The 72,089-nt window shown below is 39.8% G+C and overlaps 2 protein-coding genes and 1 pseudogene across 2 annotated transcripts; 2 read left to right on the top strand and 1 right to left on the bottom strand.

Moving 5' to 3' along the window:
- The first annotated feature begins 18,773 nt into the window (after positions 1 to 18,773).
- LOC125315305 lies at positions 18,774 to 38,621 on the top strand. Its single transcript, XM_048279758.1, has 6 exons — positions 18,774 to 21,757; positions 27,879 to 28,373; positions 29,468 to 29,968; positions 30,076 to 30,792; positions 32,039 to 32,461; positions 37,749 to 38,621. The coding sequence occupies exons 1-6, from the start codon at positions 18,869 to 18,871 to the stop codon at positions 38,619 to 38,621; spliced, it is 5,898 nt and encodes a 1,965-aa protein (XP_048135715.1). The 5' UTR covers positions 18,774 to 18,868.
- A 17,595-nt stretch (positions 38,622 to 56,216) lies between these two features.
- On the top strand, positions 56,217 to 57,672 carry LOC125315306 (B3 domain-containing transcription factor VRN1-like). The gene is made up of 4 exons (XM_048279759.1): positions 56,217 to 56,294; positions 56,406 to 56,949; positions 57,028 to 57,200; positions 57,418 to 57,672. The coding sequence occupies exons 1-4, from the start codon at positions 56,217 to 56,219 to the stop codon at positions 57,670 to 57,672; spliced, it is 1,050 nt and encodes a 349-aa protein (XP_048135716.1).
- A 582-nt stretch (positions 57,673 to 58,254) lies between these two features.
- On the bottom strand, positions 58,255 to 60,355 carry LOC125315307 (annotated as a pseudogene).
- Between the last annotated feature and the right edge of the window lie 11,734 nt (positions 60,356 to 72,089).

The raw sequence follows: 72,089 nt of genomic DNA on the forward strand, positions 1-72,089 counted from the left end.
AAATTGTGTGCATGCTATTTGAGTTAGAGTCACCTACGCAGGGGCCTAAGCTTAACTGATTTTGCAGGATATTTCATTGGCTTAACCTCCACACCTATGGCCCTAGATTGTAGCGAAAACAATTGCGTACTTTAGGAGAATGCTAACTTCATATGGTAATTTTTTTTCCTAGTATGTGCACTTATTCTCCATATATTAGGTAGTTACCATGCAAAAGGTCCTTATCACCTTAATTACAAAGTGAACGTCCCTGATGACTTTAATTAGTCAAAACAATATTTTAAAAAAATTAGGCATAACCTTTTCGAATAGTCATAATGGATATACAGATTAAGGAGTAATTTCACACATTCTAATCTAACACTTATAGTTGGCAAAATAATTTAGCAACTTTAATATTTCCTTCTGAGCTGATTTTTTTTTTTTCACTTGAAGGATTGATTTGAGGTGCTTTCTGTTAATAAACCTCTAAAAGTTTGGAATATGATACATGAGAGGTCAAGACATGTTGTCACCTGACGGTCAACATCTAATTACATGACCACTTAACAGTGGAGGAAAGGAAGGAGACTTAGACATCGGCGGAGATAAGATATTATAATTTTCGTACGGCGATCACTTAGGTATTATAACTTTTTTTGGATCACTAAGTGCCATGATTTATGTATGGGACTCACTTGAGAATTATAATTTTTTTCTGATCACTCGAATGGTATATAATTTTTTCAAAAATTATTTGAGTGCCATAAATTTTTGAAATAATAAGTGCCATGCCATGTCGACTTTCTGAGAAGCTTGAATGAATGTTCCTAAAATAGTTTGGCCCTCAAATTGTGATTTGAAAATCATCGCACTCACGTCAACGTTTAACATATGGCTTGCAAGTCCACGTTGGCGGCTTGAAAGATGGGACCCACTGCGGTCTTTCTTTTATTTTAAATCGTTGGATCTCCAGAACTGAAGCTCACCCATTGATTCGTCATCCTTTTCTGCACTCAAAATCTTTTCCCTTCTTCGTCTCTCAATCATTCTTGCTCTGTTTCGCTTTTTCTTCTCCTCAGCCAAGCCATCCTTCTTCTTCTTCTTCACTACCTGCTTCTCTTTCTCTTCATTCTATCTCTCTCTCGGTCTCCCCGTTTTATCGCTCTTTCTTTCTCTAAAAAAAAAGAAAATCAAGCAAAATTGTCGATGGATTCTGCTGTTTCTATTGGGTGGGATGTCTTGAAGTGGGTAGTTGTTCCCTTCAAGCGCCAATTCGGATACGTTATACTAATTGAGCATCTCTCTCATACAATTATTGAACATCTGTAGTACAATAATTTTTACGTTGGCATTATCATTTTCTTAAGAAATGTTACGAAATACAGACTAAACTTGCTCGTTACTAAAAAATGTTAGATTGCTTAACTCTAGGATTGGTGCAGTTGGTTGGGGCATCGCGAAATTTTTAGCTCAAAACTAGGGAATCCTCCGTTTAAATCCCACAAGTTGCGTCTGTTTTGGGTTAAAGCCACCAACACAGGCTAAGGCCTGAGCTTAACCGGCTTGGCAAGATATTTCACTGGCTTAGCCTCCACACCTGTGGCCCTAGATTGTAGTGAAAACAATTGCCTACTCTAGAAGAATGCTTAACTTTGAGGGTGTTTGTTTCACGAAAAATAAAAAAATATGAATTTTTTTTTCAAAAAATAAATGCTTATATCTTTTAAAAAAATTAGTCAACGGAAAATATTTTTATTATCGATAACATTTTATGCCTAATTATTTTTAAGGTAATGAAAATATTTTATATTCATTTATTTTTATGAGTGATATCAATGTTTATTTTTTGAAAAACAGGCCCTTCATATGGTCATTTTTTTTTTCTAGTATGTGCACTTATTCTCCATATATTAGGTAGTTGCTATGCAAAAGGTCCTCATCAACTTAATTACAAAACGCCCCTGATGACTTTGTTTATTTTGCTTATAAAAACCTGCGAAAGTTCGGATTATGAGACATGAAAAGTCAAGACATGTTGTCGCTAGCGGTCAACGCTAATTGGATATTAGTGCACGACCACTTCACAGTGGAGGAAAGGAAGGAGACCTAGACATTGGTCCACGCTGGTGGCTTGATAGATGCGACCGAGAATAAGAGATGGATCGCAATAATGAAGTCGATTTCTTCGATGATGATAGAGATACCACTGCTACGGGTACCGAAATAGGTATTGACGATTGAGATAAGTTAGGGTTATCAAAGGTAAAAGAACTACATGGATTTTGATTCTTCTATCCCCAAGAATATATGTAGAAGCTTAATGATAATTCATTGAGTTCAAGCCCCCTCCCTCTCTCCTTTTTTTCTCCCCAAATTTGATTACAATGTACAGCTGAATTACAATTTATATTTGATAATTTATTATTTGATAATTGTTGACGCCTAAATTTTGACTAATCTATTTTTTGCATAAAAATTAGAACTAATTTTAGTTCTAAATAAAAAATCATCTCACATATTTATTTTTAGCGTACATTGCATTGGCATATAATTGGGCAAGCAGAACACTTAATTTTGCAGGATGGAAAAATACACCGAGAAGATTTGAAACTTCGGGGACTGTATTACAAATACTTAAAACTTCGGGGACTGTATTACAAATACTTGAAACTTCGGGGACTGCATTACAAATACCAAAAGAAGATGGAGAAAGGAAGAGGGTGAAGAGAAGATAATGAAAGGAAGATGGTGAAGAGAAGATAAAGAAGAGAAGATAATGAAAGGAAGATGGTGAAGGGAAGATGAAGAAGAGAAGATGAATATGAAGAAGGGAAGATGAAAATGGAAGGTGAAGAAATGAAGATGAAGAAGAGAAGATGAAAATGGAAGGTGAAGAAGTGAAGATGAAGAATGAAGGATGGAGAACTTTGCCTATAAAAGAGGAGGAGAATTTTTGTGATAGAACATTTAGAGAGCTCTTGAGAGGAGTTTTAGAGAGAGAATTTGAGGGGAGAGTGGAAGAAAATTGAGAGAGTTTTGAGAGAGCTTTTGAGAGGAATTTTTAGAGAGGAAAAGGAGAGTTCTTGAGAAAAATCAGAAGAGAAAATTCGAGAGTGAAAAAAAGAGTTTTAGTCGAGCATCATCTTCGACGAGTCCCGACACATATTTCGCCCCTCGCAACCCAACAACGCCATTGCTTGCCATTTTCGACGACAGCCGCGTTCTTCCACTCCGAGATCTTGAAGGGAACTATAACGTGTATGTGAGTAAGATTTTGTGTAATAGAAGGTAATCCTTTCCATCTCGATCTACAAAAATGTAATCGTTTGGTTTGAACATTTGTTTGTTTATTTTAGACATGTCACGTGTTCCAAATTTTAGCATTATTACATGTTAATTTATTTTTATAAATACTCGTGATTGGCTGCGTTTTCTTTCTTTCTAAATCACCCATGATGTATATCGTACAAAGTTCAATGTTTTACATCCCCATAAAAAAGAAGAAAAAACCAAAAAATTGCATCTTTGAATTTCAAGTAAAATCCATCAAAATTGCCAAATCAAATATTTTTCATGAAAATGGTACCGAAAGGGCGTTAGAGAAATCTGACGTAACCAAATCCCCGAATTCAAAATCTCTGGTTCGCGGAAATAAGATAGTTTTCTCCCGCTATTTTATTTAGGTTTCTAATCAACCTACCGAAAATGATTAGTGGCGACTCCAAATTCAAAACACGTTGCATGTTAATTATTTGAACCTTAAGTTGCGATTTGGTATGGACTTGGGAGAGTCCGAGTTAGGTTAGTTAATTAATTAATCCGGTAATCCATTAGCCCGAAAATTAACTTGTTTATTTTTCTAGGTCGCGACAGCTTGGCGACTCATTTGGGGATCCAAAGAGGACTTAGGCCGGATAATTTCATGAAAAAGAAATCACTTGATTTGGTAAACTTTGGTTGAATTCTCATTCTTAGGTGTTAAATGTTTTTGCAGATTGGGAGTTATAAGGGGAGGAGTGATCGGCTAACCCTTTGTTTTGCAGGCTTGGTGAATTGGAATTGTGATTTAACTTTTGAATCATTGAAGCGGTGTTTGCCTTTAATTGTTGTGCATGATTTATCGTATTTGCACTACTTCGCACACAACCCGTGACCGGACACGGGTCACACTAATAGTTTTAAGATGGTATTTAGATGGTCCTTTAACCTTGGCGGTAAGGCTTCGCTAAAGGTTATCCCATCCGGATCCCGAAATTTTTTCAAAAAAATGGCTCAAGGGTCGTTCTTATGCACGTGAGGCTACGATGCATGAGAATTGCCCTTGTCGACCGAACCAAGCCGAAGTGATTGAACTCGACTAGTCATGACTATTGTACGTGAGGCTGCGACTAGTCATGATGATTGCGCGCGAGGCTGCGACATGTCGTTTCGTTCATTATTTCACTTTGCAAAAGCCTTTTGGATAGATAGAATAAGATTTAAACCCACAATTCATGCGCTTGTCTTTGTGATTGGCATTTTCTTCGTATGAGAGGTAATTTCTTGTCTCTTGTACCCTGTTATCTCATTTTTATTTTGGGCCGGTCCATGGTTTAGGTTGATTGTTTAGAAGTTTCATTGTCATATTTCCAATTTCGCACTTTGCTTCCGTAGCTTTTACAATTTCATCAGTTGTCCTCAATTCTGATTTGGCTTATCCCTGTTGTGCGATTTTTACTAAATTCTACGATCGAGCTTTGAGTAAGTGCCAAACATGAAAGTTGTAGACCTATGTTTCAACTAATATCTTGCAAAATTTCAGAATTAAATTCATAATTTAAGATGGCCCTTCGTTTTTTCAACAACATGCGGTTATAACAGTTTTCTGAACGTGATTTTTTTGGAAAGACACATTAAACTGATTTAATCCATGCATTTCTAGTCTGATTGGCCAACATAAAAGTTGTTCATCATCTTCTCAACTACAAGCTCGTAAAATTTGGACGTGTTTTGATCAACGTACGAATTAATACGGATTTTTTCGTAAAAGCGGACAAACTGAAAATTGCATGTTCTAATCCTTTGGTCATAATTACTTTGTTCGTTTGAGTCTAGAGGGATGCCATGGGCCGGCTCGCTATTCTTGCTCCCTGTACTAATTTTGGGTTTGTTACTGTGTACAGGTAATTTATCACGGATCCTCCACATATTACTCGATCGGTCGCAAAGAGGATGGCCGACATCAACGCTACCGTCGGTGCTGCCCTAGACGAGAAACTTGGCTCCTTGATCGAGCGCTTTGAAGGGATGATGTCCCGAAAGATGGAAGAAATGATGGCCGCCTTCACCGCCAAACTTCAATCATCCGCCGCCAGCCCGCCGCTAATCATTCCTGCTCGAATTCCTCCTGCGGATAACTCCGATAAAGCCCTGGAAGTTGCTCCCTATCGGATAATGCCGCTGGAAGATGTGATCATCACAGGCATGAACTCGAGCACGCCACCCGTAGTCCCAATCCCTCAAGTCAGCCCTATGACCTCCGGATTGAATGGTGATGCGGCCAAGCTGTTAGCCCAAATGGAACAGAGGGTCCGAGAGGTTGAGGGGACTCACAACATACCCCGGATTGACCTATCTATCTTTTCAAAGATCACGGTGCCGGAGAAGTTCAAGATGCCCGACTTCGAGAAGTATGATGGGACTTCCAACCCGGTTCAGCATGTCCGAAGCTGTCACAAATGTCAGATTCATGGTGACAAGATTAATGTCCCTCCAAACGAGTTGCATCAGTTATCCGAACCATGGCCGTTTTCTATGTGGGGCATTGATGTTATCGGCCCTATCAACCCTAAAGCATCCAATGGCCATCGATTCATCTTGGTGGCGATTGACTATTTCTCCAAATGGATCGAAGCCGCATCCTATTTAGCGGTCACGGCACGAAATATCGTGAATTTTATCCGCCGGGATATCATTGCTCGATACGGTTCACCTGAAGCTATAATCACTGACAATGGCTCGAACTTAAACAACAAGCTAATGGACGAATTGTTCAAGATCAAGCATCCGAACTCTTCCCTATATCGTCCTCGGATGAATGGAGCAGTAGAAGCCGCCAATAAGAACATCAAGAAAATCTTAGCGAAGACGGCTGAAAATTATCGCGATTGGCATGAGAGGTTGCCATTTGCACTTATGGCGTATCGGACCTCGATCCGGACATCTACTGGGGCAACCCCGTATTCTCTTGTATATGGAATGGAGGCTGTTCTACCAGTTGAAGTGGAAATTCCTTCCTTACGTATCTTGTCTCAAGCTACGGCGACGGAAGCTGAATGGATCCGGCAGAGGGCGAGCCAATTGAATCGATCGATGAAAAGAGACTTAAGGTTATATGTCATGGCCGGTGTTATCAGCAGAGGGTTGCTAATTCATTCAACAAAAAAGTTCGGCCTCGATATTTTCGGATCAATAACCTGGTCTTGCGAAAATTGTTGCCAATGGTCCCACTCCTAGAAGGGAAGTTCGCTCCAAACTATGGTGGTCCATATATAGTAAAGAAGGTGCTCCCTGGTGGTGCTTTGATTCTGGCCGAGATGGATGGTCGTGTATTTACCAACCCGGTGAATTCTGACTCCGTAAAGATTCACAAGTTATAATATTAATACTGATTCACAAGTTGTTCACATTTGGGCATTCGTTTGTTTCATCGCTACCAATTTTCTTTGAGAGATCGTTTCGAATGGGGGGTCTCTCCGGCCCAATTGAATCAGCCATCGGTAGCGTGAGATTTACATATTCACAGAGTAAAAGGGGTTATCTTGCGAAAAAATATGACGACCAAGATGAAATCGGTAAAAACTTGCATTCATTTCATCCATCAGAAAGCCTTACAAATAGATCATCGGGGTGGGAACGTAAAGCCAAAGCGAGCCCTAATGAGCATCACAAAGGAGCTTAACGGTCCTCCATACAATTGATGCTCCGCCTACATCGATCGCTTCGAGAATCAAGATCCGCCCGACTTAAAGAGGAGGAGCTCACATTTCTCTTTAAGCTCGGCTACCTTGTCCTCGTGATACTCGACAGCAGATTCCAAGTCATGGATCAGCATTCTCCCGCGGGCTATATCCAGGGTCAGATCGTCCATCCTTTCTTCGAGCCATGAGCATTGGAATTTCAAAACAATATTGAGCGGATCCCGCTCGAAGATGGTTTGGGACATGGCCAAACGTTCCACCAAGTTTCCCCTCTCACGAACCAGCAAGGAGACTTGATCATTACCGTAGTCAAGGGCCTTCTTATAATTGTCGGCTACAAGATCGGCCAACACCAAGTTATCTGTCCGATCCCGATAGCGTGCCCTCACAAGATAGGCCAAAGTAACATCTTGATGAGCATGATTGTAAGCCTCCGGGAAGTTAGTGAAGAGGGTAGGGAAGATCCTATATTCCTCTTCTAACTCGGTACCTTGAATAGAAACGGTGTCCATATCCGTAAACATGAGACGGATTTCGGTTTCGACCTCCGGATGGTTGGCTATATAAGAGTAGCCCTGGCCTAAGAGATTATAAAGTTTCTCCCATTTGGCCAAAACTTCAGCCGAGAAGACGCGTGCGGGGAGGGAGGCCATTGTTCTTGAAGCTGCTAAAAAAGAGTGGATGCGAAAGAGTGCTTAGAAGGTTGGAGATGAAGATATGAAAGCGATAATCGTCTCGGCGTTAAATCCTAATTTAAAGGGCAGAAAAAGTTATAGCAATAATTATTGTGGGGGCCGAGTTAATTATCCGGGCAAAACTACGGACGTTTCGTCCGTGAATCACGGATCTACCATCTCGAGGCTCACCAATTCGAAAAAGTTGCGAAATGACTTAAAGGTCTCGCCATATTAAAAGAGGGACAAGCATACCTTGCGAGAAAAGATTTGAGGGTCCCAGCATGTCAGAAGGAAATGAAGAAGACAGAGCGGGAAACATGAAATCTTGGGAGAAGCACTGGCTTGGTGGTTTTCATCCACGTTAAAAGGGAGACTCTGGAACATGCATGTTTACTCGGAAGAATTTGGAGAGAGTAAGCATACAACGGAGAGTAGAGTGAACAAAAGGAAGTAAGAAGTATTTCAATCCAACATGTTTGGAGGCTACCAGCACTTACTGGAGGCAACCAACCTAGACATCCCCGAGAATGAACTGCTGAATTTCGAGGCCGGATCCAGCGCAGAAGCCGTAAAACCCAACTCCCTTGGCGGTGAAGTTCAAGATCTCGATAACAAAGCAACAACATTAGCGCGGCAGCAGCAGCCGTAGTCAACCCCTAAAAGAAAACATCAAATCAAAGAGCTCGAAGCTGCCTTCAAGGAGTGCCCTTACGTGAACGGGAAACGAAAAAATGAGTTGAGCCGGAAGCTAGGAATGGAGCCCTTGAAGGTCAGGTTTTGGTTTCAAAACAAGCGGGCCCGAGTGAAAGTTCAGAGTGAAAGTCATGAACTTGCGTCTCTAAAGGAAGAAAATGAAGAGCTTCGAGCAGAGATCAAGAGGTATAGGGATGCTCTTAACATCGCTATTTGCCATGTCTGCAGCAACCCCATCACCTTTAGTGGCATGTTCCTTGATGAGCCACATCCGAGCATTGAAAATGCTCATTTATCGATTCATCCTCCCGAGCAAGTTCTCGCACAATCGGATTTCGTTGGGGATACATCCCGGAAAGTCGGCCTTGCGGAGGCAGAACCGATGCCCTTCGAGGAAGTGACATGCATCACTACAATTGGAGTTTCCACGATGTCACAATCGGCCAATTCAACACCGATGAAACTCCGAATCAGTAGCCTACATGAAGCTTGAGTTTTTATTATGGGCTTTCAAAATATCACTCTTTTGAGCATTACTAGCTAGCCCTTATGAATTCTCAAGAGAAGTAGAGACATGCGTGAATGAATGTACTGTTTGTTACAAAGTCCCCATGCGAGACATTCTTCCTTTTACGCCTAGAGATAATTAAGGGGCAAAGAACAAGTACTATCCGCAAATATCGTCATGCTTAAATGCGTGAATTCTTTGTCGATTTGATTGAACGCCGAAAGAAAAAGCATTAAAAGCCTTCACATAGGTAGATACAAAAAGATTTGAAGAGGGAAATAAGCGCCTCGTTCGTAGGAGAAAGCGAAAGATTTGAAGAGGGAAATAAGCGCCTCGCTCGTAGGAGGGAGCGAAAAGATTTGAGGAGGGAAGTAATCGCCTCGTTTGTAGAGAAAGTGAAAAGATTTAAGGGCTCCTCCATATCGGAAAAGGAAGAAGATGATAGATGGAGTGAGAGATGAGAGTTATTACGAAACGGATCCAAGGCACTAAGGCGAAAAGGAGAGAAAAAGCTGTCCTCTTTCGTAGAGAAAGCGAAAACCCGTCTGCAAGACTAATAAAAAAAGAGAGAGGAAGTTTATAAAGAACTTGAAGTCTCCATACACCTAGCGACCTTCGGAATCCGTCACGAAAGGCCATCATCGCTTTTGTGATTTTCGGGCAATTTGTTTTTGCAAGTCCAAGAACATCTAAAGCTCATTCTCTAGTCGAAACTGACCATTTTCGGTCTACATATGGAAGGTTTTAAAAGAAAAACACGTTCATTCCAAGCGGAAGTATGGGAACCTTCCTATCCCGAGGATCTGCGAGTCATGGCCATTGATGGCAACCCCGTTTCCCTCTCAATCCTCGTTGCTATCTTTGAGAAGTTGCATGTACAGGGGTTTTGCTTATGCGAAGGCAACGGATGCCTTAGAAGTGCTGAGGCAAGTACAAAGAAGAGTTTGACATCGTCGTCACGGCCGTGGTAGGGATCAATATGGACGGTTTCGGTCTCTTAAAGATCATTGATTCCGAGTTAGACATACGGGTCATCGTAGTATCAGCAAGTAATGATCGGCAGTTCATAACGAGGGCCACATTGCATGGTGCTCGAGACGTCCTACTGAGAAGCCGGTCTGCGTTCGAATGCTCCAAAACATTTGGCAGCATGCTTTGTAAGGAAGCAATTACTCGAACAAAAAAACTACGACCAAGGCGATGACGACGATTTTGTCCAAAAGAAAAGGCCCCTTTGGTCCGCCAAGCTTCATTCTATATTCATTGAGGCGGTTCGACGGCTAGGAATCAATTCAAGCACGACCAATGGCTGTACACGGGAATAATGAATATAGACGGACTCACCATGCAAAGTGTCACGAATCACCTTCAAAGGGTTAGAGATAAGGCGAGGAAGCACGATGCAGGTTGGGACCAACACGACCGGACCAAAGTTGATTGGAAGATCAATACCGGGAAAATCTACCGAGCAAAAGGTACTCGACCACTTCCCAATCAAGAATACATGTCATACCAACCTTCCGCTGGTGGTTCTAGCGACGAGACCAGGTTGATCATCCCTACAAGTTTCCGAGCAACGGCGGAAGCTCAAGCTCAAGGGGTCGGGCGCTCACGGTGAAAACAAAGTGGGAAATCCGTCGCTAGTGTTAGCAAGTAACACTACCCAATTCGAGTATCAATCGGAAGATTACTTTGATGATGAGCTCACCACCTTGATCGGCCCGGTTTGGAGGCGAAGGACCTCCCGAGTTGTGATCCGAAGCAAGTGATTATGGATCCTTGAACAACGATCGTTGGTGTATGATCCAAGACAAAATCGATCGATCATTGGAATGGCCAGCAAGAGAGGTGGAACCAATCTCGCATGAATACTTCTTTGATTCCATGTATAGTTCCCCCTGCGTGGGATATTTTTTTTACTTTCTAGTTGTCTAGAATTTGCCTAGAGTTAAAGGGCGAATTTTCTCCTCCCTTATCAAATGCGTGAGTTCCTTGTTAAGCTAGGCTCGTAGAAAATCAATTTGTGGACGACGCCCCGAACGCCCGTAAAGAGAGATTCCGAATAGCCTTACTTGGGAGAATACGAGTAAAAGGCCAAGCGGACTCAAAGATGGGTAACTCCGTATCGTCCCAATTGGCTCTCAATCATTTCAAACTCTAATTTAAGCTTATTTCATTCTCGACGGGAGATTGCCAACTGTTTTGAGAACAATATAGCAAAAAGCGAACCAACCGTGGACGCCAACATCACCACGGCCTAGTGGTTGGGGGAATGACAGTGGTCCGAGGCGTCCCGAGGTTCGATCCCGGGATTTGGCATCAATGTACAAAGATTAATAAAAACCTTTTTGCTTCGCGATTCAATGCCGATTGAAACTCAGCCCAGATGGTTACAAGACCGGAGAGATAACATCCCGGACATACAATCCGATCCAGATGAGTTGATCCTTTCAATTCAAAGTTCACAAGAAATTCGTACAAGGGTAAAGCGGTATCGTTTCAACTCGTTTAGAACATGAGAACGTACATTGATGCTTTCCCTTTTGATTTTTACGGGGGTCACTTGCCTTTCCGGATAGGGAAGTATCCCTTCTCCCCGAGAAATTAATGAAATGAGAAATTCCTGGAGCCTTTGACAATCTCATGTCTCGAACCAGATAATGAAGTTTTGCAACTCATTTGCATGAGCATGGGCAACTCACGATCCACGCCCCTAAGAAGTTTCTTATGTGCTTGCAAATTCTATCCACCAAGATAAAAAGTTGCTACATTTTATATGCTCGAAAACACTCATACATTGCATAGTTTGTGCATGATTGTTCCTCATGTTTAATTTATCAACTCTGAATAAGGAACATGAATTACATAAGATACACCAAATGTATGGAATGGGGCAAGACAGGATGATGAAAGGCAATCTTTTTCCAAACACGTCCCATTTTTTAGGCGAGTTGAACGGTGGCTAAGTTCCGCATTCCCGAGGTAAAGAGTTTTCTCGCGAAAGGTACGTTAGCCGAAATGACAGAGGCATTCAATTCTCTATCCCAAACACTACGGGTGATCCATTGATTACCCCTTTTGAGCGGTGGTTTCATTTCTTTACCCTGTCAAGAACCACCCCACATCGGGTCCCGGGACGAGTTAATTCCAGCGGCAACACGAGGTAAATGGTTAGAAATTTTCTTGCTTTGGGACTAACATTAATCTTCGGGTGTTTCTTTGCATTTATACTCGAATTTTAATTCAAGTGCCTTAGGATGATGAAGAGCATTCACTTCTCTATCCTATACACTTCATTCTTTGCATAGCCCACTTGAGCACGCAAATTCATTTCTTAAACCCTTGTTGGTGATCATTTGCTCATTCTAAAGACGAAGATAGCATTTTCCCAAGGATTAGAATTGGAGATGGTCGGGTCAACAGACAATTCCCGAATGGACTCATTTCTTGTATGCTAGATTTTTTATATTTACATAATTTTTCTTTGTAAATGTTTATGTTTGTTGTAATTCCTGGTTCAAAATCATGGGATTGTAAAAAAAGGGAGAGGCAAACTCAGCTTAAAGGAGAAGGGCCCGCTCTCGAGAAAAAAAAAAACAAAACAAAAAAAACAAAAAAAAAAAAAAAGCAAAATAAAGAGATGTCGAAGAGCTCTCAAAGAAAAAGGAAAAGAAGTCTCTTCTCAAAAAAAAAAAAAAAAGAAGAAAAAAAGAAAAATGAGAGTCGGGAGTAAGAAAAGCAAAGGCCGATCTCATACGAAAATTTCAAGCATAGGAAAAGCAAAGTGCCTACCAAAAGTAAGGCCAATGCACATTCATTTGTAAAGTACTTCTGAATTTTGAATGTACATTTTTGCATGTTAAGTTGTAAATTCCATGTACATGTTTGCATTGTGTCTCTTGCAAATCCTTGACAGACACTTGTTGTGAAGAAGACTCCCCAAGAAATCGGTTGCAAAGTGCAATTTTCTAAGTAGAAAACTACCATCCCTCATTCAATGATGGAATTCTTTCGAAGACATTTCCGGAAGACCAAGATCGGTGACTAGTCGACGATGATCACCAACGTCAAGCCCCTTCTCATTTAATTTCGAGCCAAAACGAGCCTTTTCGTTCCTCGGTCCCCAATCCTAGCCTACGTTATAACCCTCCAAAGTCTCTTCGATTAGGGCACTTGAGTTAACGTAGAGTTAAATGATTTTAAGCATCACTCGAAGAAGTTCGAGCAAGATTATTTCTCTCTCATTTTTGCGGGATTCTTGACTTGTAAACCCGGAGCGGATAACGAAGAAATTCATTTCGGCGGCCTTGACTCAACTAGAGTCCCCTTCGTAAACCTTTGACCTAGCCCTCATTACGGTCCTAATCAAGACCTCCGGATCGGCTCGGTCGTATCAATTGCGAGATTACTTGGATCCTTATCGAATGCGATGATGGAAAGATTGAGTGATTTCTCTTGAATCCTGCAGACGGGATAAATAGCTTTTCTCGAGAGTGAGAGAAAGCCCTTTGGACCGAAGTCCCTCCATTCAGCTCACATTCGAGGTATTCGTAATGTGAGAACCTCCCTAGACAAAATTGATAATGCAAACTTGACAGAATGGTTATGCATGAACCATAGTATGAGTGATTGCATTATACTCATTGTTGAATATGTTTGTGTGTGTTACCTCGACATTCTATGATAGGTAATACATTCCGGATGTTCGAGTTCCCTCCCAAGGTCTCGAAATTCATCCAAGGATTATTGAATGAGCAAGTTTTTTGGCAAATGCCTACCAGTGCGATACTGACAACTGCTTTCGTTCCTTGATTAATCGTTTGGAGAACCCGGGTAAGTTTTCTCGAACCCCTTTTCAAATTAACAACTCTTCGATGATAGTTGTTACAATTCAATTCGAGCAATATGCCCCTTTTGTACTTATCGATTCCATTCGATGGTGCTCCTATCAAATATTGTTCAATTCGGGCAATATGCCTCTTACGTCAGGTCGTGAAGACATATGCACCGGCGATCTTGACATCTTATCAAATCATAACGACGTAGCTCTTATGATTTCGGTCTCGGATCACGAAGACGTATGCACCGGTGATCTTGACTTTTAGTCGGCTCATAATGACATAGCTCTTATGATTTTCGGCTCCTTTATCAAGTCATGAAGACATAAACACTCATGGTTTTGATCCAAACCAAATCATAATGACGTAGCTCTTATGATTTTGTTTCCCCTTTGTCGAATCGTGAAGACATATGCACTGGCGATTTCAACATTTAATCAACTCACAACGACGTAGCTCTTGTGAACTTGATTTCACTTCTTTCGACTCACAACGACGTAGCTCTTGTGATCTCAAACGACACACATATCTTGCTTTGTCTTGCATTAGGGAGAAGTCTGCGATACGGATAGGCCAAATACCTTAAAATCCTTGCATCCGCAAAAAGAAGCTTGGAAATTAAGAGAACCATTAGCTTACGAGGAATTTGGTAAAACAGGTATTCTTGTATGCGATCCATGTGCGGGTTTCTCTAACATGAAAAAGGGAAATTATGACACATGTTATTTACCGATCTTGCATATCATGCATCACTTCATAAAAATGGGATTAAAACTCCCGCCAAAAAGTTCATCCATAATTTGCCTTTGTCAAAATTTAGGATTCAATTTTGTCTTTGAGCGGAACCTCTACGAGCCTCCACTCAAAGAGGGGCAGTGTTGACGCCTAAATTTTGACTAATCTATTTTTGCATAAAAATTAGAACTAATTTTAGTTCTAAATAAAAAATCATCTCACATATTTATTTTTAGCGTACATTGCATTGGCATATAATTGGGCAAGCGGAACACTTAATTTTGCGGGATGGAAAAATACACCGAGAAGATTTGAAACTTCGGGATCAGTATTACAAATACTTAAAACTTCGGGGACCGTATTACAAATACTTGAAACTCGGGGACTGCATTACAAATACCAAAAGAAGATGGAGAAAGGAAGAGGGTGAAGAGAAGATAATGAAAGGAAGATGGTGAAGAGAAGATAAAGAAGAGAAGATAATGAAAGGAAGATGGTGAAGGGAAGATGAAGAAGAGAAGATGAATATGAAGAAGGGAAGATGAAAATGGAAGGTGAAGAAATGAAGATGAAGAAGAGAAGATGAAAATGGAAGGTGAAGAAGTGAAGATGAAGAATGAAGGATGGAGAACTTTGCCTATAAAAGAGGAGGAGAATTTTTGTGATAGAACATTTAGAGAGCTCTTGAGAGGAGTTTTAGAGAGAGAATTTGAGGGGAGAGTGGAAGAAAATTGAGAGAGTTTTGAGAGAGCTTTTGAGAGGAATTTTTAGAGAGGAAAAGGAGAGTTCTTGAGAAAAATCAGAAGAGAAAATTCGGAGTGAAAAAAGAGTTTTAGTCGAGCATCATCTTCGACGAGTCCCGACACATATTTCGCCCCTCGCAACCCAACAACGCCATTGCTTGCCATTTTCGACGACAGCCGCGTTCTTCCCGCTCCGAGATCTTGAAGGGAACTATAACGTGTATGTGAGTAAGATTTTGTGTAATAGAAGGTAATCCTTTCCATCTCGATCTACAAAAATGTAATCGTTTGGTTTGAACATTTGTTTGTTTATTTTAGACATGTCACGTGTTCCAAATTTTAGCATTATTACATGTTAATTTATTTTTATAAATACTCGTGATTGGCTGCGTTTTCTTTCTTTCTAAATCACCCATGATGTATATCGTACAAAGTTCAATGTTTTACATCCCCATAAAAAAGAAGAAAAAACCAAAAAAATTGCATCTTTGAATTTCAAGTAAAATCCATCAAAATTGCCAAATCAAATATTTTTCATGAAAATGGTACCGAAAGGGCGTTAGAGAAATCGAGCGTAACCAAATCCCCGAATTCAAAATCTCTGGTTCGCGGAAATAAGATAGTTTTCTCCCGCTATTTTATTTAGGTTTCTAATCAACCTACCGAAAATGATTAGTGGCGACTCCAAATTCAAAACACGTTGCATGTTAATTATTTGAACCTTAAGTTGCGATTTGGTATGGACTTGGGAGAGTCCGAGTTAGGTTAGTTAATTAATTAATCCGGTAATCCATTAGCCCGAAAATTAACTTGTTTATTTTTCTAGGTCGCGACAATAATTTGATAATTTATTATTTTTTATTTCGCAATTCATAAATTTAAAAATGGGCGGAACCGGAACAGGCCCTTGAACAGACCCAAAGCTGCCGGTTCTGAACTAGAACCGGAACCGCCCCTTAAGGTTTCGGTTTTGGTTTAAAGGTGGCTACGAACCGGAACAGGCGGTTCCGAACTATGGCCACCACCACTAGTTGATAATATTTGTTCATTGCGCAACTCAAAGCACAAAGTTATCCTATGCTATCGTTTTCTATGACATCCTTATTAAAGCTATTTTTTCCAAGAAAGCAGCCGTGCATTCTTGCCAGAATCCCATGATTGAACCATTTATGCAAAAATGTCGTCCACATGTATTCTTTCGTCTGATGGAGCTCTGTCCTAATAGAATAGACATTAGATAGTGGGGTCTCTTATCTTTCTCCTTCTTGAGTCCATCTGTAATAAAGCTGCTTTATAAAAAATAATAATAAAAAGCTAAAGAGACGAAAGCGTTGATAGTTCGTAAATGACTTAGCATGAGGGGCATCACACGCTAGGTATTTTTGATACAACATCGAAATGGACCAATAGATTAATGTGGCTTAAGTACACCCCAAGTGCCATAAGTTGTGTACGGTGCTCACTTTAGTGCCAAAACTTTCAAATCTATCACTTTAGTGCTAAGTTTTTGTAATTTCGATCACTTAAGTGCCAACTTCTTTTAAAAACGATCACTTTAGTGCCGGAGTTAACGTGGCTTGCCGAAAATTCGACACGTGGTATTTTTTTATTAATATTTGAGATGATGTGGCTCGGTGAATTTGACACTAAAGTGATCGTTTTCAAAAGAAGTTGACACTTAAGTGATCAAAGTTACAAAAACTTAGCACTAAAGTGATTGTTTTGAAAGTTTTGGCAATCAAGTGATCGAAGTTACAAAAACTTAGCACTAAAGTGATCGATTTGAAAGTTTTGACGCTAAAGTGAGCGACGTACATAACTTATGGCACTTGTGGTGTACTTAAGCCGATTAATGTTAAAGCCAAGTTGGTTATTATCGTAAAGTAACATGAAAATTAAAGGATCTTGCAATTCAAATTTCACGAGAAACAATAAAGAATGAGAGAGAATTCCACAAAGATGGAATATACATAAAATAGTGGGGTGTCTCATCTCCATCTCGAGTCCACCTTTAATAAAGACGCCTTGCAAAAAAAAGTTGAAGAGCCGAAGGTGCTGATTATTCGTAAATGACTTAGCATGTGGGACATCACACACGAGATATTTTTGCTCTAATGTGGAAATATACCAATAGACTAATGACAAGCTAAATTGGTTAAACAATCTGAAAACTAAAGGATCTTGCATTTCAAGTCACATGCAAGAGATCAAGATTACTAAAGAAAGTAACAATGAAGGAATTAGTCAAATAGAGGCAGAAAGCAAACACAAAACAAAACAAAAGACAAAGGATGATTATCCGTGGTCGGGTGATGTGAGCCCAAAAATTTAAGCCGATGACAATCCCTGTTCCCAAAATCTCAGCTAATCTCCACCTCGCATTATTACTCCACGGTTTCTATGGTAGTATCATCCATGGGTCCCGTTCACGTTCATGTTCTCCTATATGATCTCTACGACATCTTCACTCATCGCTCCTCCATCGTTACACTCCTGTTTCCGTCTCCGGAGCGCCTGAATCGTCAGCTCTCGGGCGTATGAATTGCTGTTATTTCTTTAGAAAATTTCGTCCAACACTCAGATAGTGTCTCTTGAGTCCCTGTAATTTCTCCTTGAGCCGAAGGCAGAGAAGCTCTCCGCTCTCCATTTGCAAGATTGAGCTGCTAATTTTGGGGGCAACCCGAATTGGGGGGCAATTTTCGGTTGAATGGCTCTTATGGTTTCAAATTGGAGTTTCTCTTTGAATTTGGTGATAGGGTTCTTATTGTTGGGAAGCAGATAAAGAACATAAAGAACATAGAATTTAACGAGGTTCGGCAATATACTTTCGTTCTCAGTCAAACACCTCACCCTATCTCTTCCCTTTTTTTTTTTTTTACGAGTCAAACCGCTATAAATTAGAAAAAAAGAATCCTCTACAAATTAGAAGAAAAAATAAAATCCCTTACAAATTAGGGGATTCCTGCTCACGCCAACACTTACTTGGGGGAAAAGCTAATAGACGACGCCGTTTAGGATTCTAATGCTGACTGGACACACCGGCAAGTCATGTCGGCTTTTGAAACATTCTGTGCCCTTATGTGGCTCTTAATCTCCACTTCCGCGTTCTATGACCTTCTTAGTAAAGTTATTATTTCCGAAATAGCAGCCGTGCATTACTAACCCACTCCCATGACTCAACCATTCATGTAAAAATGTCGTAGACATTTAGTCTTTTATATGATGGAGCTGTGATACTAGAAAAAAGAGCTACGCATGTTGCTCAGGACCAGAAGATGCAATAATTCGAATAAACATTAGATAGTGCACGTTCCCATCTCCATCTCAAGCCTCACGGCCCTCACCTTTTATAAAGATGCTTTATGAAAAAACCGAGCAGCCGAAATTGGTGATTATTTGGACTCGCCCCAGCTGGCATACACTTCACAAAACCTCATTGAATTTCAATCGCTGGATCTCCGATGCACTTCACTAAGCTCACCCATTGATTCGATCCGTCATCCTTTTTTGCAATCAAACCTCGTTGCCTTCTTCGTCTCTCAATCGTTCTTGCTCTGTTTTGCTCTGTCTTCTCCTCGGCCAAACCATCCTCCTCCTCCTCCTTCTTCTTCTTCTTCACTACCTGCTGCTCTTTTCCATCATTCTCTCTCTCTCTCTCTCTCTCTCTCTCTCTCTCTCTCGGTCTCCCCATTTTATCGCTCTTTCTTTCTCGGAAAAAAAAAATCAAGCAAAAATGTCGATGGATTCTGTTGTTTCCATTGGGTGGGATGTCTTGAAGTGGGTAGTTGTTCCTGTCAAGCGCCAATTCGGATACGTGATCTCCTCCAAGACATACGCCCAGGATCTTCAGAAGGAAGCAGGGAAGCTTGCGTACGAGGCTGAGCGGATCCAGAATGCCGTCGAAGTGGCCAGAAACAATCTTCGGATAGTCTACAGTCAAGTCACCGAGTGGCAAGAAAGTGCAGAGAAGACCTTGAAGGAGGCGGGAGAGATGTTGGGAGAGTTCGAAAAGGCGAGCAAGAGTTGCTGCTACGGGACTCTTCCCGACCCCAGTTGTCGCTATCAGTTCAGCAGGAAGGCCAAGGATAAGATCGAGCTCCTTCAGCGACTCGATCGAGAATGCAGTGAATTCAGGGACATCTCCTTCATCGATCCTGCTCCGGGGAATGTCACTGCTCCGACTCTGGCCAGGAGAGAAGGCAAAGATGTCGTCCACTCGACCACAGTGACAGCCTCCGCTCCTTCTGCCAGGGACGATGGCATCTTCGAATCCAGAGCTTCGGTGATATGTAAAATCATGGCTGCTCTTGCCGATAACACCAACAGCGTGGTCGGGGTTTACGGGATGGGCGGGGTCGGCAAGTCCACTCTTTTGGAAGAGGTTGAAAGCAGAATAAGGGAAGAGAGGTCGTTTGATTGGGTTGCTAAGGCCGACGTGTCGGAAAATCCAGACATTAAGAGGATTCAAGGAGAGATCGCGCACGGGTTGGGCCTTAGTGACATAAAGAAGGAAGAGAATGTCAGCTTGCGAGCGAAGCTTCTGCGGGAGAGGTTGGAAGATGAGGAGAGGACGAAACAAGAAAATGATGAGGAGAGGAAGAAGAAGAAGAAGAAGAAGGTGCTCATAATACTGGACAACTTGTGGGAGCCGCTGGACTTGAAATCAGTCGGCATTCCTTGCGGTCATGATAACAAAGTCATAGGATGCCAGTTGCTGTTGACGTCGAGATATCGAGATGTCTTGCAAGCGGAAATGGGCTGCGACGACCCCTTACTTCTTGAGGAGCTGCAGGAGGAGGAGGCAAGAAGATTGTTTGAGAGTTATGTCCGAGACAAAGTTCGCGATGAAGAGTTCAAACCCTTGGTGGAGGAAGCACTCCAAAAATGTGCAGGTTTGCCTTTCCTAATTGTCCAAATGGCCAAACTTCTTAAACACGCTAATTTATCCGGATGGAAGAATGTTTTAAAACAACTCAAGCTATCTAAAAACGAGGGAATTGGTGAGAAAGCAAATAAGATGTTGCAATTGAGTTACGACCATTTAAAAGGCGAGGATGTGAAGTCACTGTTACGGCTCTGTGTTGTGTGTGGCGTCTCTAAGCCATCTCTTGAAAATTTGGTGAGATATGGCGTGGGTTTGGGGTTATTTCGAGAAGACAAGAGCATGGAAGAAGCTAGAGAAAGTTTGGCATCATCCATCCGCACTCTTCAAGACTCCTCCCTCTTGTTAGAGGATAGAGATGTTCATGGTTTCAAAATACATGACTTGGTTCGTGAGTTTGTTGCCTCGGTTGCTTCCAGAGATAACCCTTTTCTTGTGTTGAAAGAGAAAGATAGGTTGATAACAGAGTGGTCGAAGGACAAGCTCAAAAGTTGTAGGGCAACATGCTTTCCCTACGTTGACATGGAGGAGCTTCCTGAAGAAATAGATTGCCCCGAAATGCAGATGTTTTTGTTGTTGACGAACAATAAACCTCTTGATGTTCCGGATTCATATTTCAATTCTATGAGGAAACTCATGGTCCTAAATCTCACGGGGATACATCTCATTCATTCGCCATTGTCGTTTCAACTCTTGGAGAACTTACACACTTTATGTCCGGATGACTGTTCAGTAGAGGATGTAGCCAGTCTTGGCAACCTAAAAGGGCTACAAATTCTCAGCTTTGCGAACTCCAAAATTCATCGATTGCCGAAAGAAATCGGGCAATTGGTAGAGCTGAGGCTATTAGACTTGAACCATTGCTCGAGGCTTCAGGTAATCGAACCAGGTGTGCTAGGAAGCTTGATCAAATTGGAGGAGTTATATGTGGAGAATAGCTTTGATCAATGGAATGCCATGGAGCAAACTCCACCAAGTAATGCCTGCCTTATTGAGTTGAATAACATGAAGAATCTCTACTCTCTACACGTATCAATTCCTGATCCGAATGTCTTGCCCAAGGATTTAAACCTACAAAAATTAACCAAATACGGAATCCAGATAGGCAGTACATGGCACTCGTCAAGCGAGTACAAAACATCAACGGCATTGAAGCTCAAGTTGAATCCAGCGAATGATATTCTCCACAAACGATGTGTACGAACTATCTTGGACAAAACTGATGATCTGTATTTGGATGGATTGAACAAACCTAAAAGTATTTGCGAGTTATCCCTAGAAGGTTTTCCAAAATTGAAGCATCTACATGTCGAGAATGGTCCCTCCGTCCATTACATCCTCCAATGGCCTTCCTCCACTGCTTTTAAGAGGTTGGAGTCATTAGTTCTCGAAGATCTAATCAACATGGAGAAGATATGCCACAGCCATATCTCGTCCACGTCCTTCCGTACATTGAAAAAAGTACGAGTCAAGCGTTGTTTCAAAATGGAAGTTTTGTTTCCTTGTTCATTACTGAGAGAACTTCCACAGCTTGAAGATATCGGAGTTATCGAGTGCGACTTGATGCGGGAGATTGGAGAAGCTGATGAAGGTGGCAAAGTTGAGTTGCGTAATTTGCGTGCATTGGAGTTGCGTGACTTGCCAGGTATAAAAAACTTTTTATCCGCCGGGGGTGCTCCTTTGAGTAGTTCATCAGAAAACCAAGCTGCCACTCAAGCTGTATTTTTCAACGGGCAACAGGTAACTTTCTATCAAAAGAATATAGTATTTATTAATTGCCAATTAGATGTAACATAGATCATAATGCATATTCATATTGTTATTTTCAGTTCATTCGGTTCCAATTTACCTTATCCATTCGTGCCTTCGTTGTCCATTAGATAAACCAATCTTCTGTTTCTCTTCATTTTGTAGAAATCCAACTGATTGTATGAATTCCACATAAACTTAGTTTGGGATAGGTAATGAGTTACTTTTTACATACATTCTGCAAGTGTACTTATGTAAATAGGGTTCATGAAGCAAAACTGAAAGGAATTTTGGCAATAGAGTATTCAATGATAAAGTAATTTCATAGACTTGTGAAATGGATTCCACTAGATTCAGTTAGCTAAAACTTTGTTATTGTCTAAAAGATAAGCACGCCAACATGAGATTTTCTTTAAATTCAAATTACTCTTTTGTCCGCAGATTAAAATTAGTAAAAGTTGCTAAATGAATATAGCAAAGTTGAGTAAAGGCATTGTTACTATTGTTATTAATACAATTAATATTAGAATTCTGTTAAAGAGTGCCTCAGGGCCCCGGGAGCAGTTGTTGAGAAACTAATTAAGGAAACTCTATAGCTTCCAATGCATTGATTATCTTCATGTCATACGCAATATGTACCTTGAAAATTGAAATATTCAGAATAAAGTGTACTAAACAATGTTTCATAAGCAGTCTTTCACAAAACTGTTATTGTTGTTCTTCTTAACGTTTCTATTACATGTCAGCATTAATTTTTGTTAGATCATTACCTCCTTTTGATGCAAGGAAAAGAACAATACGATGAAAACAAAAATAGCAATGAAAAGATTACAAGGATGATGGCGATGATAACGATAGTCATATATCTTTTGTTTTACATCTTTTTGTTGATTATAATTAGTTTCCTTTAATCTTAGAACCAATTATCTTGTTTTGCATTTTCTAATAGTCCAATGAACAAACCACAGAGAAGTTAAATTTGTTGCACAGATGGGGATTTCGAGCAACTTTACATGTTGTTGTAAGGATCGTGGGAGACGATCCATGCCCCGAAAAAGTTAATACTGATGATAGGAGGAAATACATAGCCATAAAGAAATACTGATTATTCCCATCGTGAGAAGATATGACCATATATAATAAGTAATGAGAACATCGTCATGTCATTGGATAAGATACAATATCTTATTGGACATCGTTGGATAAAAATATGATATTTCATGCATAAATTAGTTGGGAGGGTCCAGGGGTGACAGGAGGAAGTTACTTGAGTAATTAGACTATTATGATAGTTATTTTTCCTTGTGAAGCATTAAATTACTCTTTGAAACCGCTAAATTACTTCTTGGTAGTAATCTTCCCCTGTGAGACAGTAAATTAGTTCCTAGCAGGACTAGTGCAACTTTTAAGAAGTAATTTACCTTGAAACTACTTTTTGCTTTACGGTTCATTAATTTCCGTTGTCATTAGTAAACTGAACGAGAGCTAATTCTTGATGACTGTAATTTCCGTTGTTGTTAGTAAATCGCAAACAAAATCTAACTGTCACAACATCCCTTCTTATACTGTAAATAGAAAGTAAAACCGAGTGGTTGTCTTTCAGGATCGTAAAGTAGCTTTTGTTTATCAAATATTTTTGTAAATGCGAAAGTCATGAATAACCTGCTAATTGCACGTATAAAATCCAGCTTGTCTTTCCTAGTGTTATCGTTGATGGGTTTGTCCGTCAGGTTTCAATCCCATCCTTGCGGACCTTGACTATGTCTGGTCTTCCTAATCTGGAAACTATATGGAGCGAAGAATCTGCAGTGGAACTGAGCAATCTTCAATCTCTTGAGCTGTTGGGGTGCAAATCTCTCTCGAAGGTTTTCAACTTCAGGTCGCTGGTAAATTCACATAAGCTGCACACTTTAACTATCAAAAATTGCGTTTCGGTGCAAGAAGTTTTTGACCTTGACGGACCAAGCGCAAGCGGAAATGTTGAGACTCTTTCCGAGCTAACCACCTTGGACTTATGGAGCTTGCCGAGCTTGAGGCTCATTTGGAGCAAGAATCCTTGTGGAATAGTGGGATTCCATCGTTTAACAAAGCTAAAGGTGGTTGGCTGTGGCAGCCTCAGGTTTCTGTTTTTGGCATCAATGGTAAAATCTCTAGCACAATTGAGAGAACTAAGCGTGCACGATTGCAAGAAGATGGAGGCGATCATTATGGAGGAAGAAGGGTTGGAAACGGAAACATCAGGAATTCTAGAATTCCCAATGTTGACTGATTTGGCATTAATTTTGTTGGAAAGTTTGACGTGCTTCTCTCGTAAAAAGTGTAAGATTGATTTGTTATTTTCATCAATGAAGATCTTCTTGGCATCTTTTGAAATACAAATAATGACATTCTTTCCATCGTATAAAAAATTGATGGCAGGTTCACGAGAAGCTAGGAATCAGGATCATGTTAAATCACACGCCACTGCCCTCTTCAATCATGAGGTACGTAATTCTAGTTAGGTCAAAATATTAAATATGACAAGAACTGTCGGAGTAAAATACTTGGCATCACTTGTATGTGCTAATTGTATTGCGGAAGTTTGCATGCTGAGCATTGCAAGTTCCCATATGCCACTACAAACAATTAGCAAGTTTCAATTCACGCCAATCCCAAGAAAGCAAGAGTTGGATCAATCACACGAACTATTGAAAAAAAATTACGAAGAAAGATATAGGCGTATAAATCATTGTCAGGCCCACGTAATTACTAATTACGCTAAGCAAATAAATAGTTATACAGCAGGCAAAGCATAACAAGAGCAAAAACTTACTAAATTACTTACGAAGTCAAGTTTGGTTAAAATTGATTGCATTCTGGATAAGTCAAAGTAAAGTTACAATCCAAATTGCCTTCTAAGTTGAATTGAGAGAATTTAAAGAAAATCGCTACAGATATAAAAGTCGGATACCTAATCTTCAAGGAGTTCAGTTGTTAATTCTCAAATTACGGGGTTGAATTCAGTCATTGTAACTAAATAGTAATGGATTTTGTAACTTAAACTACAATTTTTAATCCCCCAGGTAATAAATTTCATTTCTTTATAAGTTATGCACTTTGACCAAACATTCAAAATTTTCTGGCCAACTATTGTTGTGACAAACAGTATGACCAATTTTCTGAACGTTATACTGTTGTCGGGTCGTCATCGAATGAGAATGTCATTGAAAAACTTAATTAATTATATTGTTATGAAGTGCTCCCCGAAAAGTCCTTAATGAATATCACTGTAGATTTTCAATTACAAGATGTTGATCATCCTCCTTGCAAGGAAAACTATTTTTGGGCCCCATACTCAACATTAGCATAATATTATCAGTTATGTATACAATGTTCCTTAACTACGACAATAAGGATTTTATACTATTATCGAGTCTCTACGTTTTACATAACTGTAACTAAGAATTTAACCTCTTTTTAATTTTTAAAAAAAGAGAGAGGGAGATTCATACGATTCTAATCATTTATACTAAAGTACAAATACCTATATTTCAGAAAACAAAAAATCCACACCCGCACAATGCATGAGGATGCTGCTAATTACCTAGTAATGAGAGAAAGAATAATCAGTTAATTAATGATCTGCGTCTGTTATCAGTTAGCAACATCCAAAAGAAAATATCCTAAATTAAGTATTGTTGTTAATATAAATAACTGATAAATCACGCTAGATGAATGGCTTTCCGATTTTGACAAAGAGTGTAAATGTCTCAGCGATTTTGCATGTACGGCTGGCTTGGCACTGCAAGCATGAACAAGTGGGTTCACTCTGAATTAACATTCACAAATAAAATTGTTATGCAGCCAAATAGGCTGTAAAATTGGATTGATACTTTGATTTTCTTAGATATTTTTAACCACCTATGATGAGGTATTTATGACTATCTTCGATAATTTGATTCAAGTATATGCCAAGGTTGAGGAATATCGTCCTTTTTGTTTTCAAATATTTCTTACTGCATTTATATGTCAAAACATATACAGAAAAGCCTCTCTTTTCGTTTTCGTGTGGTGTGTGTCTAGTACAAAATATGGGCATAACCAAATGACCATCTTGCCCGCTATAAAAAGAATATGCTTAGCTCACATTAATAGCGTTTGTTTTATTACATGTGGTTTGACTTCTCCATGTGCTTAATTTTTTTCTCTTTTTTTTCTTTCCTTTTATGCAACTTAATAATTCCCCCTCTCCCCTTGGCAACTCATTTATATTAACATCTTGGAAGTTCATGAATCTGTAATTTAAATGGATCACCAATTTTGGGGAAAATTCCAATTAAGGGCCTCAAGTGGCCTGATTTTTTCAAAAAAGGGCTTAAATTGGACTTTGTTTCGAATAAGGGCCTAAAGTGTTCTTTTTGTTTCAAAAAAGGGCCCGGCCGAAGGGTGTTTCTGTCTTTTACTCTTTTTTACAATTTTATCTTCTTTTTTTTCTGCTTTCCTTTTCTTTTCATTTTTTCCTTTCCCTTTTTTCTTTTTCCCCTCCCCTCCACTCTCCCAGCCACGGTCCACCATTGACGAAGCACTCCTCTCTTCCTCCTCCATAGTGCACCGCTGCCACCGGTGCTCCGATTTCATGGAAACGCCCCCCGCAACGTCAGCAGAATTTCCCCTCCACCATGAAAAGCGAGCTCAAAGACCTGTCCCCCACCGCCCGGCCGACAAGGATGACCGTCCCCTCCTCAAGCCAGAGCCGGAGGCCGACGCCGGAGAACCCGGCCGAGCTCAAGAAGCGGTTTGCTGCGTACATCCACCGCAACGCCTACGACAGCATGGGCCACAGCGAGCTCACGCTGCTGGAGAAGCCGCTTCTCGGCATTGTGATGGCCATGCTCGTGCTCGTGCTCGTGCGCGTGGTCATCTTTTGTCGTCGATGCCGGTGGTGTACTACCCGATCTGCGGGGGCCGCATCTTTGCTCAAAGCGCTGAACCGGGAGGAGCAGGGGGAGTAGGAGGACGACGCACACATGGGAGGGTGGAGGAGGAAGGTGATCGTCGCGTGTGGAGGACTACGCGCCCACCCGAGATGGCCCCTGGTTTTCCTCTCCCCTGCAGCGCCTGTATATCTATCTTATTCCTCTTCTTGTTTACTTCCCACCACCTCTCTCTCTCTCTCTCCCCCAACTTCCATCTCATCTCAAAGCTTACCTCTATTTTTTTTTTTCTGCTTACTCTTTCCTCCTCCATCCGATTCGTTGCCTACCCATTGATCGTCGTCACGAGACGAGGCTCCACGTACGTTCGTTTGAGCAACCGGGTCGTCTTCAACGTTGTGGGTCCACGTGTTTTAACGAAGTTATCACTTTGGTTTTTGGTTCGACTCAACACGGTTCTTTAGTCCCTTATATCGTTGAACAATTCGTAATAGTGTTACGCAGCCGATCGACGTGGCAAAAATCTCAGCTTGAGTTGAAGCATCGAGATGAAAATCGAGGTTTCTAGAACCTCTCGCGATTGCTCTTGACCAGCTCGCGACATTGCTTCCGAGAGAGGTAGGTAGTGATTGGAAACGAGTTTCGAATGAGGATAGGGGCGAGGTTGGTGGATCGGGGCATGAACGGGACGTTGGTCGGGCACGTGAATCATAGCAGGGTTGGGTATATCAATGGGGTTATCGGGAGGAAGAGGTGCACCGGGAGGATCAAGCGACACCGCGTTGTGCCGTTCCCGATGGCCCTCTAGGATCTGTTCCTCACTTGCCGGGATATCTTCAAAGGCCTCGGCACAGTCCCTTCCCCGGAGGAGGGTGTTGTCTCGAGCCATGCTCTTCTTTTTGGGAGGATTACGGGTGGACGTCAATGGTGGACCGTGGCTGGGTGAGGGGAGGGGAGGGGAAAAAGAAAAAAAGGAAAGGAAAAATGAAAAGAAAAGGAAAGCAGAAAAAAAAAAGATAAAATTGTAAAAAAGAGTAAAAGACAGAAATACCCTTTGACCAGGTCCTTTTTTGAAATAAAAGAAGCACTTCAGGCCCTTCTTCGAAACGAAGTCCACTTTAGGCCCTTTTTTGAAAAAATCAGGCCACTTGAGGCCCTTAATTGGAATTTTCCCCCAATTTTGTGAGTGAATACCATAGGTTGCGTTTCCTCGCTTGGAGATATTAGAGATCTATGGCATGGATAATATCAAAACGATATGGGACAATCAAGCTGCTGCGGATTCTTTCCACAATGTAAAATCACTTGATGTGTGGTCATGCAATAAGCTAGTGAACATTGTTCCTTCTTGCATTGTTGGACGGCTTTGGAGCCTGGAAAGTTTGGGTGTATATGATTGTGGTTCACTTGAAGTTGTTTTTGAACTTCAGTCACTGAATCCTCTAGATGGGAATCCTGGTGTTCGTTCCCAATTAGAAAAACTGATGTTATATGAATTGCCACAGTTGAAGTGTGTATGGGATAAGGAACTCCACCATCAAGTCAAATTCCAGTGTCTCCATTCTGTTACTGTTTCCAATTGCAAGAGCCTCACCTCTCTATTTCCAGCCTCAGTAGCGACAGATCTTATCCAACTTGAAGAGTTGGAGATCAGTGCATGTGGCATTACAGAACTCATCAAGATGGAAGAACCAGTTCTTGGGGTTGTCTTCCCAAAGTTAACCTCCCTCAAGCTCGAGCATCTGACAGAGTTGAAGTGCATCTACACGGGAACAAATGCTTTAGGTTGGCCAGCATTGAAGACTTTGGAGGTGCATGGCTGTAACAAAGTGGAGATACTCGCTTCCCAAATTGAGAATGAGATGCCACTACAGAAACAGCCTCTCTTCTTGTTCGAAAAGGTACGACTTAGGATTATTTGTTTTGCTTCGATTGTGAATATTTGAAGTGAAGATTATGGTCACAGCCAAGCATATCATACAAATAATTCCACATACGGAGATGTAAACTATACGACTCTCTTTGAATCCACAGAAATAGTATAACATGGTAACATCATATGTTCTTCAAGTATTGACAGAATGCATAGCCATTATCCCCCTTAAAAAAATGGTTTTGGCTAATTCTGATAGTTTAGTCTCTTAAGTACCATAAAGATTGATAACACGTGGCATGCGGTTTGATCTTACCAGGCACAAGAGTGTTTTCTAATTTGAGCCCTATTAAGATGACTGATGTTATGCTAAAAAGGGAGGACGTGACATTTTTGTTTGCATTGATATATGAATTTATTGGAATTGTGATTATAATTGATCGAGACGTTATTTTCACAACGGATGTTTCTTATAGAAATGGGAATGTACATATATAATTAAGTTCAAATACGGATACAAGTCAAATATAAAAAATCAACGATAGTGTCTATTGCATGAGGGCACATTTTCTTTCGTTGAATCACTGACTCAACATATTAAAAAATGTAGATATTATGCGAGATGTGCAGGACTTATACCATGACACATGAGTACTCATTTAACTAAGTTGACTTCAGACTCTAATTTGACTATCTTCTCAGGGTGCATTCCCAAATCTACGAGAGCTAAGATTGGATTTATCTGGACAGATGGAGATATGGCATGGAGATTTTCATGGTGAAGAATTCTTCTGCACGCTTAGGGTTCTTGAGCTTCGTCATCTCTCGGAGGAATATGCAATATCCATGTGTCTTTTTATTCAGAGTTTAACCAACTTGGAAAAGCTCGTTCTATGTGAATCTCATCTAGAGAAGCTGAGCAGAAATGTGGAAGCCATAGAAGACCCAAGTCATGAGCTATTACCCTCGTCAAGATACTTTCAACATCTAAAGACTCTAGATGTGTCACATTGTGATGGTCTATCAAGTATGTTCACACCGACCATGGCTAAAAACTTGGCGGAACTCACAGAGTTGAGGATACGAAATTGTAAAATGTTGAAAGAAGTTATTAGTGACGATGGGGGTAAGGAGGGGTATGCAGTGACTTTCAATCAGTTGAAGCACATACAACTTGATGGGTTGACAAGGTTGAGTTGTTTTAGCTCAAGTGAATACACTTTGGCGTTCCCTCTCTTGGAAGATGTCATAGTGAGTGGATGTCCCAACATGCAGTCCTTCTCTAAAGGACCAATAGTTGCGCCAAAGCTGGAGATAATACAAGTAGAAACACAAGCAGATCCAAAGCCTCAACATGAAGTGTGGTTTTGGAAGGAAAACCTCAACACCACTATCCAAAATATGTTTGAAGAAATGGTATGCATCGATTATCAAATTTTGTGCAGTTGGATAGTCTTAATAACCTATAGAGTAATTACTTTTTGCTAACTATAAGTTTACCTTTAATGATGCATTTCTAACAGGCTACGATTGCTAGAGTAAAGTTTATGTGGCTGTCTGAGTTCCCTGAGCTGATTGGAAAGTGGCATAGTGAACTCAATCCCATCAAGTCATCTTGGCAATTAGAAAGACTGGCGGTGGATAATTGTCCATCATTTGTTAACGCTATTCCATCCAAATTGATGCTTGTTTTAGAGAAAATGACAAGGTTGCAAGTGTGCAATTGCGAGTCTTTAGAAGAAATATTCGATCTTGAAGGGCTTGAGCCTGTGGAAATCACTCGGGTGCTGCCTCAGCTACGAGATTTGGGCTTGGTCAATCTACCGAAGTTGAGGCAACTATGGAACAAAGATCTTCAAGGAACGATGCGCTTCAGTTCTCTATTTTCTCTGACCCTTTATAATTGCAGCAACTTGAGATATGCTTTCACTCCATCGATGGCTCGATGCCTTGCAAATCTAGGCGCGATTGAAATAAAGGAGTGTGGTGAAATGGAAGAAGTGATCGCAGAGGAAGAAGGGCAGGTAAGCGTGGTGGAGAAGATCACATTCCCGATGCTCTATATGATGACGCTGGAATGCTTGCCCAATTTAACTAGTTTCCTCTCGGGAAAGAATCATACGCTGGACTGTCCTTGCTTAATAGAGTTGACCATTGCCCATTGCCCCAAGATGAGAAGTTTGGGTTGGCATTCTTGTATGGAGATTGATCACGGTACCCCTTCCCTCTTCACTCCACAGGTTAGCCTTCTTTTTCTTAACCCAATGCTTTTGTTGTTTTGATTAATTATCTTGTCAAATCGAAGTGTGGATGGAACCGGTAAGTGGAATTTGGAAATAGAATGGCGCGCGTTGCACTCGTCACATGAAACAAACAATTTCAGTTCCAGTGCAAATGCAACATGCACTTTGTTTTCGTTTTAGTTTTGCCTCGACGCACCCACATAAAACTCCAAAATCCTCGACATATGGCACAGTCAAGGATAAGAAGTTGGTTACGCGTTGCAGGCTTTAAGATATTGTAGTTGGCACAGTCAACACCAATTTTTGCACCGCCCCGCTTTAAGATATTGTAGTTGGCACAGTCAACACCAATTTTTGCACCGCCCCACCCCCCCCCCACACACACACAACCCAAAAAAAAAAAAAAAAAAAAAAAACAAGAAAGTGTCAGCACCAACTAAAACTTCATAATTGTATACCGACTTCAGTAATTGGTTACCAATTATAAATCAATGAATCACAAATGAAGAATTAGTTTTCTCCAAGAAGGTCAACTGAAAATGAATTGCATCTTCAACTTGAAGAAAGTAAATCCAAGAATTCTTACCATATACTTTGTTGCACTATCGAAAATAGGGGATATATATATTTGTATATGCGCGCACATTGAAGTAAAACAGTGCATTTATGTGTGATCGGCAAATTGGAGAGTCCGAGAAGTTGTCATAGGAACTTTCAAAAATTTGGACGGAGAAAGCGTTGCCAGTAATAAATTTCGGGTAAGCCAATTAAAAGTCAATGTTCCATGTACTATTGACTATAAATTGAAACAAGATACGTTTCTAAATTTCGAAGAATTGCAAAATTCATTCGATAGAATTTAAGAGAGGTTGCCGTCTTAAAGAACTGAAAGCAATTTTCAAATTTGTTTTCATTGAATTAATGAACAAGCTAATTTCTTTACAGAGTTTGTTGTGATATGCATCATTGCTTCAAAAGGCAATTAACACGTACCAGCTGATCAGGTCACTACACTTTTTCCCTTTTTTGGAGCCTTTTTTCTTACAGATTCTTTTGCCTAATTATTGTTTTTTCTGTTATTTGTAAATAGAAAGCATCTACGACCCTCCCTCTATGTGTAACTAACAAGCTGTAGAATTCTCATGGTTTGTGAGAGCTAGGGTAGTTTGGAAATTTCGTCTTTGAGATCATAAGTCAGTGTAATCATATTCACTGCGTCATTTTTTTTTCTTCAATATGGCAGGTACAATTTCCTCAGCTTGAGTCGATAGTTCTCTCCCACATGGACAAATTAAGCAAAATATGGACCTGCGGCCCTCAAGGAACTTTCACTTTTAAATACTTGCAGAAAGTGAAGGCTCGGAACTGTAAGAACCTTGAAATTTTGTTTTCACATTGGGTGGCTACAAGTCTAACCCAACTTGAGGAACTTCGAGTGGAGTCTTGTGGGCTCGAGGAAATAATCTCGACCGCGAGTGGAGACGACAGTCCACACTCTATTGCTGCTCAATTTCTTTTCCCAGTATTGACTTCTACGGTATTACATGATATGCCACAACTAAAGAGCTTCTGCCCTAACTTGCTCACTTTGAACTGGCCATTCTTGAAGGAATTGCGAGTGACCCATTGTGAAAAAATGAATATGTTGTCCTTTCCGGCTCGGAAGGTATTATTAAAACAGCTCTTCCTCTGTTTCTTCTTTATTCTTTAATTCACCCACTATGTCTTATGTGCTCTCATACACACTTTTCATTCGTGGGCACCCAAAATGTTTTAGTGGCACTATGAGCGCATCTCGGTCACCTGAAATTCAAAGGAACTGCAGATTCTTGTTGACAAGATAAGACATTCCTCATAAAGGATGAATTTGGTCAGGATGATTCTTGAACTAACCGTACCGACCTTAAAGGTTTTTATATGGAATAGATGTGAATTTCCTACCGACTAAATCGCGAAGCGGGCACACACATTTAGCAATTTCTTTTCAAATAACGGCGGGATGACCATCTTTCTTTTGATGTTTTCCGGGTGAAATGGATTTTGGTGTTGTTTCCCTTTCTATCTAATTATACGAGCATTTGGTTGCAGTTTGTATATGTATGACGACTTTAGAAGCTTGATACTTTTATGCAAGCTCTAGAGATTAATGAATTGTAAGGAAATGGCCACGTTCCATGGGAATAAACCGACTTAATATGCCTTACAATGCAATGATTTATTTTGTTGAACATTGTTGAACTTACGTGCTCTCATTATATTTACAATTTGCAGGACATTCCCACCTTAGAGAGACATTTATTAGTCGATAAAGATATTCAGAGGATACATAATGAAATTTTTTTTGATGACATTGGCAAGCGAGAAGCACTAACATTGGCATGCTTTCATGATGAAAGGGCGGGTTTTCCTTCCAACTTTCTCCTCCAGATATTTCCCAATTTAAAAAGCCTTGAGGTTTTCTGTAGTTCCTTTGAAGATATATTCCCTGATGGAGGACTTGTGGATGAGGGAAAACATCCAGTGCTTGAAAACTTAAAAGAACTTAAGTTGAGCAAGCTACACAACCTAAAGCGAGTCCGGAAAGAAGACTATTTAATCACAAAAGTGCTTCAAAGCATCGACAAATTAGAGGTTTGCGATTGTCCTTGTTTGACAACATTATTTCCAACTGTGACATCCTTTCGGAATTTGACGAAGTTAGTGGTGAAGAGTTCCTCTGGATTGGTACATCTAGTGACAGTTTCAGCGGTCACAAATTTAATGCATCTCACGGACATGACTATAATAGGATGTGAAAGAATGAGAGAAGTAGTGGCAAATGATGAAAACGGAGAAGGAAAAGTGATTTCTTTTGGGATGCTAGAATCGTTGACACTCCAAGATCTGCAATGCCTAGAATGCTTCTCCTCCACCACATGTTGCATCTTGAGGTTTCCATCCTTGTGGAGTATTGAAGTGGAAGAGTGCCCGAAAATGAAGATCTTTTCCAATGGTATGCTGAGCACGCCACAACTACAAGATGGGAGACTATTCAGATACAAGTTGGATGAGAACTGGGATGGTGATCTCAATACAGCCATACAAAAGTTATCAGCATAAAAAAAATGCACATAAAATTGGTGAGATCCAATTAATGATATTCTTAATATTATTATTGTTGTTGTTGCTGTTGTTATTGTTTTGGTCGCTTGCCTCTGCTTTCAAATTGCCCGACGTCTAAAGCACCATTTCTAGTTTTTTTTTTCTTTTTTGAATATTTTTAAACTTGTCTACTCACTAATGAAGGGAAGGGCAGATGCTACAAGTGGTGCAGAGATCTAGAAGTTACTGAGGCACAGTCGGAGGTAAGTGATTCTATTTCCAATTTCCCTCTTTCCCATTGACAACAGACCTTCCCGGAAAATGGTAGTTCGCACTAGCTAATAATTTAATGAAATTAGACATAAATGACTTTTAAAATGATAACCGGTTTCTAATTGATTGACCATTAATGTGCCAAATAAGCAAATCCTCTATCATTTTGTCACGTCAGCGTAACTACTTAGAGCCCATCCTGAGCATCTCATTTGGTTTCTTTTTCCTTGAACTCTCTTATCATTCGAAATCCACTCTCTTCTTTTCTTTTCTTTTTTATTTTAGGAAATTACGTAAAAACATTCTTAGCGATAGCTTAATGTGCAATCAAGCTCTAAAATTTGAAAAAGTGCAATTAAGTCATAAACGATTTGAATCGGATGTAGTCAAGTCCTTCTCGATGACAACTCAACGAGATATGCTGACACCACAAGCTTCAATTTTCTAATTGGTGTTGGTCTCTAGTGACCGATACACAAGTAGATTTAGATTATTAAACTCTATTGATCATTTACGGAAATAATCAAGGATGAAAATTAAAAGCCAGCTTCCTTACCAAAAAAAAAAAAATTAAAAGCCAGCATCGACAATGACGGTGGAAGATCCATAAACAGAATGATCATTTACGGAAATAATCAAGGACGAAATAATCGTTTTACCTTAATATTAGCTGCAAAAACTTATATTCAATCGCCTTAAAAATGCAGGGCTCACGTCTAAGGAATTTTTAAAGGCTAAAGATGTTTAGTTTGTAGCAGGCACCCAATGTTTAACTTTCAATTTTTAGTTACAGGAATTTAAGTTAAATACTAATCTGGACTCGACAAAGGAAATAAAGATTGACTAGCTTAAACATGATGGATTGGACCTGTTGAGTTTGAGTGAATAATCTTTTCTTTTGCCCTAACTGTCTATAACGACTAGAGGGGGTGTTTGGCCTGACGGCATAGTCTGCCCAGAACCCATCATTTTGTTGAGAAAAGTTCATTAGCTACTTTGCACATCACTTTGTGAATTAATTCTATCGATTTCAGTCTCAGTACCTCTGACGTTATTCTTGATGCAATTTCGATCAACTAACAGACTGTTCAAACTGATGAAGGAGCAAATCTTCAGTGACAAGATTCGGAAGGTCTGTGAATCTTATCCTATAAGTAATGGATATACTTTCGTATCGCTTTTTCTTATGCTCTCTGCCTGACTAATTTAGGCAGTATGGAAAATTCCAAACGCGAGGTGAGCCCCGGCATGGTGGCTCTTCTCAATGTTCGTGGGCAACTACGCTCTCGAACCAGCCAACAAGTCCAAACTGCAGAATCCTTTGTTCTCAGTAGTCAATCGGTCACATAATCTATTGAAGCAAAATGTGGTAAGAAAAGATCATGACATAATAGTACTCATGTGCAAAATTTGGTCTGGTCAACATTACTTTAGTTATCATACCTTTGGTGTTCTTACTCGTAGATCATTTGCTGATCGAAAATCAACTCCGCAGACTATCCCAGGCTGTTTTCTTGAGGGGCGCATCAATGGAAGCATGCAAGCCGCAACTCTTAAGTGTTCGGACGGGTCATGACCTCAGAGTCTCCCTTTTCGGAAGGAATGTTAAGAATTAGGCGTAAACTTTGGTATGCCTAAACAAAAAAAAAATATTATGGTTTGCTACGTTTTGTTTAGTTAATCAGATCAAAGAAAGCAAACCTTTCTGCTGCAACTAATTGAATGGTGATGCATTTCCTGATGCTCTCTGGCGAGCAGCGAACATTACACAGGGCACATTGCATATTTCGGGTACATGTGTGCCTAATTTCAAATCTCTTTGCATATTTGCGTCTTTGTTCGACGATGTATAAATCGAACTCCTTATGGATTATCAAGATACATATTCAGGAAAACAAACAAGTTGCGACCGGTGAAGTGAAGACGAGGAGATATCCGAACGAGCATGTGGTGCTCTGCTCTGCCTGTCGCGAGCATGGAGACGATCTTGTGCTGAAAGTCTCAATTTTTCAGCTGGAGTTGAGTAGCAGAGTTCATCGATTGAGATGAACCTTGGATGTGCCGCTTGAGGCCGCTTGCAAGGCCAATACGATTCAAAAGCTTACGACTTCCTTCATTTGGTAAGGAAAAAGAAAATCTAATGATTTCAAGTTAGATTTGAAAAAATCATTGACAAATAAGGCAATTTGTGTAATTCCCTATCTAAATTACTCTACTAAATATTAGAATCCGATGGAAGATTCATAGCATTGCTATACTAATATGACTAAAAGCATGATCTCGAGTAACTAGTTTTACTAATTCGTCATGAGCTAGACTTGATATTCTCGATGGGTCAAACCCATCGTAAAGAAGGCAGAGACACAACAATTTAAGCTTGAACTGTTTATAGATAGCTATAAATATCACAAGCATATTCATTGTAGAATCCCTTCAATTAATTACAGAACTCAATGTTTTTTTCTTTTTTTTAATTGTTGTCTTTATTTTCCCGCTTTTATCTTTTTCTTCATTTGCATGGCTGGCCCTGCAGTTTATCTTTTTCCTGCATTTACATGGCTGGTCCTAATTGCCTCCCTTTAAATTTCTCGTCATTTACTTTCTTGTCCAAAATCAATTGATGACCATTTACAACCTTTGTCAATTAATCTGTGCTCTCGTAGGATTTTCCGTCACTTTTTTTGTTCCTAAAACAATGATGCTCTCTAGTGATCAATACACAAGTAGATTCAGATTGAAGTCTAGTAATCACTTAACTGAAATAATAATACCGGATTTTAAAAGCCAGCATTGACGATGAATGACGAAGTTCCATAAGAGGACAGTCTTTCACCTTTTCAACTTACCTAACGAAGAGTGAAATTGAACAAAATAGCCATGAATGTTACCTAAATATTAGCTGAAAAAAAAAATTGAGTATGATCGCTGCGGACTCACGACTAAGAAATTTTCAAAGGCTAAAGTTCTTCGGTTGATAGCAGGTATACAATTTGTAATTTCCAATTCTTAGTTATTGGAATTACTAGTAGGACTCTCTCAGCAATAATATTCAGTCCGTAGAGAATATGATAGGTTGACTATCTTAAACATGATGGATACCAGTGGAGTTTGAGTGGACTCTTTTCTTTGGCCTCACGGGATAGTCTGTCGAGATCCACCAAGAAAAACAATTCCCTTCTTTAGTTCGGCATCCAAAGCTAAACCTCCTTAGGCCCTAAGAACAATATGAGTGTCATAACTTTCATGCAACACTCGTTTTGACTGTCATAAATGACCAAATGAAAATTCCATACGGGCTTTTAAATGAACAATTCATAGCAGCTGTAACGCCCTAGGATTTATGAGCTCAAGACAAGGAATTTACGGATTGGACCCCACATCATCACTCTTTTCCTTGGTCACAGATGGTAGCCTCTTCCTCTCTCTCCTCTCTCCACCGCCACTCCCTCTTCTTTTCTTTGTCTTTCCCTTATCTTCTCTCTTCTTCTTTCTTTGTGGTTTTTGTGCGACACTTCACCCGAACATTCTCCAACCTTCAACCACTACCTCACGTTGTCCCGTCACTACAGCAACTACCACCGCCGCCGTACGTCTCCTAGAACCACCATGAACAGCCCGAGCAACTCTGTTCCCCTGTTTCTGCTACTGCTTCGCTGCTCCTCTGTTCACTGCTGCTCGGCGTTGCTGTTGCGGCCTCTCGTTGCAACCGCAGCTCTGCCATCTTGCCTCGACACCAGCAGTCGTCACACTGCATCACTAGATCACCGAACAACCCTGCAGCCACCGTGAACAAACCGAGGAAGTCTGGAGCACCAAATCCCCTGTTCTGTCTGCTGCTGCTGCTGCTTCTGTTTGTAGCTCACAGCCGCTGCTCCGGCCACCCTCAGCCGCCACCACTATCTCCTTCGACTTCCCTCAGACCTCCACCAGCCGTCCCCGTCGTCAACTCAGCCGTTCGCCGCCTGGAACAGTGGGAAAACAGCCACCACAGTCCTGCTTGCCCTACCCTGTTTTGGTCTCGGGGTATGCCCTGTTCTGTTCTGGTTGTGACTACCCGAGCACCCTCCGGCCACCGTGAACCACCACCGACCACCTCAAACTGTCTCAAACTTTCCCCAAGCCCTCCGTCACACACCACCAGCCGTAGGTCACCAGAAGAGCCGCCTCAGCCACCGTCCGAAGTGCCTAGCTCGTTGCCCTGTTTCTCGGGTGTGCCCTGTTTTATGGGCCAGCTAGCTGGGCCATGGCCTGTTTTGACCTGGGCCGCGCCTGGATCGTGTCCGGCCAAGTTGGCCGAGAGCCTGGACCATGTGCCAGGCCATGGCCGAGATTCTGGGCTGAGTGGGCCGGCCAAGTTGGCCGAGGGCCTGGGCCATGTGCCGGCTCTGTGGGCCAATTTGGCCGAGAATTTTGGCCTATGGGCCGAGAGGGTTGGGTCAATTGCTCGAGGTGTGTCCCAAGTTTGTGCTTGAAGATTTTCAAGGATCGCCGCGTCTAATTGACTGTGAGTCAACCTCTAATCCTTGGTTAGGTCGTTAATTATGTTTGGATTAGTTTAATTAGATTATTAGGTGTTTAAGTATATTAATTAGGGCCGGTTTAGGCTAGAGACTCGGTTTAGGTTAAATGGCCCTAATTAGTTAGGTTAATCTGACCGTGACTAGTGGGGACTGAATAATTGATTGATTGATTGGCCTTGCTTGATCGCGAGTGAACAATAGGTTAAGGATGAGCGTATGATTGATTGACGATTTGGATTTAATTACGTACGATTGAATTGAATGTTTGTCATTGAATTATTTATCTACGCTTGATTATAATCCATATAGATTAATTGATGAAATGCTTTGGCGGATGGCTAGTAAAATTGATTGATTGGTTGGAGTTCGATCACTCGGTTTAAGGATGCGAGGTTGCATGGGTAACATATGCATTTGTGTGATTACTCAAGAGTTTTGCTGTGTGAGCATATCGCGTGAGCATTTGACTAAATGCGGATTATAAACCGACTATTTGTTGAGTATGCTTGAGTGGTCACTCTATTCCTGTCAAGTTCGTGCCGTGTCGGTGGAACCATACGACTTGTCGGATGCACGTCAATTCGTGCCGTGCCGGTCGTACGGATTACACGGATTGACGGATGTCGGTCGCAGCTTGTGACGGACCGAAGCCCCTACGAGGATTTCTGATAGTGCCGTGTCGTGCCGGCCGTACGAGTCACACGGGCTATCGGATGCCGTCGCCGGAAGTAAGGGACGAAGCCCGGTCCCGCCGGTCGTAGTGTAAAGTCACACCGGTCGTGTGCAATTGGGCCGGATGGTCGTTAATAATCGGACCACGTGTGGTGTCTACGTATGCGATTGACATGATGTCTATGGGTTGTTATGTGTGGCATATTATGTTGGTTATTGCATACCGTATGATTTTCAGCAGGTGAGCTGCATGTGATTGAGATATTTATATATCAATATGTGATTGACTCATAGGACCCTCTGGACGAATCAACGCCTTAGTCGGGCTTAGGCGTTGACTCACCGAGATTTATATCTCACCCCATCATTGTTAAACTATTTTCAGGTTCTAAGTGATGGAGCTAGTAGTACTTGAAAAGCTAATAAGGACGAGAGTGACGTAGCCCTATTGAAGTAGGTACTAAGTTGATCCTACCCCGTCCCGAAGTATGGGACCAATTAGCGTGTCATTTCGGTTGTCTCACGACGTGATTGTAAATTAAATGATGTTTTTGAATTAATGTGTTTTTCCCGCTTGCCTATCCCTATTTTATATTTTTGTCCGATAATATTATACGTTTCCACATGCGTAGTTAATCTCATGGGTTGATAGCGTGCCCGAGACGCTATCCTTTTAACCCAAGGGACGAGATGACGAGGATGTTGCGCGCTCAAGGATCGGGGCGTGACAGCAGTTCATAAAATCGTTTCATTTTTATTTTTTTTCGTATTAGAATCTATTTTTGCATGACATGTCTTATTTGTTCACGAAGACTAGTTGCATTTTCCCAGGAATCCTTGTTAGTGTTAGAAACTTGCCTTAAAATTTCTTGTCACACGAAATTTTTTAGGAAAGTTGCAAAAGTATTCATGTGGTATTTGAGGTCGTAATTGTGTTCTTTGGATCGTAATTCAATGAAATTTTCTCGTATCTTTTTTGTGCATGAGTATTGACGGGTGGTAAAGACCGTGAGGTAATTTATTTTGTCGCACCTCATTTCATGCTTGCTCCAATGCAATATACTCGGCCTTAGCCATGAGTCCATTAAAATGAAAGCGTCAAACAACCCCTCCTTGATTGTTTCACTGACAAGTTCTAGAATGTTGTGATTTTTGAGAGGAAAGTAAGTTCATAATTCAATGTCATCAAATTTATGGCGTCATTTTTTCAAATATGGCAGGTACAATTTCCTAAGCTTCGATCGATATTTCTCTCTCACACGGAAAATTTGAGCAAAATATGGACAGACAGTCCTCAAGATACTCTCACTTTTGAACATTTACGGGAAGTAGAGGTTGAGAATTGTAAGAGCCTTGAAAATATGTTTCCGCATTGGGTGGCTACAAGTCTAAACCAATTTGAAAAACTTAGAGTGGAGTTTTGTGCAATCAAGGAAATAGTTGCGAGTGGGGATGGCACTTCGCACTTCACTCCTGCTCAAATACTTTTCCCGCAATTAATCTCTCTGGTATTCCATGATATGCCACAACTCAAGAGTTCTGCCCTAACTTGCCTACTTTGAATTGGCCATTCTTGAAGAAATTGCGAGTGACGCATTGTGACAAACTAAACATGTTTCCTTTTGTGGCAACCAAGAACAAGTGGCCTCGGAGAGATGATGATCAGGACATTTCAGACCAAGAAACACACTCTTCATGTGAGAGGGTATGACTACAACTATTCTCCCTCAGTTTCTACTTTGTTATTTAAAGCACTTACTTGTCTTATGTTCTCTGCATATTAATCATATCATGATACTATATATACAGATTGTTTTTTACAACATAAGATATTCCTCATCTAATACTTGGGAAAGTCAATGAGAACTTGACACATGGTCCTCTCCACTGTTCTCACATTTCTCACCAGTGAACTTTTTTTCTCTTTTTTTATTTTGTACAATCTCTAAAAAACATACTCTAATTTGATTTTAGAAATAAAAACATTGGAACCTTAATTCACTGTATTCTTCTTTATTCTTTAATTCACCCGTTATGTTCCACGTCCACTGCATTCTAAGGAAAACTTGAAACCCCCTTACTTATAATTTTTAGACAACGTAAGGAATCCCATATGTTTTAGTAACACTATGAGTGCATCCCGTGATCGGCTTGCCTTTTACAGCACATGATTTACTGCCGAACCTTGTTGAATTTACTTCTCTCATTGTATTGGCAATTTTGCAGGGCATTTCACCTTAGAGAGACTTTCATTAGTCAATAAAGATATTCAGATCATACATAATGAAAAATTTTCTGACGACATCTTTGGCAAGCCAAAAGCACTAACATTTGCATGTTTTCATGATGAAAATGCCGTCTTTCCTTCCAACTTCCTCATACAGGGATTTCCCAATCTAAAAAGCCTTGAGGTTTTTTGTTCTGCCTTTGAAGATATATTCTCTGATGAGGACTTGTGGACAAGGGAAAACATCTGGTGCTTGATAATTTAAGAGAACTTAAGTTGAGCAAGCTACCCAACTTAAAGTGTGTCTGTACAGAAGACTATTTAATCACTAAAATTCTTCAAAGCATCAACAAATTTGAGGTTTGCAATTTTCCTGGTTTGACAACGTTATTTCCGGTCATGGCATATTTTCGGAATTTGACGGAGTTAGTCGTGAAGAGTTCCTCTGGATTGGTACATCTAGGAACAGTTTCAACGGTCACAAATTTGATGCATCTCACCAAGATGACTATAATAGGATGTGACATAATGAAAGAAGTAGTGGCAAATGATGAAAACGAAGAAAGAAAAGCGATTTCTCTTGAGAAGCCAGAAGGTTTGACTCTCCAAAATCTGCCCAGCCTAGAATGCTTCTCCTCCGCCGCAAGTTGTAGCTTCAGGTTTCCATCCTTGTCGTGGATTGAAGTGGAAGAGTGCCCGAAAATGAAGATCTTTTCTAAGGGTAGGCTAAGCATGCCAAAGCCAAATTGGGGGACACTGTTTAGATACGACATGGATGAGAATTGGGAGGGTGATCTTAATACAACCATACAAAATTTATCAGCATAAACAATGCACATAGAATTGGTGAGATCCAATTACTTTGTTGTTGTTTTTTTTTTTTTGCTCGCCTCTGCTTCTCAAATAGCCCAACGCCCGAAGCACCATAAGTTCTAAACTTTTTTGATCTTTTTAAACTTGTCTAGTCCCCGCCAAGCGCAAGGGTAGATGCTACTGGTGGCACGTAGATCGGGAAGTTACTGAGGCACAGAGGTTGAGATGAGGAAGATTTTTATGGAGGTAAGTGATTCTATTTCCAATTTCCCTCTTTCTTATGGAGGAAGCTGCCGATGAGAACTGAAAATCAAGGGTAGAATAGCCTCTTCACCTAAATCTAGTTACATAACCCTCCCATAAGTATTACCGTATATGGTAAAAAGGTAATTCGCATTAGCTAATAAACCAATAAAGTTAGGCGTAAATGACTTTTAAAATGATAACCGATTTGTAATTGATTGACCATTAATGTGCCAAATAATCAAACCTCTATCATTTGCTACGTCGGCATAACTACTTAGAGCCCACCATCCTCAATTTCATAAGTCACCTAAGCATCCCATTTGGTTTCTTTTTCCTTCAACTCCCTTATTGTTCGATATCCATTCTTTTCTTTTCTTTTTATTGTAGGAAATTGCATACAAAAATCCTAACATTTACCTTAATGTACAGTCAAGCTCTTAAATTCAAAAAAGTGCGATTAAATCATAAACAAAGCTTCAGCGACAAGATTGGGAATTAATTCTATGGATTTCAATCTCAGTACCTCTTAACACTATTCTTGATATATTTTCGATCGACTAACAGACTGTCCAAACTGATAAGGAGCAAAGCTTCAGCGACAAGATTGGGAAGGTCTGTGAATCTTATCCTGTAAGTAATGCATACACTTTTGTATCGCTTTTTCTTATGCTCTATGTCTGACTAATTTAGGTAGTACGGAAAATTCCAAACGCGAGGTGAGCCCCGGCATGGTGGCTCTTGGTAGCTCTACTTCTTAACGTTCGCGAGCAACTACGTCTCTCGAGCCAGCCAACAAGTCCAAGCTGCAGAATCCTTTCTTCTTAGTAGTCAACCGGTCACATAACCTATTGAAGCAAAATGTGGTAAGAAAAGATCATGACATAATAGTACTCATGTGCAAAATTTGGTCTGGTCAACATTACTTGTGTTAGTTATCATACCTTTTGGGTTCTTACTCATAGATCTCTTGCTGATCAAAACTCAACTCCGCAGACTGTCGCAGGCTGTTTTCTTAAGGGGCGCATCAATGGAAGCATGCAAGCCGCAACTCTTTAATGTTCGGACTGTTCATGACCAGTGAAGCTCCCGCACTACGCACAACATGACTCGGGAACTTCTCTAAAGAAAGGAGATGTCTGTACGTTCGAGCTTTTAGGATTGATAATATTGAACTCAAAGTCTCCCTTTTCAGAAGGAATGTTAAGAATTAGGCGTAAACTTTGATATGCCTATAAAAAATGTACGGTTTGCTATGTTTTGTTTAGTTAATCAGATCAACTGCTGCAACTAATTGAATGGTGATGCATTTCCTGATGTTCTTTGGAGAGAAGCGAACATTACACAGGGACATTGCATCTTCCAAAATTTTGGGAACGTGTTTGCCTAATTTCCAACCTCTTTGCATATTTGTGTCTTTGTTCGACAATGTATAAATCCAACTTGTCCGCAGCATGGGATCGATGAAATATAAGATCATAAGCAATCCTTATCTGACGCCAAATATTTCTGGAAGTAATTTCTTTCACCCTTGAGATGATCACAGAAAAAGGAAAGAAAGAATGTCCTGCGCCAACTATGTTATCTTGAAACATGCAATGGTCTTTGGAGATCAAAACACATAGATTCCAATCAAAGTCGAATTAGTGATACATCTTGCGAGCCATCGATAACACAAAAGGAACTGTCCAGCGGCGACTCCAATGAGTCAGGCACAGCCAGATCAGAAGAGACATTACCTTGGCTTGCCCTGTTTGCTGATGAGATTGCTCAAGTGGCCATTGACTTCCGCACCGTAGATGTGCCCCATCTTAGAACGTTTCGTCTCCAAGTATCTTCTGTTATCCATTGTTACTGGAGTTACTAGAGGTACTCTCCCCAGCAATAGTCAAGCCATAACCTTTTAAGCCCCACACACTTCGCGGGGTTGTCGTCATCAGCTTCGTTGTTCTGATCATCTGCAGTATAACTGTGTAAGTCAAGATGTTAAATACTAATACAAAAGGGGTCAAACGCTATGAAAAGCTTGATGACGGAGTGATTCTTTATACCCATATAGATCTAATCGCTTTAAGATGATAATTTGATGCTCTGCTCTAGTAACCAGCTTCCTCTGGTAGTCCTACAAACTCTATACAATCTCTGAAACAATCATTAAATTCATACTGGCTGTTTGAAAATATGGGCGGAGCAGAGTACTCCTTGTGGATTCATCAAGATACATATTCAGGCAAACAAACAAGTTGCTACCGGTGAAGATGAGGAGCTGTCCGAACGAGCATGTGGCGCTTTGCTCTGCCTGTCGGCGAGCATTTGCCGCAATCGACGGAGACGATCTTGTGTTAAAAGTCTCAATTTTCGGTGCTGGAGTTGAGTACCAGGGGCAAACCTGATATTCTCGATGGGCCAAACCCATCGTAAGAAGGCAGGGACACAACAAATATCACCAGTGTATTGATTGTAGATTCCCTTCGATTAATTACGGAACTCAATATATATATATATATATATATATTGTTATCTTTACTTGCCTGCATTTACAACCTTTGGCGATTCATATATATCACAGGATAGTCTGCCGAGATCCGCCAAGTAAACAATTCCCTCATTTTAGCTCGGAGTGCAAAGCGTGACTCCAAGAACAATATGAGTGACATAACTTTCATATAACACTCATTTGACTGTCATGACTTTTTTTTTCGCTTTTTTTAGTGCTACAGCGGAGTAAAATCCGTATTTTTATTTCTAATGCGACATACAAATCTTAGCTTCATTGGCATTATTCTTGATGTAATTTCTACCAACTACCAAATCGTCCAACATTTAGGCCCTGTTTGGCTCAGCATTGCAAATGAGCATTGGGGCTCTAAAGTCCCTTGGCCAAATGTAAATGGTGTTTGGTTCATTTTTTTATTCACTTTAGGAAGATGCAATTGCATTTCAAATGCTCTCCAAAGTCATTTAGCCCAAAATACCTCTAGAGGTACTTTGGACTAAAGGACTTTTGCGAAATGCAACTAATTTTTTTATTATTTTAATTTTGTCACCTTCGCTTACTGCAGCCGCCGCCAGCCGCCACCTGTCACCGCTGCCGGTGGCCGATCGTCACCGTCGCCGGTCGCCGCCGCCTTTTTTTCAAAAAGAAAAAATATTTTACAAACTTTATTTTTTACCAAACAACATTTACGTCAAAATTGCTTTTCAAATGTGGTTTTAAAATACACTTTACCAAACACTACTTGCATTTTGAAAAAGGCCTTTAGCCCAAAGGTATTTTGCATTTTCTTAAAGTCCCTTAGCCAAATGCTGAACCAAACAGGGCCTTAATGCGTTCGATTCCCAATGTGTTCTCCTTAATGAGCTTCCGAAAGCATTCCGAAATCTCTTCTCCGTCCTTAACACCATTAGAGAAGATGAGCAGCTTCCCGAAAGGTAGCTGTCATCCCAGACACCAATGTCTTCTCCAATTAAATGCTCCATTGATTTAAGTTGGCTCATGTAAAGCCACAGAGCTAGGTTAGATTCAGACGTTACAACCTATTACACAACTTGTGCTCGAGGGATGACTTCCCGTCTCCGGAGAGACGATGAACAGCGCCGGCGTGGTTTTGCACTGGAGACACCTCATTTCTTTAAGATCATACTCTCACACTTCACACTGGAAGGCTTGTAAGTTCTTTTCTTTAAGAATTCTTCTGGACGTACCAAGGCTTGGAAGGTCGAAGCCTTGTACGCACTAGCCTTTTCTTACGAGTCGGTTCGTGCTAAAATATAATCTGGCACCGCTTGTTTACTTACTTATGACGACTTTATATGTTATGAAACTAGGGCATTCCGAAGATGTTTGTGAGAAAGTATGGCCAGAATCTTCCCGAAACGGTGCGTTTGAGGGTTCCGAATGGTGGAAGTTGGAGAGTGGAATTGGAAAAATGGGATGAAATGGTTTGGTTATCAAAGGGATGGAAGGAATTTGCGGAGCATTACTCTATCCTTGAGGGCCACTTTTTAGTCTTCAAACACGTAGGGGACTTGGATTTTCAAGTGCTCATTTTCTACAAAAGCGCAACGGAAATAGATTATTCGCTAAGGTACGCTGACAGCAAGAATTGAACCCCGGCACTGTCGAATTTGTCCCGCCTAAGATGGAAGATGCTGATGGTCACTGTAATCTTGGATCCGGTTCCAAATTCAAAGGCTTCCGAACTGATCAAGGAGCCAAGATTTTGCCACAAGATTCAGAAAGTGTGTGAACCTTAGCCTATTAGTAATGCATAGGCTTTGTGTCATTTTTTCTTATGCTCTCCACCTCGCTCATTCAGGTAGGATGGAAAATTCCAAACGCAAGGTGAGCCCCGCCATGCTGGCTTCTAGTACCTCTACTTCTAAACGATCTCGGGCATCGTCGGCTCTCAAAGCAGCCAACAAGTACAAGCCGCAGTATCCTTCCTTCAAAGTAGTTATCCGGTCACATAATCTATTGGGGCATAATGTGGTAAGAGAAGAACCTGAGATAACGGTTCTCGTAAGGTGTCATCCTATTGACATTTCTTGTGTTAGTCATCATACCTTTTATGTTCTTATTCATAGTTCATTTGTTGATAAAAAATGTACTAAGCAGAATATCCGAGGTGCTTTTTTTAAGGGACGCATCAATGGAAGAATGCAAACCGCAACTCTTAAGCATTTGGACGGATCATGGCCAGTGAAGCTCCTGTACTACCCACAACATGGCTCGGGAAAGCTCTCTGCCGGTTGGGGCGCGTTTCAGAAAGGAACTTCTCTAAAGGAAGGAGATGTCTGTGTGTTCGAGCTTGTTAGAAATGATGATATAGAATTCAAAGTCTCCATTTTCAGAAGGAATGTCGAGACTTAGGTGTAAACTTTGGTATGCCATCAGAAAAATCTCTGCTTAAACTATGTTTTGTTTAGATAATCAGATCAAAGAAAGCAAGCCTTTCTGCTGCATGTAATTTTTTTTTTTTTTTGGGTCGAAAGCTGCAAGCAATTGAATGGTGATGCATTCTGACGTTCTCTGGAGACCAGTGAAATTCCGGTTACATGTGTATTTATTCGACAAACTATAAATCGAAGAAAGAGAACAATGCAGGGTCTCTACAAAAGTTTGAGTCCACCTATGTATCTAATTGCTTTCACTCACTTCTCTTCTTCCAAACAATTGTCCCCAGATGCTCGCCTTTGGCAGAGTAGTTTTGTGAAGGAAGCTTCTCTAAGGAAGGAGACCTCTGTGTGTTTGAGCACTATCGTGTTTAATGTCTTCATCTTCAAGAACCCTTGCACAAAATGATTTTACACTTCTAACAGCAGAGGAAGCATCACAAGTACATTTTTAGTGCTGAAGAAGTTCAGAATTTCCAATGCGAATCTCTGCTTTAGCTTTTTCTCAGACTAAGCACAGTTTTTGCAGTGATAGACGGGACAATCTTGTGTTTCTCGATGCTTTTTCCTTCGGTGAGACGAATGTGACTATGTGAACACCGCATTAGGATGCTCCATATATGGATTCCATACAGGTCGCTGCTCATTACTGGGATCTCTCCATTGCATATTGCGAACATCAAATAGCGGTCTTGTGTTCATCATACAGGTCATTGTCGACACTAAAAAATGGTCAACTTTTGGTTATTAGAGATAAGTGACAAGCCGAGTCGATAAACAGTTTGGTTTAAACAATCGACAACTCTCCGATAAAGTTATTGACACAAAACGTCAGTTATCAATGAGAACCTTCACCATTGGCAGCCGCTGTAGATTCTATGAAATGTTGGAACTCAAAGGCAATAATGATAAATTGACAAGGAAACATAACTACTGGGTGGTTATTTTACAACTTCTTATTGATACGTGTTGCTTAATAATAGAATATTGTAGAATAAAATCTCGTAACCATGTTCACACTCAAAATAATTTGTCCATCATACACGTGCTACGCGCATGAGGGATCGATACACGTCCTAGACACATGAGGAGTGTCACGCCCCGATCCTCGAGCGCGCGGCATCCCTGTCATCTCGTCCCTCGAGTTAAAAGGATAGCATCACAGGCACGCTATCAACCCATGAGATAAACTACGCATGTGGAAACGTATAATATTCCCGGACAAAAATATAAAATAGGGATAGGCAAGTAGGAAAACGCATTAATTCAAAAACATGATCTTATTTACAATCACGTCGTGAGTCAACCGAAATGACACGCTAATCAGTCCCATACTTCGGGACGGGGTAGGATCAACTTCGCACCTACTACAATAGGGCTACGTCACTTTCATCCTTATCGGTTTTTCAAGAATTACTAGCTTCATCACTTAGAACCTGAAAAATGGTTTAACAACGATGGTGTGAGATATAAATCTCGGTGAGTCAACGCCTAAGCCCGGCTAAGGCGTAGATTTGTCAGAGGGTCCTATCGATCAATCACATATTGATATATAAATATCTCAATCACATGCAGCTCACCTATCGAAAATCACACGGTATGCAATACTCGTCATAATGTACCACACATAACAACCCATAGACATCATGTCAATCGCATACGCAGACACCACACGTGGTCCGATTATTAACGGCCATCCGGCCTAATTGCACACGATCGGTGTGACTTTACACTACGACCGGGCGGACCAGGCTTTGTCCCTTACTTCCGGCGACGGCATCTGATATCCCGTGCGATTCGTACGATCGGCACGACACGACACCGTCAGGAATCCATGTAAGGGCTTCGGTCCGTCACAAGCTGCGATCGGCATCCGACAATCCATGTGATCCATACGACTGGCACGGCACGGACCGATGTGCATCCGACAAGTCATATGATTCCGTACGACCGGCACGATACGAACTTGCCAGGAATAATCCATCGTGTGACCACTCAAGCATACTCAGCAAATAGCCGGTTTATAATCCACATTTAGTCAAATGCTCACGCGATATGCTCACACAACAAAACTCTTGAGTAATCACACAAATGCATATGTTGTCCATGCGACCTCGCACCCATAAATCGAGTGATCGAACTCCAACCAATCAATCAATTTAACTAGCCATCCGTCAAGGCATTTCATCAATTAATCCACATAAATTATAATCAAGCGTAGATCAATAATTCAATGACAAACATTCAATCCAATCGTACGTAATTAAATCCAAATCACCAATCAATCATACGCTCACCCTCGACCTATTATTCGCTCGCAATCAAGCAATGTCAATCAATTAATCAATTATTCCGTCCAAACTAGCCACAATCAAATTAATCCAATTAATTATGGCCATTTAACCTAAATCGAGTTTCTAGCCTAAATCGGCCATAATTAATCTACCAAAACACCGTAATAATCTAATTAAACTAATCCAAACGTAATTAACGACTTAGCCAAGGATTAGAGGTCGACTCACCGTCAATTATGCGAGGCGAGTATGTTGGCGATCCTTGAAAATCCCTTCGCACGAGCTTTGGACTTGGCCTGGAAACTTTGCCAACGGACTAGGCCACTTGGGCTCCAATTCTCGGACACTTGGCCCGTGGTCTCGGCACACGGACCTGGGAACTTGGCCAACTTGGCCCACGGAGCCGGCACACGGCCTTGGCTCTCGGCCAATTTGGCCGGCCCACTAGGCCCATTTTACAGGACACGGCCCTGGTCAGATAGGGCCACTGCCCAGCCCGTTGGCCCACGAAAAAGGCCCGAACAGGGCACTCACGAATAGAACAGAGCAGGCACGGGCAGGGGCTGAGGCGGCTGTTCTCCACTGTTCCGGGCGGCGAACGGCCGAGACGACGATGGGGACGGCTGGTGGAGGTCTAAGGGAATTCGAAGGAGGTGGTGGTGGTGGCAGAGGGTGGCCGAAGCAGCGACTGTGAGCTGCAAACAGAAGCAACAGCAGCAGCAGACAAAACAGAGGAGCAAATGCAGGAAAAACAGGGGAACCGGGACTGTGCAGACTGTTTGTGGCTATTTCGGCGTGCTATGGCGGCGGCTTGACTTGGTGATAGCTGGATAACATCAAGGGAGGTCTGTGGTGGTTGGAGGGAAGCGGAGCTGGGCTGAGGAGTGACAGAGCAGCACGGGACAGCAGCAAAACAGAGCTCGGGCGTGAAACAGGAGAGGCAGAGCAGGGTCTCGGGTTTGGGCTGTCCAAGGCTCTCCGACTGCTTTGCAGCGGTTGTAGGCGGTCGAGGATGGTAGCTAGAGGTCAGTGGAGGGCTGAGGTGGTGGCTGAGGCGGTGCTGGGGGTTGGGTGTCGCTGCAACAGCGAGGGTTCGAGCAGAGCAGCAGTAACAAACGCAAAACAGGGGACTCCGGCTGTGGGATCATCTCGCAGCTATTCTGGGCTACTACAGTGACGACGACGGTGGTGGTGACGATCTGGAGTGGCGGATGGAAGGATAGGTGAAGGGTGGAGGCAATGGCGGTGGCTGTGGTCACACGAAATAAGGGCTAAAGAAGGAAGAAAAGAAGAAAGAAGGAGAAGAGAAAAGAAGAGGCAGCAGAGGAGTGAACGTGGAAGAGAGAGAGAGGGAAAGAGTTGCTGCCGCCTTTGACCAAGAAGAAAGAGGTAAGAATGGGCCCCACCTTCATTATTTCCCTTATCCAGTAGTTCACAAATCCTAGGGTGTTACAAGGAGCAAGTGTCCTGACAGCATCAAGACATGAAGAAGTCATGTGCAGGACACGTGAGGATTCCTATAAGTATCGTCAGTGAGTAAACATCAAATGGACTATTAATCCCGGGGAAGGATAATGACACGTACCAAGATTTATTAAAGATGGATGAAATAACTGTAAAATTGGTGCCAACAAGGAATGATCCCGCCAAGCATCTGGATGTTTTCCAAGGGTGCGCTAGAAAAAGTCGATATTGCCCTAGAATACGTGGTGGGAGAACAGTTTATTGACAGTGATCCGAGTGATAAAACAGCTTTCTCAAGATACGAAGAACGTGAGTATAGCCCACATGAACAAAGGAAGAAGAGGACTGAATCGATACAAGCAATCCTAAGGCATGGCAGTTACTTGGGCGTTGGAACAATTCCCCAGAGACTCGGCTCAAAAGGAAGAACGTGGGCACAATTTATCCGACCAAGAAAAGAAAAGGAACGAACCGATACAAAGGAAGTCAGTAGTTTCATAAGGACTTGGTCAAATAGACTCGTGGGATATGGTGAACGTAGAAGTTATCGACATAACAAAAGCTACATTAGTCGAAGAGCGGGTAACTGCTCAAGCATTATAAGTACCATCAAGGCATCAAGCATATATAGAAAGCCCCTCGAACAAATCAACAAAATTTATCTTTACTTATGGCAGTGCACTTTACTTTCCTTAGTTGTAGCTTTCAAATTCTCGCCGTTAAATCAAACTCGGGCGTTGATCTTTATCTTAGATTTTGCACTATCGAGTCAAACTCTTATGTATCATCAAGGCGTATTCAAACTATGTTGTCGAGTCAAACTCCGGCATAGTTTTAGGTACATTTGGTTCGCTATTTTTGGGTAGGAGTTGTGCTTGTTAAGTAATTCCAAACTCCGGTTTGATATTATAGATTGTATAGTTTCTCCCAAATTCATGTGTATCGACTTCCTTTGAATTGTGCTTATCGAATCTCTCCGTCCAGTCAAACTCCAGTTGGGACCACATTTGTAAAATTTTATTGGAATCTTTGCATATTTTGTGTGTTGGTTTTCTGATTATCTAGATCTCTCCTATCCAAGATCGCCACAAGACCCTTTATCTCATTTAAAAGCCGAAGAGCAAATTTCGATGAAAGATATTTTATCCCGGAAAAATTCTGAAGAAACAAATCGTAAATAGGATTAGAAAGTTATTTGTTCTTTCACATTCGGTAACTCATTTATGCAACATCATACATAACTGTCATAGAGAGTTATAGATACCCCATATATAATAAAATCCCCTCAATCAATCACGGATTTCAATGTTCTAAATCTGTCTTTACTTTCCTACATTTGCATGGCTGGCCACGATTGCATCAAATCTCCATACCTTTAAATTTGTTGTCATTAACTTTTCTGTCCAAAATCAAGAAAGGACCCTTCACAACCTTTGTTGATTCATGTGAATTCTTCCACATTCTCAGAAAATATTTCATCATTTTTGGTGAAATATCTTTTTTGCATGCTTGGTGAGACACATTTTGTTGATTTGAGGAGACTACAATGCAAGAATCATACATCAACAAGAGTCCGACAATGGTGCTGGCAACAACAATCCATTACCACAAACTGATAATGAGGCGACCGCGCATTCCGACACTTCAATTGCTAGGAGAGCCGTAGAAGGTAATCAATGTGAGGAAGTTGATCTTCCAATTGCATCTCAATGATGAGTAATTGAGAGAGGCTGCACCAGATGTCAACGTGGCATTAACCATGAGAAGAATATTTGAAAAGCAACAAAATGATATGGCCGATTACATTGTGAGTGATATAACCGATGTAATCAAGTCGACCATCATCAACGTCATAAATGATGCCCTCTCGATGCCAAGATCAATGGGTACATTTCTAGTCTTCTCCATTTATTGATATTTATAATGTTGGTCAGGGTAGTCAACCCCTGTAAAAATTATGCAAAGGCTTGAATCGTCTAATCAAAGTCAAAATAATTGAAATAGTCAGGCTAGTGTTGGTCAAAGAAACCAAATTAGTCACGACAATTTCGTAAATCAAACTAGTCGACGGGTTGGTCAATTATTGAATAGTAAAAATGTAAAGTGAGTGGCTCTGGAAAATGTAGCGGCAGGGGCCCCATTGATATATCACCCAATGTGAATATTTCTATTCAGCCTAACATGCCAATTGACGTTAGGAAAAATCCTACAAAACCAGCATCAACACTTAGCGGGCAAAATGGCCCACCAAATCCACAGTTAAAACTCTGCACGGTTTTTCGAAATAGTACGACAATAATTGGGACTAGACATGAGTGTTATTATACATGTTTGGAGGAAATTGCATTTTGAATGGATCAATAACAAGCTATTTTTAAAAGGTTTCAAAATGCAAGACTTTGCCATTTTTATAAGCGAAATTGAACAATCGATTATCGAACACATTGTTCGATTTATAGTCCAGTGTGGGGAAGCATGGACAAATAGTTTTTAATACTTAGGTTATTTTCTTTGTCTTTTCTAAAAGCTAATTTCACTTGGTATATATATTTACCACCTAATTTGTGTGTAATTGGGCAGAGATGAAACAACAATTGCATTCTCAATCTCATAAAATGATACCCCAAATATCGATCGTTGATGTGGCTAGACTTTATTAATATAATAGTTAGTCAATCAGTCGGTTTAGTGCTTGATTTAAGAAAGGTTAGAAATAGATGTCTCATGTCGTTCTCAACAAAAGTACTTACGAATTTGGCTTTTGATGGATTCAAATTCATTCTTAGAGAAAAGTTCGAGGGCCAATGCTTTGCTGATTTATTTCAATTGACAACGAGAGTATCTAAACATGGGCAAATGATTAAAGATAGAGATAAAAGGTCCCACGAAGGCTTTACATAGCACGTGACTTTAGTAAAAAATTATGAGTCAGATGATGATATTTTTTTTTTTTTGGTCGAAAGTCAGATGATGAATTGACCAAGAGGAAAATATTGAACTATATGTTGCAAATTTTGTGCTCGGCAAGCCTTATGTTTGCTTAAACTTAAAGCCTTCCAAAATAAAAGAAAACGAGAATAGATAGGGCTACGGATCTTGAAATTTACTCGTTTGACATTAATAAGTTCATTGAAATTTTTTACTTACCCTTAAAACATGGCCCAATATAATTAAACAAAAGCCAAGTTATTATGAGTAAACAAGATTCAATAAGCAAAAAAATATTGCAAATGACACCATTCATGGAGTAATAGCACAAATTTGGTGATGACAATGGTGCATATAATGACTCTTGATTATCTAATTTAAAAAGAATCGAATGATTGATGAATCATTCGGTTAATTTTGAAAAGGGGCATACGTTAACATAAAAAAAAATGATCAACTTTTGATTATTATCTACAAGTAACAAATTGAGTTGATAAATAATTTTGTCAAAAAAATCGGCAACGCTCTTATGGAGTCATCAACACCAAACATCATTTATCTATGAGAACCTTCACCATTCGACGAAGTCGTCGATAGCCATTGCAGATTTTACTTAGTGTTGGAACTCGAAGGCAGTAATGATGAATTGACACCGGAACATAACTGCTGGATGGTTATTTCACATCTTCTTATTAGAAGTGTTACTTAATAGTGGGAGATTGCAGAATAATTTCCTGTAGCCACATATAGGATTAGGAAGCTATTTGTTCTTTCAAATTCAATAGCCATTGTATGTGACCATCGTATGTAACCGTCTCTAAATAGTTTATAAATGCAAAAATTGTATTCATTGTAAAATCTCCACAATTAATCAGGAAGCTCAAATTTTTTTTCTATATTTATCTTTACTTTTCTACAATTTATCTTTACCTGCATTTACATGGGTGGCCCCGATTACTTCCAATCTGCGTACCTTCAAATTTCTTGACATTTACTTTCCTGTCTAAAATTAATAAAAGACCTTTTACAACATCTATTGATTCATTTATATTCTCGAATGATATTTTATCAATCTTTGTGAAGCAATGATGCTCTCTAGTGATCAATACACAAGTAGATTCAAATTGAAGTCTAGTAATCACTACTTGAAATAATCAGAATGAATTTTCAAAGCCAGCATTGGCATTGAAGGAGGAAGTTCCATGAGAGGACTAGTCTTTCACCTTTTCAACTTACCTATTGTGAATGTTACCTAAATATTAGCTGGAAAAAAAATTAAGTATGATCGCCGTAAAAATGCGGACTCACGGCTAAGGAATTTTCAGAGGCTAAAGTTCTTCTGTTGATAGTAGATATACAATTTGTAATTTCCAATTCTTGTTATAGGAATTACTAGTAAGACTCTTCCAGCAATAATATTTAGTCCGCAGAGGATATGATAGGTTGACTACCTTAAACGTGACGGATACTAGTCGAGTTTGAGTGGGTCATCCTTTCTTTGGCCTCATGGGATAGCCTGCCCAAATTCGTCAGGTAAAACAATTACTTTTTTGAGTGCCATAACTTTTATACAATACTCGTTTGATTGTCATAATTTTTTTTTTTTTTTTGCTCTTTTTAATGCTACATCAAAATAAAATCGGTCTGTGCATTTCTATTGCGACGTACAAATGCTTCTTTGGCATTATTCGTAATGTAATTTCTACCAACGACCAAATCGTCCCACTTTTAATGCGTTTGATTCCCAATGTGTTCTCCTTAATGAGCTTCCAAAAGCGTTCAGTTGTTTATTGACTTTTCTTCATCGCAATGATGAGATAATTAAGCTAGCTCTTCTCCATCCTTAACGTCATTACAGAAAGTGAACAGCTTCCCGAAAGGTAGCTGTCATCCCAGAAACGAATGTCTTCTCCAATTAAATGCTACATTGAATTAAGTTGGCTCATGTAAAGCCACAGAACTAGGTTAGATTCAGACGTTACTACCTATTGCACAACTTGTGCTCGAGGGATGACTTCCCGTCTCCGGAGAGACGGTGAACAGGGCGGGCGAAGTTTTGCACAGGAGACACCTCATTTCTTCAAGATCGTACTCTCTCACACACTTCAAACTGGAAGGCTTGTAAGCTCTTTTCTTTAAGAATTCTTTTCTTATGGCTTGTTTACGTACTTATGATGACTTAATATGTTACAAAACTAGGGCATTCCGAAGAGGTTTGTGAGAAAGTATGGTAAGAATCTTCCTGAAACGGTGCGTTTGAGGGTTCCGGACGGTGGAAGTTGGAGAGTGGAACTGGAAAAATGGGATGATATGGTTTGGTTGGCAAAGGGATGGAAGGAATTTGCGGAGCATTACTCCATCTGTGAGGGCCACTTCTTAGTCTTCAAATACGTAGGGGACTCGGGTTTTCACGTGCTCATATTTGACAAAAGCGCAACGGAAATAGATTATCCGCTAATCGACACTGTCGAATTTGTCCCGCCTAAAACAGAAAACGTTGATGATCACTGTAATCTCTCGGTTATACTTCGAAGTCTAGATGGTTTCTCACTGAAGAGAAAAGAGAAGGATGAATTGCATCTAAAATCATATCATCACAAGCCCTCCAAAGCGATGAAATCGGATTCTGTGAATTTGGTCGATGATGCTACTACTTCACGTGCAATTGTGCTCGGATTGGGCTCCGAAACAAAAGGCTTCCGAGCTGATCGAGGAGCGACGCTTTTGCCACAAGATTCGGAAGGTTGCGTGCATCTTAGCCTATTAGTAATGCATATGTTTTGTGTCATTTTTTCTTATGCTGCCCGCCTGACTAATTCAGGTAGGATGGAAAATTCCAAATGCAAGGTGAGCCCCGCAATGCTGGCTTCTCTTAGCTCTGCTTCTGAACCTTCGCGGGTAACTACGGCTCTCAAAGCAGCCGGCAAGTACGAGCTGCAGTATCCTTCCTTCGCAGTAGTTATCCGGGCACATCATCAATTGAAGAATGGTGTGGTAAGAAAACATCCCAAGATAATGTTGTTCTTATGTGCAAAATTTGGACAGGAATGAAATCAATTCCCTTCTTGAAATGGACCATCATTTTCCTACATGGTCCCGGTTTGCCTGTGAGATTATAAAAATGTAGTCTGGATAACATTTCTTGAGTTTGTCATCATGCCTTTTATGTTCTTACTTATAGAACATTTGTTGATCAAAAATCAACTTGCAGACTGTCCCAGGCAGTTTTTTTAAGGGACGCATCAATAGAAGAATACAAACTGCAACTCTTAAATATACGGACGGATCATGGCCAGTGAAGCTCATGTACTACCCACAACATGGCTCGGGAAAGCTCTCCGCCGGTTGGCGCGCATTTCAGAAAGGAACTTCCCTGAAGGAAGGAGATGCCTGCGTCTTTGAGCTTGTCAGGATTGATAATGTAGAACTCAAAGTCTCCATTTTGAGAAGGAACGTCGAGACTTAGGTGTGAACTTCGCTATCCCTACAGAAAAATCTCTGCTTCGTCAAGTTTTGTTTAGTTAATCTGATCAAAGAAAGCAAGAAATTGAATGGTGATGTATTTCCTAGTGTTTTTAGGAGACCAGTGAACATTACATGGAAATTGCATCTTCGAAAATTCCAAGTACGTGTCTTAATTCGCGAAGTATAAACCGAACTCGTTCGTAGCGTGGAGAGTTGATCTAACAGAGACTTTAGTATATTCCTACAAGTAATATCTGTCACCATTGAGGTGGTCACAGAAAAGGAAAGAAATAAGGTCCTGCACAAACTCTGTTTTCAAGAAAACTGCAATGGTCTCAGGAGATCGATACAAATAGATTCAAGGAAAGGTGAATAAGGGATAAATCCTGCACCAACTCTGTTTTCATGAAATATTCAATGGTTTCTAGAGATCGATACATCCAGATTCAAGGAAAGGTGAATAAACATGAATCCTGCCATCCAGTAACAACACAAAAGGAAGTTTCAATAAGAGGCTAGTCTTTCCCCATTTCGCCTTCCAAAATGGATGAATGACATCAATAGAACAATTATGAATAACAATTATAAACCTGAATCGGCACAAAATTTCCAGAACTCATGGTCGGCAGGCATCCCAATATTCCTGACCTGAGGGCTTAAAAAATAAAGTAATAATACCATCCGTCAGTGAAATTGCTTGTATCCCCCCAAAGAAATCATCAGCAGTCGACCTATCCAGCGGCTCCTATGAGTTGAACACGGCCAGATCAGAAGAAACAGTACTACTCGGCTTGCCGTTTTTGCTTATGAGATTGCTGAGGCGGCCGTTGACTTCCGCACCATAGATGTGCCCCATCTTGGAGCGTTTTGTCTCCAAGTATCTCTTGTTCTCCTCTGTTATTGGAGTTACTAGAGGGACTCTCCCAGCAATAGCCAAGCCGTAACCTTTAAGCCCCACATACTTTGACGGGTTGTTCGTCATCAGCTTCATTGTCCGGACTCCCAGGTCACGCAACATCTGCAGTATTAGTCAATATGTTAAGCACCATATGCTATGAAAAGTTTGATGATGGAGTGATTCTTTCTACTAATCAAATCTCGTCTTTTTAATATGAGAATTTGAAGCTCTGCTTTAGTCGCCAGCTTCCTCTAATAGGTCCTACACATCATGTACAATTTCTGAAACTGTCACTGAAATTCATCTACCTTTAAATTTAGGATGACGATGTTAGTTTATTCATCTTCTCTATTCCACAAAGCATATAATGACAATGACCCTGAACCAACCTCATTCAGAAGCTAAATTATTTAGGACCTCTCTCATCATTATAGTTCCTGACTTAAGTAAGAAATACCTAAGCACCAATTCCATACTCTCTAGAGTCAACGGGCAACCCGAGTTCGACATTTGCTTACACAGTGTCCCGCCCATCATCCTGCAGGTTATAGGCACGTAGTTTGTGCCCCGAACCTATGCCTCTTCCTTCGTGCCCTCTGAGGTATACCAGCATGCCCCTACCAGCCGCTTCTATCTGCTGCATCGCCTCTGCAAGCTGGTTGCCGCAGTCGCATCTAGTAGATCCAAATATGTCTCCTGTGAGGCATTCCGAGTGTACCCTCACAAGGACATCTTGACCATCTCCAATGTCACCCTGTTCGGACGATAAACTAAAAAGTGTGAATCACATGATGGGAAATATTGCTGTCTGAAGGAAGGGCATAAAACATAATTTTGGCATTCCTATATCAATTGCCAGACACATGCAGGCCCCCTTTTCATAAGCTTCAAAAAAGAATTATTGTTACCATCACATCAGTTCACTAATATCCTAACAATCAGTTCTCCTGCTGTCAAACATTCATGTCCAGACAACGTTGTTGTCCAAGATAAATTTGGTACTCCAAACTATGATTGATAAATGATTAGACAAATTTTTACTAACAAGATTCTCAGAGTTCACAACTAATCCATGCGAAACTCTCTGTATATTAGTTTTCTGAATTCATTCTATTAGTTTTTAGCAGTTAACTCATAATTTATCTCACCTTGACCATTTGCAATGTGCTCAATTCCATCTGATATCGATCTCTAGCAATAGGCCATGAACGGCCCACGCATTGTAATTTTGCAGCAGCAGTAGCGCACTCAACTGATTCATTTCTTTTCGGGCGGCTGCTATGAATTTATGCATTCAACGAGTAGTGAGATCATTTCTCGATCCTACAGTAAAGAAGACCCTCAATATACGAATGAGAATACAACAGAGAAACCTAACTAGAAAAGAAGATGACTTTGAAATGGAGGGAGTACCGGAGCGTGAGAGCAAGAGCAAAATCAAGACACAAGCCCTAAATTCAAAACGTTCGGGCACCCATTTGTTAGAACAGAGAATTTGGTCAATCTTCTGTTCTGATGGCATCGACTGAAAGTGTGGATTTTGGGGGAAGCTTCGATCGAACGATTGCTCGTACACTCACATCATTCATTAGAGAAATCTGACATTTTGCTGATGTTCATGCTCTGTTTCCATGCACAGTAGATCCTGTTCTGTCTCGAAAGCATATATGAAATCCTGCTGTGGGATTTTGTCATTGCTATAGATGCGTGATTGGGTATTGCTTCCAGCAAAGACCAGATGCAGAGCCCCTAATTTATACTTGATGTCTTCTAGGAAGATGATCATGTTCTTCCAGTACCACCCTCACTACCCATTCACTTCGTCCCTTGCCTATACCAAGCAAGTATCAATCTGAACAGTAAGCTACTCATTTTTCCAGTAACTTCAGCAGAATAGAACGAAACGAAGATGTACAGCAGACGATCCCCATTGCTTGAGTTGAACAACGAAATTTTTTCAATATCCTTGGTAAATTTTTCTAGTAAATTTGATGTGGTCAGTGAATTTCAGTATGCTTGGATGACGGGCATGTTTCTTTGGAGTAAAGTTTTGTAACTGAATTACTCTACAGATTAGTCATCCACGGTGAATGTGTTAATTATATCTTACATGAACTATGGACCTAATGGAAATCTAGAAAGATATTAAAATTAACGTGGAAACAATTAATATTAATATTCATAAGATATTAGTAGTTTCCATATATACTTAATTAAAATTTGTATCTCAATTTTAAGATAAGTTCTAAATTTATCCGAAATGTATTGTAATAGGGTTCAATTGTTTGGTTATCAACCACCACAATCAATTAGAGACCTCTTATGGTGCTAGTGATGACCTAAAATAAATTGGGCTGAAATGAATTGGGCTTTTGATTAAAACTTAATTGAGATGATGGTCCAACTTTAATTTCAAGGTATCTTCATTTAGGTTTCTGGCCCACCTGGATCTCTTAGAAAAGTATGTCCTTCTCTTTCGTCTTCATGCCTCATTTACCTTTATTTGTTTGGGCATCAAAGGAGGATTGACCCCCTTTTTTTAACATCATAATCCAGCTAGGTGCACATGGTCACCTAACAATAAGCGAATCAAATCTCGTGCGAGGCATGTACCCAAGACGAAAATTAAATGTGCCACTAAATAAGTAGATCAACATTTTACGATCCCTCATTTACCTTTATTTGTTTGGGCATCAAAGCCCTTTTTTTAACATCATAATCCAGCTAGGTGCACATGGTCACCTAACAATAAGCGAATCAAATCTCGTGTGAGGCATGTACCCAAGATGAAAATTAAATGTGCCACTAAATAAGTAGATCAACATTTTACGATCAATGACAGATGGAATCATGTGAATAACAAATATTGAAAATACAACGCTGGAGTAGTCAAACCCCACTTTGCCAACTCTTTGAGAGTCCAAAGGTCACTTACGCCTCTTGAAAGAGCTGGCAAACTTGTATGTTGGCCTTTCGAACAAAAAAAAACCTTTTATGTTGGTGACGTAACACGTAACAGTCTTATCAATTTATTGCTTTCAAACATTAGTTGGCGGCAGCTGTATATGGAGTTTTCTTTTAAAATTTTAAGCTTAGTTTTAAAGTTATTTTAAATGAAAATTGTATTTGTAAAAAAAAATTAACTTATTTTTATATCTAATTTTTTTAAATTTATTTTGTATGTTTTAAAATTTAGAAGTTCACATGGAATTAAATAACCAATTTGGTCCCAAGATAAGGAATAACCAGTTACACCAAAGGATGCGATTAATACAGCCCGAACCACACTTGTAACCCAAGTCAATTCACGAGATTTTTAAAACCACCTACACTTATACTAAGAACAAAGTCTTATCCATTTGTAGATGGAGCTTCGACAGCAGCTAGGTCTAGTGGAAAGTTATGAGCATTACGTTCATGCATAACTTCCATACGAAGATTAGCATGATTAATAATATCAGCCCAGGTATTAATTACACGACCTTGACTATCAACTACGGATTGGTTGAAATTGAAACCATTTAGGTTGAAAGCTATAGTGCTGATACCTAAAGAAGTAAACCAGATACCTACTACAGGCCAAGCAGCTAGGAAGAAGTGTAAAGAACGAGAATTGTTGAAACTAGCATATTGGAAGATCAATCGGCCAAAATATGAAATTTGATTTTAAATGCCACGAATTAAGTTTGGCCGACATATCTCGTCGGAGGCACTTAAAAAATAGTTTTTTCTTTGATTTGATACTTAAGTGATTTGGCAAAAACTTTTGATATTAAAATGAGTGTTGTACATAATTTTTGACATTCATTGTGTTCTTTTCTCTAATTATTGAGTCAACGATTAACGAGCTTTGGTCAATGAAATTGTCGTCAGTAGCACGGTGCGGCCCAGATGGAAACAACTTCTGTAACTTGTGAAATGCCACTTTCAACAAGATTTCTTTATTGTCCAAGTCTCTTCTTAGTCATTTTTTTTTCCCGTAGATCTATATTCATTTTAATAAAGTTCTTCGAAATTATTGTCATGAACTAGGAATATGCGAGAGGGATTATAAAAAGATCCCATACTACGCTCCATTATTGTTTTTGTTGCCTTCTATAGCTTTTTTATTTTTATTTTTTGTTGTCAGAGTCGCCTTACATAGGTTTTTTTGGCCTTACGCCTTATATCGTTAACTTGTTCTATTTGTCACACTTTTTAAGTACCTTTTTTCTGCATTTTGCCTTCCTAAAAAAGATTGCAAAATGAAAATAATTAGGTTTTCTAAATTATGAAAAAGCATATAACCCTAGTTATCAAAATCGTATAGTTTTGAAAGCCACTGCAATATTTGGAAGATAAGTGTTAGAAGTAAAAGAGTCCAAACGTCCCAAGCATTTGTGCTAACAAGAATAAGAAAGAGCGAAAACAAAGCAATGTTAGTTGTGGCTCTCAATCGTTTTCCTTACTAATTTTGTCATAGAATAGCAGTATTCAAGAAAGTAAACTGGTGTAAAATGCCAATAAAGAGCAGGAAAAAGTTTAATTTCCTCGGGAGTACTTATCTAACAATTCCAATTGTAATTAGTTACATCCAATGTAACAATTGCAGTCGACAGTCTAATCTGACAACTAGCTTAATAATATTTTACTTCTATATCTTATATGTGATTTTATTGAACCGCACAAGAAGCAGGTCTAGGTCTAGTACCTAATCAATGTTTGTAAATAGCAGAGGAGATGGTGGAGGAGGAGAAACTCGGGCATGAGATGCAAGTGTTGGTAACTTTGTGAGTTTATGGCCTTTTGTTATGTGTTAGTAACGCGAGAAGTTAAAGAAAAACAAAGTGGGAATGCACAAATTAGAGGAGCTGTGTGTATGCCCTGTATGTTTGGATGAGAAGGGTGTTCAGAATCACTATTCGGATCAGATCTCATGTTCATCTACTTTTTGTCATTCTCTTGTAGGAGTTAGAAGGAGAAGTGTATAACGGGCTCTAGCTATACTATGCCACAGCTGTCATTTAATCTGATCATTCTATCAAACCATATAATGTTATGTAGTAGGATTAAGACACGAGTAAGGCTTTGTCTGTTTTGCAAAAAATGAGTGATTTGAAAAAATATTTTCCTACAGATGATCGTAAGTTAATGAAACTTAGGAGCAGCTAAACTCGGCAAGCTTCATATTAGTTAGTAAATACTAAGCCATCCATGTACGCCTTTTAGCCAACGATGTGGGACCTACATGAAAAATGCCTTTGTAATTTGTGAACGGAAATGGTTTTCCGATAATACTATCGGATACAGTATAATCTAAACCGTAAATTCACACACAATCACTACGTGTTTTGTATAAAATACTTATTGATTGGGAAATCGTGTGATTAAAAATAACTAACAGTACTATCAGACCGTCATGATAGTAGCTTCCTTTGTGAAATATTCACTTTTAACGGGATTCACGTGGCACAGCAGCTCTCGGCAATAATTAACATGGATTTTAATAACCTTTTTTTTTAAATTATTGTCATAAAATAGGCACATGCAAGAGGGTTCCGAAAAGATTCCATGCCGCGTTCCATCATCACATTTTTCAACTTCTAGTTCTATTCGGCTGCACTTACACTAAGTACATTTTTCTGCGTTTTGCTCTCGCCCACAATAACTAAGAGCGAAGATATAGTTTAGGTTTATTAGTAATGAAAAGGAAAAAGGATAACTACAATCAAAATGAGAGACCACGGAGCAATTAGGAAAAGTTTAATTTCCTTAGCAGTTCTAGTCTAACAATTGTAATTGACATTCTAACGTAGCGAGTAGCTTAGTTATAACTTATCATATATTTTATAGGTTATTTTATTGACCAACACAACCAGCGGGTTCAGGACGGGCACCTAATCAGTGTTTGTCCATTGAACACGGAGGAAGTGATGGCTTACCTAATCAATGTTTGTTTATTAATTGTTTGGCTATGAATAGTGAAGGAAGGATGGATACCTAGTCAATGAATATAAAGAAAAATGCAAATAATCATCCATCTCTATATAGTAAAGATGGTGACTCAGACAACATTAGGGCTAGTACCTAATAAAGTTTTGTATTACTCTGTCCACATTGTTTTGTGCTTCCCAAGGATTCCCTGCAGAGGAGGAGTTTGAAAAAGACCTCAAGTGACAGCTAATACAACTGGCATCTTTCGTCTTCATGCCTTATTCACCTTTATTTTTTTTAGTATGAAAGGAGGATGAACACCTTTTTTTTTAACATCATAATCCAGCTAGGTGCACATGGTCACCTAACAATAAGTGAATCAAATCTCGTGCAAGGCATGTACCCAAGACGAAAGTTAAATGTGCTACTAAATAAGTAAATCCATATTTTATGGTCAATAAAAGGTGGAATCACGTGAATAGCAATATTGAAAATATTGAAAATACATAGCAGGAGTAGTCGAACCCCAATTTGCCAACTATTTGAGTGTCCCAAGGTCACTTACTCCTCTTGAAAGAGCTGGCAAACTTGTATGTTGGTGACTTAAGGGTCTTGTCAATTTATTGATTAAAAATATTAGTTGGCGGTAATTGTATATGGAGTTTTTTTTTATTTAACTTTTAAGCTTATTTTTAAATTTATTTTAAATGAAATATGTAATATAGTCTATGAAATTTTAATTTGACCAATATCATCCCTGAACTTTAACCCAATATGCAATATGGTCCTTGAAATTTTAATTTGATCAATATGGTCCCTGACATTTTAAAACATGTTCAACTTAATCCCCGAACTTGAATCAATATAAAGACTATATTGAACATCTTCTTTGGATTCAAGGACTAAGTTGAATATGTTCTAAAAGTTCAAGAATCATGTTGATCAAATTAAAAATTTATGGACCACATTGCACAATGGATTAAGGTTTAGGAACTACATTGCACATTAAGTCAAAGTTCAGGGACTATTTGTGTCATTAAGTAGAATATTAACAAAAGTTGCTATCCAACATATAGAAAAAAATAAGGTCATTTTATTTTTGAGATCTGTTTCGATCTGTATACCATTTTGAAACTTAAACATCAATTTTTTTTTTCTGTTCAATAAGCTTAAATATAATGTTACTTCTTACGTTTTATTATGATATCATTGACCTGCACAAGGAGGGGGTTTGAAATTAATACCTACCAATGTTTGTCCATTAGTGATGAAGGAAAGGATTCGGAGACTCGGACAATAGGAATGGTGACTATCAATTAAATGAACAATAAGACAAGCACTGCATAACCTTGCGAATCATATTCCCATTACCATCTTCAACTTTAAATTCGACAGTATGGGAAGGCACCAAAAGGAATCTTCGCCATTATAGTGGCAATGTATTTTTTTTGCTCGTTTTATTAAACTCAAAATGGATTGAATATGGATATGACGCAAATCCATAAAGACCAACATAGAGTTGAGTTTTGACGTCTTAAATTCATTTCGAATGGTTTTTAGAATTCTAGTGATATACATGTCACGTCAATGTGGCCTGGTCTTGCCCGTTTGGTCTCTTTATTGATTACATTTGTTGTATCGATGATGACAGACTGTATAACGTGCGTGGGTGGGTGTGGCCTGTCCTTTTCCACTTGTTCTCTTAATTACACTTTGTTTTATGAATAATGATAGACAATAAAAATGACTTATTAAACAAGCGATAATCCAAGTCGAATCATTTTCTTACTTTAACAGCGGGTAGTCATTTTTTATTATATTCTTTGACCCGGTTGATGGGATTTCAATTGAAATAATATTATGGGAAGAAATCAAGCAAAGAATTCAGTTTAAGTCGGCAATTGTTGTCCTAATTGAGAAGACCGAGAACGGTCATTTTTTAATTTCACGCTTGGCTGGTGACGACTTGGAGCAGTGTGCTGCCAAGTTTTCAGCTTCCCAAGGAATTAACTAAGGTGAGATGATCGAGCTGCATAATTCATACTCATCTCCTTTTTCTTTCTTGTGATTTATGGTCTTTGTTAAGGTTCTGAACCGTTGGATTGCTAGTATGAATGATCATGCTCAGCTGATAAATTTTAGTTTATCTCGGTTAATCGCAAATTTTGAATGTTATGAGTCCCACGTGAGATCAAATAAAATACAAGTGTTTTGATTTGCAACATTTAGTAGCGTGAGAAGTCCTAATTCACCACGCTCTTGCTGAATGCTAGCATTGTCTTATCGACTAGATATTGCAATCAGTCATTGAAGGTTTTATATGCATTTCGAGCTTTAATCGTCGCCCGGTTTTGGTTTAGGCAAGCACCCACATACAAATATCAATGGAAGTACTAATAGTACGAAAGAAATTACATATGTTATTTATCACAATCGTTTATCTATACTTATCAAAATTATGAATTTTTCTTAAGTACTATGGAAATTCCAAGGGTCCACATGTGCTTTTTTGCCTTGGTACAAGGCACAAACAGGAAAAATAGGTGCGACTCTTTACTTTTTGACAAAGAGTTTCCTTCTATAAAATGGTAAACAGAATGCTTGATTTACCTTTATTTCCGTGGGTATCAAAGGAGGAAGGCCCTTTTGTTACGTCATAACCCGAATTGGCGCACAGGGTCACCTAGCAATACGTGAATTAAATCTTGTGGCGGCATGCGGCCAAGACAAAAGTATTGGCATCTGTGCATTTGCAATCTAATTACATCTGTAATGAAAACTATAATTGGTTCTGTTAATTTATCTATGGCGGCATTTGATTTTCAGACAAGCCCTTAATGTAAATGATTCATAGTGTATATTTGTGCTCTTTGGTACAATGAAAAGGCAAATCATACTCTTTGGTATATGGAAAAGCACCTCCAGGCACTTGGCAGAAGTGTTTCTTCCAAAAGCTGATTCTTGGAATCGGGAGATGGACAAGGTAATCTTTCGTGTTTCTTTTTTACTATTATTATAATGAATCTCAAAGCATAATAGGGAAAAAAAAAGACCTAAAAAGGCACAAAGGAATAGAAACTGAAGTAGGGTTCGACAAACAACGAAAAGTTTAAGCATAGCGAATGTGCTACTAAGTAAGAAGATTCATAATTCATTGTTATGACAAATGGAATCACGTGAGGAACAATATCATTCGGTACCACGCACTCACTCATGAGTAGTAGGACCAGATGAAGTTCATGTGGAACTATCAAACTTGTATGTCGGGGACGTGGCCATCTTTTCTCCCTATTGATTAGAAAATACAGTTAGTGATAATTTGTAGATGAAGTTAATATAGAAGTAGCAAGATATTCATAAATTGCACGGGTCTAAGAATATATTTTTTATGGATTATTCTGAATGTTAGTTTTAATGGATTTTCCCATTGTTCATACATTAAGTTAATTAATTTTCGTAACTTTTTTTTTTTTCATGTAGGTGAAAGCGGTCGGTGACTCAAGTTGTTGAGATGATTGCAGACGATGGACTTGTCAAAGGGTTATCGTCTCGTTTTCAATAATCAAACTACAATTTGTAAACTATTTGAGAGACCCACCGTCACTCACTACTCTTGCATGTTCGTTGCGCGGGTCTAAGAATATATTTATCATATATTATTCCAAATGTTAGTTTTAGCCTACGGTGCCTTTGTTCATACTTGAAGTTAATTATTTACATTTTCTATTGAAGTTGTTAAATACATTTGGAATGCGAATGCTCACCTTGTGTTTGTTGTATCTAGCAATAACACCTAGAGGGGGTGAATGGGTGCTTCTGAACAAACATGAAACTTAATGCCGAATTAAACGGTTTCAAGTCCAATTAGAATGAGAACAGTGAAACAACGTGCATGCGGTCTAACAAAATATTAAGAGTTTAGAGAAAGAGAGATTGCACGCTGAATTTATAGTGGTTCGGCTTGTTAGGCCTACGTCCACTCTCCCACGATGATAGCCGATTGGCTGGATTCTACTAGAATGAATCGACGGAGGTTACAAGAGATGATCCTCTCAGTCACTCTTACAACACCTCACACAAAACTTGAAAATTTTCTAAGTAAGTAGATGAATCTGAACAACTCGGACACTTTTGAAAGTATCTGTTCATGAACACAATTCTGAAAAGATTTATATTCATATTCATATTGACAATGTTGTTCAGAATGATTGTCATGAACTCGGAATATGCAAGAGTGATTCTGAAAAGATTCCATCATCATTTTTGTCGGACTTCTACAGTTAACTTGTACTATATGTTTAGACTTTTTAGTTACATTTTTCTATGTTTTGCTTTCCCTAAAAAAAACTTGAAAAATACAATAATTAGGTTTTATAGATTATGAAAAAACATATAAACCTATTTGTGAATAATTGTATGGTTTTGAAAGCATAAAAAACCGCAACATTTGGAACATGAATCTTAGAAGTGAAAACTCTAAACAGACCCAAGCATTTGTGATAACTAGAATTAGAATGAGGGACTACGAAGCAATGTCATGGTTCACAATCGATTTCCTTATTAACTTTATCAAGTATGGAGTAGCAATATTCAATAAAAATTCTAATCTATCAATTCTAATTGAAGTTACATCTAAAGCAACAGTTACAATTGATATTCTAATCTAACAATTATCTTAATTATGATGTTGCTTCTATATTTTGAATATGATGTCATTGACTTGCGCAATGAGCAGGTCTAGGATTGGTACCTAATCAATATTTTTCTATTAACCATAGAAGAAAGGATGGATTAGGATTAGTACATTAGTGGTGGGAAAGGATGAAAAGATGGATATCTCATAAATGCATGTTCATTAGCAATGGGAGAAATGACGGAGATATGGACATTGATAATGGTGACCGGTCCATTAAAGGGACAATAATACCGAAAATCATCCATTCCAATACTCGAGAAATTGACTGGTGTATAATGAAGTCTTAAACTAAGCTCCATAGTCTATACCAATCTCCTTTTTCATTTCTCGTGATCTGGCTCTTTGCTAAGACCCTTGCGGTGAAGGCTTGGGGTTTAGAGAAAAGTCATGATTCTGTCCCACCATTACTATGCCTTGCAGAGGCGGAGCGTGAAAAACACTTCAAGTCGGCGCTGGTGCAACTGGCATCCGACACCAAGGGACATGTTATACTTTGTATCACTATGCGTACGTCCATCTTCACTTTACCATTGCCTCGAACTTAATTTTTCTCTTTAAAAAAACCAAAATTTTAAGTGCAATCTCAAATCTATTTCGAATTTTATTTTATCTAAAAATTCACAAATTTACAATGTATACTTAGTGATCCTATCCCAATTTGACGTGACATTTTACATCGATAAAAAAATTCGCATTAACAAAGTAATAGGATGATAAGTACGGATGGACGGACATAACATTTTCATGTAGATTATAATTCTACCCCAGTAAAGAAGTCCTCCAAAATTAAGCCGTTCTATAATAAGAAAATTGTAGATGACTAATGGCAATTTTTAGACAAATGGCTAATATGGCGGAATTGATACTAGAGTAAAAATTGATGATTTTTTTTCTTAGATAAAAAAGTTCGGGATAAATTCGGAACCGATACTAAAGTTTAGGGTATTTTTTGAGATAAAAATATTTAGAATAGATTTAAAATTGAATCTAAAGTTGAGGATTTTTTTGAGATAAAAAAAAAAGAGTTCGGAACGAGCTGAGGATTTAATCTAAAGTTGAGAGTTTTTTTTTTTAAGAGAACGAGGCTACTTTTTTATCACACCAAAAAAGGGCAGTTGTCAAAGAAAATCGTAACATCCAAATTTCGAAGAAGAGACCTCGTGCAGAGCTCGAAAGAGTGAATAAAGATTTGCTAATTTAAACCATAGTTTCACCCAATAGTCAAACTATAGTCATCTACCGACTAACAGTGACAGCCATATTTCTTTAACTTCTATTTTGGCCCAGTGACGACGTGGAGTAGTTTGCTACCATTCAGTAAACCTTTTGAACTTCAACTGTATTCTTCTGAGAAAATATCGCGTACCCAGGGATGCCACCGCATTTTTACCCACGTCCACTCACAGAAGGACACGTGTCTGATGACCCACAATTCAAATTTTTTGAGGACTCCCCTCAATTCACTTTCCCTTTTTCAAAAACACCCCTCCCTCTTTCTTCTTCCCCTCTTCCTCACCCACGACCCCCCGACTCCCCTTTCTTCTTCGTCGGTCTTGCTTGCCCACGATCCCGCCGACGAGCTGGTCCTCATCGATGCCGAACCAGACAAGCTCCACGGCGAGATGCTCGATCTCCAGCACGCCACCGCTTTCCTCCCCCGCGCCAAGATCTCGACGTCCGTCAACTAATCCATCGCCGGCCGGTCCCCGAGGCCGATATCTTGGTGTGAAGGAAAGACCGACTTCCACCACCCATATAAACCCAGAATCGAATCGCAGCGGACATATGAACAGGGGCAACAACAATTAAAGAAAAGATCTCTGAATTTTTGCGTTTTCTTCTTTCACGAACCATTTAGAAAAAAATAATAGAAAAAACCGCACACGGGTCTCTTCTTTGTCTCTCTCTATCTCTAAGGTGTGTCGGCGACAATGATCTGGGAAGACGCTTTTTCCTAGTTTTTTTAGGGCTTCTTCTTGGTTCGCTTGGTGATTCATCGGAGGCGACGGCGAAAGGGCAGCGTAGTTCGTCGACGAGACAGCAGGGCGTCGTCGCAGGCGTGAGTGAATGTGAAACAAAATGACCGAGTTGCATAAAGCACGAGGATCTCGGCCTGTGTTTTTGAACGAAAGAGAAAGGTGTGTTTACGGAAAAAGGAAAGTGTGTGGGGGAAGGGTGTTCTGAAAAATTTGAATTGTGGGCCTATAGACACGTGTCCTTCTGTGAGTGGACGTGAGTAAAAATGCGGCGGCACCCCCTGGGTACCCAATATTTTCTCTGTCTCTCTTGAATTTTATTTGTCCGGGCAGGAATTTGAGCCTAACCTACTGCCTCCATTGGTTTGACCATTAAAACTGCCCCAAAATATGTTTTTCAACTAGGGGCTCTTTTTATTTCACAGAAAATAAAAAATTTAAAAAATATGTTTTAAAATATGATTACTTATATAGCTTAAAATAATTAGCTAATTACAAATATTCTTATTGTCGACAATAATTTATATATGGATATTTTCGTGAAAGATAAAATGCATTCTTCATTAATTCATTTTTATAAGAAATCATTCATTTTTCGTGAAATGAAAATAATCTAAATTAATATATTTTATTATCTTTTTTGGCTTTTCTTTTGGTTAATCTTTATTTGGTTTGGTTGATTGATTTTTGTTGATAAAACAAAAATAGCACTAAAAACAACATGTTTTTGCCATTAACGAATGTCTTTACAACATATGAAAGTTTTACCATATATGAAAATCACTTACCCCTATAATAGATACATTTACCAAGTACAAGTAGCACACATTTAGAGTAATACGCAATCTTATCAACATATTAGAAATTGATCGGAGGCGATTGCTTTTCAACGACAAACATCTAATTTTATGTTTAGATTAGTTGATGATGGAAGC

Source organism: Rhodamnia argentea, chromosome 5 (assembly GCF_020921035.1).
Source record: "Rhodamnia argentea isolate NSW1041297 chromosome 5, ASM2092103v1, whole genome shotgun sequence".
Taxonomy (NCBI): domain Eukaryota; kingdom Viridiplantae; phylum Streptophyta; class Magnoliopsida; order Myrtales; family Myrtaceae; genus Rhodamnia; species Rhodamnia argentea.

Coding starts and splice junctions, on each gene's coding strand:
- LOC125315306 (XM_048279759.1), top strand. CDS start 56,217: ATGACTTCCCGTCTCCGGAGAGACGGTGAACAGGGCGGGCGAAGTTTT. Junction 56,295..56,405: donor CACCTCATTTCTTCAAGATC/GTACTCTCTCAC, acceptor TTACAAAACTAG/GGCATTCCGAAGAGGTTTGT. Junction 57,201..57,417: donor ATCAATTGAAGAATGGTGTG/GTAAGAAAACAT, acceptor ATCAACTTGCAG/ACTGTCCCAGGCAGTTTTTT.
- LOC125315305 (XM_048279758.1), top strand. CDS start 18,869: ATGTCGATGGATTCTGTTGTTTCCATTGGGTGGGATGTCTTGAAGTGG. Junction 21,758..27,878: donor TATTTTTCAACGGGCAACAG/GTAACTTTCTAT, acceptor TGAATACCATAG/GTTGCGTTTCCTCGCTTGGA. Junction 30,793..32,038: donor CTTCCCTCTTCACTCCACAG/GTTAGCCTTCTT, acceptor TCAATATGGCAG/GTACAATTTCCTCAGCTTGA.